We start from the raw sequence: 72,089 nt of genomic DNA, 5'->3' as shown, positions 1-72,089 counted from the left end.
GATAATTTTTGTCTTTTGATTTCTGATTTTTTTTTTGACAATTGATTTTTGGTTTTAGTCATTTAACTTGTAATATTTTTCAATTTTTCGTTTGTTAAATATGAACTTGCGATTTTGGACTTGTAACTTTCATGTTTTTTTTTATTTTTTTTTTAATTTTTGTCATGTTAAAACTGAATTTGCTACTTTAACTTGTATGTTTTTTTTTTGGTTTTTTTTTTAAAACAGAGTAAGTCGTGTTTCTTTTCAAATAATATTTCGAAAAAAAAACATGACGCATATTTAAGTTATCTTTCAAAAATCCATGTCATTATCTACGTCTGTCGAAAAAATAACAAGAGTGAAAATGTAAATTCACTATTAACATGATCAAATATGGAGAAAAAACACGCAAGTTATCGGACTAAATACGCAAATGCAACGTTAACATGACCCAACATGTAATTTATATGACTAAAAATGCGAAATCACCGTCTTTTTTGGGAAAAAGTGCAAATTACGAGATAAAAAATGTAATTATACGGCTTGAATTTCATTGATAGAAGAACTCCCGAAACACAAAAGCAACTTTTATGGGGAAAATAACTTTTTTGTTCCTGTAACTTACACAATTTTTATTTTTGACTATGTTATCGATCAATTCACGGTATTAGTACAATAACTTGCATTCTTTTTCCAATTTCGATCTTTTTATATCGGAGTATCGACGTGACATCGGATACGTCATCAATGTCCATCGACACATAAGTAGTTTTATGTGACATGTCATCATTTTCTGACCCCATGTCAGCACTCCGATGAAAATACACTTGTAAAATCGAAAAACACGCAAATTTAGTAGACTAATATAATCGATCATAACATGACAAAAAAAATATGAATATAATTTCTCCGAAATCAAATTGATAATTGCACCGAGTCTCTGTTTGTCGGTCAATGGCATGAGCAAGTGAGGGAGAGCTGTAAGTAAGCATATTTGGTGAATTGTGTTGTATTCACGTGGGGTTCGTGTCTACTCCCACACTGCCAAAATATTCATTCATCGAGTTGTACCGATTGGATTTTTGTGCCTTGTAAAAAACAAAGAGCTTTCATTTCGTTCCGTCGATAGTGTTCCATTGTTGGGAAATGCACTGAGTTTTCTATTACATCGCTTCTTTCTTTCATTCCCAATATATATATATATATATATATATATATATATAAGAAATTTAATAATGTAGTTGGTTTTAATCAAATAATGAGAAAAGTGGTTAAAAAAAATTTAAAAATAGTATTAGGATATGTGACACTAACGTGGTGTCGTATGCAAATAAAAAGAAAAACTTTTAAGTTTTGTTTAAATTTATTGTATGTGATTAAAATCTATATTTGGTCCCGTCCCGTAAATAATACTCCACGGTGATCAATAATATCATTGGACCATTTTGGACTGAACATATTGAACTGTTAACGTGCCATAGCTGTTTACGCCACTTCCACGGGCTTCGCTTTAATGCGCGTTTCATGTCATTATTACGCTTACTGTTCGAGTTTGACTCGAGAAAAAATTAATACATTCGAACCCAAGAACGTATCGAATTACTCGAACTTAGAACTCAAAAAGCTCATGAATTTATACTCTATTCTAATTCTAAACAAATTATATGTGTGTGTGTCTCTATTCGAGACCTACTCGAATGCACACATACAAACTCGAGATCGACTCAATTAAAGATTAAAATGTTTTATAAGAGTTTACAATAGATTCATTTAGCAACTTAGGTTAACCATATATGAAGTAGTTTGGACATATTGTGCAGTCGCACTGAGTACAAATCTGAGTCCGAAACGTGACAATTATAATTTAAAATTGTTGTTTACGCTTATATTTCAATTGATCTCATTTATGTTTGTAAAACTCAATTATTGACGTTTCTGTATATTTGGTATTTTTATCTCTTAATTAATACACAAATGCTAAACATGTCATTTACACTGAAAACAATTATAATATACAAAAATATGACATACACTATGTACTATTGTGGTGAGAGTAATAATTATTCCTACTCGAGAAGTTATCAAAATATCATACGTTAGTGGACGGTTTAAATGATTTGAGTTAAACCAATAATATCAGTTATTATTTTTGGTAAACCAGTCGATCCGAAAATTGGCCGGTCTTAATCACACGTTCTTATATTTATCTTAAAAATTTGATTCCTGATTAAATTAGTCAATAGCCCGACGTTACTTCGAGATTGACATTTAGATTGCAAGTAGTGTGTAGGTATACCTATATATTATAATTGAAATTAAATTTTAATAGATATATTGTGTGACGATCTCACATATTTTTATTCGTGAGATGGTCAACTCTGCACATATTTACAATAAAAGTAATACTTTTGACATAAAAAATAATATTTTTTTTATAGATATTCAAATAAAATATTTGTCTCACAAAATTGATTCGTGAGACTGCCTCATATGCGATTAAATTTTGTAGATAGCAATATATAGTGGAGACACATGTGAATTATATCATATTTCCCACTAAGTAATGTTGAAATTCAAAGGTGAAGGGATCACAATGACAAGAAACTGAGAAAATTTGCATTGGATTTCAGGGGATATTACCAAAATATGTCATTTTTGCAGTTTTTCTATCATTTTATTTTTGGAGCTTAAAATATCATTGTTTCTTGATTAAAAATAATGAGTAGCTATGCTTGGAGAAATAAAATATAAAAAAATATATTATGTGTTGCTCGAGTTATTTATGGATTATCATGTAATTTGATTTTAAAAGATTTTTCATAGTATTTTTAATATAGGGTTTTGAAAGGATATTTAAATGGAACTTTTTCGGGGATTTGGATACACCAAGAACATAAATATGTTTCTACACACTGAATTTTATTTATTCGATAAAATTGTAATTTTAGTTTTATATATTGTTTTTTTTAGTGTTGATCTGTTATTATACACGTTAGCATTATATCAATATCACCTCGGTCTCACAGTCAATATCACGTCAAAAATAACTAAAATTACCCAAAAAAAAGATAATAAATTAAAATTGAAATCTAATAATATAAAACATCAAAATTGTAAAATTATAAACATATAAGATTAAAAAAATGCAAAATTCTCTATTTTCTTTATCATTCACATGTTGCCAAAAATTCTTTACCTTATTTATCGTACATTTTATCATTTTTAATATTTTTTAACATCGTTAAACTTGTTGCTCGATTTTTATTCGATATAATTTTATATTCTAATTAAATATTTTCAGTATATATTTTTCCACTTTCATTAAATATTAATAGTTTTGGTGTGTTTTTAGTCAGTCTTCTGATATAATTAGTAGTTATGAAACAGTAAGAAAATGTGATTTCCAAAGCATATTTTATTATCGTGCATCCAACACTTTTCTTGATTGGCATGGACAAGAAAAAAAATAACTCGCGAGTTTTCTAGGTCATTTTTATAAATTTATTTTGGTTGGAGTAGAAGTTTAGAATCCCAATTAAGAATTATTCATTAATATTTAATATACCAAATCATCCATTTTTCTTTAAGAAAACAAACAAAAACTCATGTGAGACGGTCTCACGGATCAATGTTGTGAAACAGATATTCTATTTGGGTCACCCACGAAAAAATATTATTTTTATGTTAAATATATTAATTTTTATTGTAAATATGAACATGATTGATCCATCTCACGAATAAAATATACATGAGACCGTAAAAATTGGGTTATTTCACTAATTAGGTCATTTGTTCCCCACATATATAACTTGGGAAATAAATCAACATTGTATCACCAATAATGGTGGGTGGGGATGTCATTGTACAAACTATTCCCTTTCTTGTTCCCAACAATTATACATGACAAGTCAAGTCCACCTTCGTCATCCTAACCAATTTCATATTTTAGGTACGATTAATTTTTTAATCCAATTAAAAAAAATTAAATAAAGGGTTTTTTTAAAAAAAAAAATAGATGGAGAAGAAATGATTATTTTTACTCTCTCCAATGTTTAAATGCGAAAATTTTTATGTTATTTCTTATTAAAAAATAGTAATTGAGGTCAGATTTTGGAGGCGATGATATATTTCTCAAATATTGATGGTAAATTTTTTATGCATATCAAATGTCTTAAATAATTGGTTCAATAATATAATTAATTTTGGTACATAACCAATTATTATTACATGAAAATGGATGGTGAATTTATTACGGTGAGTAAATTGTATCCGATCACCGTACATGAATTTGATGTAAAATATGAGGAAGATTGCCAGCATTTTAATTTCACAATAATACGAAAATATTAAATGCAATGGTATTATTTAATACGTACGTACCGGGACAAAAAAAGTGCACACATTAATTTCTGGGTTCACACATCTTTTCTTGGTCTCGGAATTAATTAAATTTCTCTATTCTCCAATAATAAATTATTATAAATGAAATAAAATATAATTTTTGGCCCTCTAAAATCTGGTTTGGTCACAAAATCTGCATGATCTTTAATGCATCACAAGAATTCAGAGTGGGAGAAGAAAACAAAGAAACTTTTGAATCTTAGGCCCCTACCTCCTTTTAATTCTTTTCATATTATATATAAATTTTTTATTAATTCAATACCTACATCAATTAATTAATGATTTTATGTTAGATAATAATTTTTGAATTCTTAAAAAATTTGAATATATTTCGGCTTTTTTATTTTTTTAAATATTCAAACGGAATAGATTTTCTTGTCTTATTATTGATGTTACATCCAAAAATAATGAAATTCATTACTCAAAACATTAAAAAAAATGTTAAATCTTGTTTCCTTTAGCGTCACAGGCGACGATAATTTATATGTGTCTGTGTGGCCTCGATATTTGCTCTCCAATATAAATACCCAAACCAACCCGATTTCTTATTTTTATCACTAGTTTCCGCAAAGCATTTTCAACCGAAAATATTTTATCATAGGTTTTACCGAACATAAGTTTGATTTTCTTGTTTTCAGATCGATCGAACGGCCCTTTTTAGCTAGCTGGTTTCCTTGATCAATTGTCTTTGTGATAATTGTGTTCTTAACAAATCCCCAAAAAAACAAATAATTGTGGATAAGTACTGAGTTGTTTTGCTCCAAATTCAATGGCGATTGAAGCGCAGCTGTATTCAGAAAATCTTGGTTTTGCTTTGAAGGGTCGTCAGGGATTGTTCATGGAAAACGCTTGTGGATTCTTCGATCCTCAAAAAAGGAATGCTGCTTTATCTGATCATGATCAAGAAAATCTCAACTATTTGCCCGATAATTCTTCCAGTCAATTGCTCCCAAAACACAGCATGAAAGATCAGCAATCGACGCCTTTTTCTCACAACTTTTCAGCACATTTTGAGAAGCAAAGAATGGAGATTGATCAGTTCATCAGAATACAGGTCCCTTTTTTCTCACATTTACCAACCTTTTATTTGATTTTTATTCAAATATAATTCGGTGAAGATCAATGCCTCTTTTCCATCTGGGATTTTTAATATGCATCAGATTTGAAAAGAGTTCTGATCCATTTCCATTTCTTGAAACAGAACGAGAGATTGAGACTGGCGTTACAAGAACAAAGGAAACAACAAAATGCATGTATCATAAAAAAATACGAATCAAGAACAGAACTTTTACTCAACCAGAAGGAACAACAAATCGTAGAAGCATCAAACATTACATTTCAACTCGAGAATCTGCTAACGAGAATGGAGATCGAGAACCAAACATGGCAGAGAGTGGCTAAGGAGAATGAAGCCATGGTTGCGTCACTGAACAACGTAATCCAACGCCTGAAAGAGACTTCGAATGTGCCACCAAATGGTGCTGATGATGCGGAATCTTGCTGCCAAAACATTGGTGAAGAAAAGACAGAAGCTGGTGAGTTCGGACACATGAAGAAGATGGTGTGCAGATGCTGCAATCATCGGAAATCGTGTGTAATAATTTTGCCATGCAGGCATCTTTGTTCATGCAAGGATTGTGAGGTTTTTCTCTATTCTTGCCCTGTTTGTAGAAATGTGAAAAAAGCAGCCATCGAGGTGTTGGTTTAATTTTTCTTTTCTTTTTTTATTACTTTTGTCGACATAATTCGAGGAAGACCTTCCTATCGAGATCGTTTTCTAATTTACTTTTTTTAGTGTTTTTTCTTTTGTTTCATTCTTCAGTTAAATATTTAATACTAATAAAATACTATTTTTGCTTTTTTTTTAAATATAAAAGCATATAATTTTAAAAGATATATTGGAATAAAGAAATTTCCTTAATGATTTTTTTGCTCGTTGTCATTGATTAAACTATATATATATATACACTTTACAACACTTGACGACACACATATAATAAGGTATATAACTAACATTTGTGTTGATCGGTGGCCCAAGAAAAACATTTACGCATATAATATAATGTTTATGTTGCATGTGTGTTTGTGCGCGTGTGTCTATGTATAAAACGACCAAATTTTCGGATCGTCTAAAATTCAAAAGCGTCCAACAGAAGCAAATTCCAATTTGCACAATTTGTCGTAAGGTCAAAGTTGCGTGTGATAAAGTTTTAAAATATATTAATGTTGGATAAATGAATAAAGAAGAGTGTTGAAAAGAAAAAGAAATTTCTTTGCCTCGACTTTTGCTGCGATTTTGTATTTGTTCAAGACATCCAGAGTAAAATTCAACCACAATTGCAAGACGAAATTGTCCGTATAAAGTGTTATACGTTGCATGCAATCGTCCCCAAGATACAACGACTTCAGGTCAAGAGATTGCAGCACTACAAACTCTCGAACGCAGCGAACAGATATATGCATGAACTTTCAAGTATTTCTAAATAATGAATGCAGCAATATGGCAAGAAGAAGTGTAAAGAAAAAATCAGCAGCCTACGAAAATGGTTGGGGGAATTATTTATAGATGATCCCCGGGTGCGTAGAAAAGACACGTCTTTACGGACCAGATGTGAAGAAGAGTCACAACTCTAGTCAATAGATACATTGTTTTGTATAAAAGCAGCCAAGAACAGATGCTGTAATTTCTAAGGGACACGCATGGTTTCAGAAACAGCGCAGCGCGTGCAAGGTTCTGTCTTCGCGCGCTACACGCACAGCAAGGCGCGCGCGCCCGCGCGAGAATCTGCTCGGCCGCTCGCCTTGTTCTGTTCGAAAGCACTGAACCCAGCAACAAGCGCACATCAACGCGAGATGTGGCGCACCCGCGCTCCTGGCTCTGTTCCGTATGCATCATTTTTCTCACTGTAGCACCAACAAAATTTATTTTTCAAATAAATTTGTTCCAAAAAGATTAATATTGATCAAAGATCGCACCGCGCCGGGTCGGGCCGGGCCGAGCGCGAGCGTGTGTGTTTCTTCAAGACACAACCTATTAGTGTCTTCCCCTTCTAAAAACTTCTGGTACCTCCTGGGGCCCAGACCCCTGACTTAAACTTAGAGTTTATAAGGAAGACCAATTTTGTCTCTTTTCCTGATGTGGGACAAGTCGAAAAGAAAAAGGAATTTCCTTGTTTCGACTTGCTATTACTGTTGCTGCGATTTTGTACTTGTTCACGATATCCAGAGTAAAATTCAACCACAATTAATTTATTGTTTTGCAAACAACTCATTGTATTTGGATCAATGAATATGAACTTAATAATTTCAAATTCATAACAATAAATTCATTTATTTGTTTGAAAATAAATTTTAATTTCTTAATTAGCAAGTTTTTTTCGAAACATTGCGGTGTAATTTGAATTTATTTCAATATAGAGTTTCAAATAACGCATTCTTGATGGGGGAGAATCATTCATCTTACTCAACTTATTTTAACCCAAAAAAAAATAAATTAAACTAACACATCTATGGTTGTTTTTTCCCATTTATGCAAAAAAACGAGAACATAGAAAAATTTCACAATCTCTACATGAACAAAGATACATGCATGACAGAATTATTACACACGATGATTGCACCATCTGCACACCATATTCTTCATGTTGCCGAACTGATTAGTTTCTGTCTTTTCTTCATCAATGTTCTGGCTACAGCCAGAGTCTACATCATCGTGACCATTTAGTGGCGAATTCGCTTTCTGTTTCACGTGTTGGATTGCGTTGTTTAATGATGTAATCATGGCTTCCTTCTCTTTAGCCACTTTGTGTTATGTTTGATTCTCGATCTCCATTCTCGTTAGCAGATTTTCGAGCTAAAATGTTATGTCTGATGCTTCTACGATTTGTTCTTTCTGTTTGAATGGAAGTCTTGTTCTTGATTCGTATTTGTTTATGATCGGCACAATTTGTTGTTTCCTTGACTCTCGCAATACCTGTCTCAATCAATGTTCATCCAATTAATTTGGTATTTTTTTTTAAAACCTGTATTTTTGAAGCACTTTGCCACAAATTTATCCCTTCTAATTACACGTGCAGCCTGTCCCTTAATTATGCCCTCGCGAGTACCAACAAAGAAACCTTAAGAGTAATCTAATGTTGCTAATTGTATATAAACAAGCACAAGTGGTTTGAAGAATTTTTAGAGAACGAAAGTATACCACTTAGTTGCATGAAAAATGAATTGTTTCTTGTTTTATTTTAAAAATGAAATCCTACTTTATATACATGTCCCCTGCATTCTAAATTCTCTTGGTGTATAGAATGTTCTACACTATTCTATACAATAAAGTATTTTAAATCCCTCTACATTTACGTTCTCTAATCTACAATCTCGACATCTTTCAAGAAAAAAGTTTCTAGACTCATCCTTGTCCACAACATTTTAGATCTTTTTACATTGACCTAGAATACTCAAGTCATATACAGTATGTTCTAGACCTTTTAGCATAAAATTAAAACCTTCGTGTTTTCTTAACAATTTTGGGTCTCAATATTGATATTGTCGGGGCACCTTGAGGGTATGATCGGGGCCTTTCATTATTTCCAATAATTTAATCATTCTGGACCCTTTAAGCAACTGAATTAGGCTACTTATTATAATTTCTATTTAAATAAATATAAAATAATTTTTTAGTGCAACCTACAAATAATTATTTTATCTGTATGATCCGACAGGTCAGATGGGCTGAGTTAGAGTTAAGTTTTACTGTATTCTATATTTTTAAATTGTTATTTTATTATTAATTTTTTCATTAATCTCGTGTTTTAGAAATTAAAAATCTTCTAAATATAAAATGCATGCTGTCAATACAATAGTTATAAGATAACAAAAACATCATATTTCTTTAGCAAAATATATTGTTTAGATATTTGTCCACCTAACTTTAAAATTAAAGATGTAAATGTACCAAACTATTTGCGAGCTATTCGGAGCTCGACTTGATAAAAAGTTCTTTTGAATTTGTTTATTAATCATATCAAACTTCGAGCTCGAAAAATTAATCAAACCAAGCTTAAACATTAGGATATTATGCTCGTGAGCTAACAAACATGTTCGATAATAGGATCGCGAGCTCGACTCGTTTAAGTGGCTTGTAAGCTTGAACTTAGCTTATTTGTTGAGTTGACAAATAAAAATATTAGTACTAATGTCAATGGAGGGAATTGAAGTATTAAAGAGTGAAATTATTGCAATGTTATTTATATGGTGATATCAGTATATGACGAATATTTGTTATTTGGATGCTAGATGTATTATTTTGGGATGTTCAATAATATAATGAGTTTATGTTTTTATAATTTTTATTTTTGTCGTTTTAGTTATTTATGAATGAATTTACATTTTTATGTCTGATTTAAAATTAGATCATAGATATATTTAATTTTTAACAAGCTCGAATCAAGCTCAATTCTATGTTTTACGAGCTCAAGCCATGCTTGTTAAACATGGTAAACTAGCTATTAATGAATCACGCTCGAGCTCGGCTTAATTAACATGATAAACGAGGAGCTCGAGCGTTTCTCGAACTTAGTAATTTCAAGACAAACCGAGCTCGAGCTTGATAATAGAAGTTCGAATCGAGCTCGAGCCTTAAACAATCTTAAACGAGCCAAGGTCAAGTCTGATACTGTTTGATTTGGATCGTTTACATTCCTATTTAAAATCCTCTTTATCCATAGGAAGTCGGTGAGTTCAAATTATTAGAAAACTACTCAAGTGAAGCTCAAAAAATTTCTACCATGCGCAACCGGCTTTCTAAATATTTTTCGAGTTCAATTTGAGTAGAAGACATACCGAAAAGTACGATTTGATTTATATTAACGAATACGCGATGACAACTCACGTCTTAAAAATAATCATTGAATTTCTAGGAAGCAAAAACTGAAATAAATATTAAAAAAAATTAGGAAAGAAAAGATCAAGCAACTAGGCAAGTAAAAGATATTACATGCAAATATTTGTGTTGGTGCGACGTTTAGACCAAAGGGCATAGAATAGGGAGTCACATGACTTCGTAGATGCTACTTATATAGGTAATGTTCTCGTTCACTCGGCACATGACAATTGTTTCGAGTGGTAAATCATAGACACTCATCCATACATCATGATTAAATGAGTTGTTATGATTTATCTATTCAATACACGTGGATCAAAACAATATACACATATGAATAGCATAAGCAAAACCACGTGTTGCGCAAGTTGTTCAGAAATAAGGACATGTGGGCTATAAAACCCACGTGAATTGAACCCAAATATTAAAAGTCTTTGGGCCCAACTTCGGGTCGGATTTTCTAGCCCACATTAATTATAACATGGAGGCATTTGTCTATTTTTTTAAAGAATGCAACCTTACTTAATAATTCAGTCGGCTTCCATGAAAAGTATCGAGTATTAATTTGGTTTAGTTCGTTAAATTTTTTCTGATACATTTATATTTATTTATTAATATTTGTTTGTTTGCGTTATTTTTAAGTTTATTTAGTACGCATGGTTTTCATGATACTATATATATATATATATAAAATCCATCGATACTAAATAGAGACATGGCATTGATCAGAGGCAAGGGGTACGATCATATATTAATTGTAAGGCAGATATAATCATGTGGCTGAGACGAAAGGAGTTATTAGGGAAGGAAGGACCAATAATCACATGCGCCTTCATTCCCTATTCAATGTTGTTGCTCATTAATATCAAAGTTTTTTTCAGCTGCTGAAGTTTTTCGTGTGATCGGTTGATCACATTGGAGTGCAGTTATTGGAGTGTTTTTGAACATACATGAAGTTCAAAATTGAAGATTTCCGTGTGAAGAATTTGTGTAATTGATTCACATACTTACCGTGTTGCTGATTGGTGTTGACGACACTCAAGAACAACACCGCGTGAAGTGTTGGGTGAAGAGTGGTTACGTTTGGTTTTAAGCAACACGCCTTTTTGTTTTATACATTTAGTATTTGATTTGAGTTTTTGATGCATTTTAATTCCTTGGAGTGTGAAGGAATTTGATTTTGTTAATCTCACCAGTATTATTTTTGTGTAAACGATTTACATATTTTTCTAATGAATTATCGTAATAAAGCATTGCACAAGTATTTGTACTTGTGCATAATTTAAATATGATGTTTATTTCTTTAAGTTTACTTGTGTGTTAAATAATTAATTTTCGATGCATGCTTTGTGCTAGTGTTGACAACACCAGAATACAACACAAACTTCTGATACATACATCATAGTTTATTTCTTGTTCGTTTATGATCAACAACGTATTTTCATAATTGATTGGAAATATATAAGAAATTAAATATATATGAGCATGACAAATCATTTTCACCAACATCAATAAACTTACAAATTGCATGATGGACCAAAAACTAGAGCTTATCGCCAAGGGTAGAAGTGAAATTAGTTTTCTCAAATGAAATTTATTCAATTTTGTGCCTCAATTTTTTTTATTGATTGTAAAATTAGAGAATGAGTAGATATATATAAGTTGTTTAAAAAGTTGGTTGTTGTACATTTAAAGGTACATTTGGTGTACCAAGAGGAAAGTAATTAAACCCTAATTTAATGAGGTGAAATGGACAGATACATGTTGATACATTTATTTCAGTTTCTTAATAAAATAATTGTGGTTTTTTTAAATGTTCGTTAAAATAAATAAATTATTTTAAAAATCAAAAGTTAAAACCTCGTGTGTAGCATCGAGAGCTTGTATTTTATCATAAAATATTAATTGGTGATAACTGCGCGACTTAAAAATTTTAAATCATATAATAACTTAAACATCACGTTTCGATTGTTCCATCACGTAAAGACAGTTATTGAACCCAATAATACTCATCTCAATAATCTCTCTCCTTGTAATAAAGGAGAATCGAACATTTGACCTTAACACTACTGCCAATTATAATTTTGATCCATTGCTAGTTTACTAACAATTATAACTAGTGATAACGGTGTAACTCAAATCTTATAAACCGTGTAATATAGCAGACACTATGTTTCGATTTCTTTACTTTGTAGAGACAATTATTGCACCAAACAATCTCTCTAAATAATTGCATTCCTTGAAACCAATGAGGATATAACATGCGACATTAGCGCTGCTTCCAATTATAGGACCAATCGCTTGCTAATTTACCAAAATTATAGCTGATGTTAATGATAAAACTCTAATATTTTAAATCGTACAACAACTCAACCATCACGTTTTAATATTATTCTACCCAACTTGAACCATTATTACACGTAACACCATGCATATATGACAGATGAGTCTGATTAAAACTCAGTTGTAAAAGACATTTTATTTAATATTATAGTTTTCACGCTTTTTTATAGGGGTGAGAAGTGCAATTTATTCCGTATTAATTTATCTCATGAATTATTAAAATTATATCACTTTATTGCTCTTTTCAACTACACAAATTAATCATTCATTAATCCAGATAATATAATATCAAGTACTTGTATCATTTTTCCAACCTTTAAATAATTAATTATTACAATATTTATTTATTTTTTTTAAAAAAATAACATTTAATTAATTGCATTATTTTGCCCCCGCAGTAATTAATTATTCCATTCATTTAACATTTTTAAAAGTTAACCTAAATAATTAAATATAATTAATACCGTATGTGTACAATTATATATAAGAAGATAATTATTATGATTCTTGAACGACAAAAAATACTTAATTAAACAAAGATTATTGTGAAACAAAATTTAAAATAATTTAAATAAATACTGAAAATTCATTTCTACCATTTTCATTATATATTATGTTGTCAAATAATTTGTTTAAATGAATACTTTTTTTTATTTTATGATTATAAATTATATAGCAGTAATATATTGATAATATATCACGAGAGCAAGGTAGATGAGTACTTGAGTTAAAATTTTCAATTACCAATTGAAATAATAGAATAATCAGAACATCTCAGGGTGCAATATCAAACATCTCTGCGATGGAAATTACAAATACTTTAATTACAAATCCAACCCACGAAAAAAATCATTAACTTCATCGTGGGTTCGTTCCAAGTCAGGATCACCAAACACAGGTTTCCCCAAAAACAAGAATAATGAAAAAAAAAATCAAGAAAGATGTTAAAAAGACAGGAAACAGTACTGCTTCCAAATCTTGATCATCTATCTCGATCAGAAAACTACACTTGAGAAGAATTCTCCAGGTTTCTCATCTGAGCATGGAAGTTAGTGATCTGAAAACAAGTTCCTCACATGGAATAGTGATTCCCATTACATGATCGAACCCGAATTCTTCCTCAGCTCGTCGCAGAAGGCACTGGAACTCGGTGTGAGTCAGGAAGGAGATTGGGACGATGTATCGGGTTCGGTTCTCGCCCACGTACACGGCGAAGTGGCCCTTGGGGACGTCCATCGGTAGTCCTTCATCGTCGTCATGATAGTCGTGTTTCTTGCCTAAGCTCGAGCATCTTTTCAAGATTTGCTTTAAGGTTGCCGCCTGCGGGAGCTTGTTTGATTTCTTGAGGGCCATTTTTTCTTTTTCTTTTTCTGTGTTGTTGCAGAAGATTATAAGTCAAAGATTTGGTTGCTTAGGCAAGAAAAAAGAAAGATGGGGGAGTGGTGATTTGAAGGAGAAGGTGTAGTGTTGCAAAGTATTTATTAACAAAACTGTGGGGAGATGGGGTTCTTGTGGGGTGCAAGAAAAAAAAGGACTTGTCGCTTTTTAAATAGTAAATAAATCGTTAATATAATTAAATTTTACAAATTTAACAAACACAAATATATAGAAACACACTTATCTATACAGTCTGAGACACTTAGAATAACTAACTTTGATGTAATGGTATATTTTAATAATTATATATATTAATAAAATGTTAAAACCTTAATGCAAGTTATATGTGATTTAGTGGATAGAGTCATTGTTTCTTTGAGTTTGAGTTATATGTTCAAATTTCACTGAGGTCATTTTTTTATTCTTTTATTTTTCATTTTATTTTTTAATTTATATATCAAAATTACAGTGTAGTCCATCACTATTTCTTATAATTATATTTTGATCTTCATTTAAATGTAAATCAAATGAATTATAAAAAATATTATACAATCACGCAACGAGTGCGTCGGTGCACTAGTATATATTATTATTAGCATGGTAATCATCTATTCTATTTTATTAAAGGTGAGGACGTGATAGTAACCATGTAGGGGACACCAAATTTTTCTTCTAATTTTACCATTATATGATACTAATATTACACTTTTATTTTTTGTTTTTGTTTTTAATTTCAACACACTTTTATTTTTATTTTTTTATTTTAACAATTCAAATATCAATTTAGTCCCTCTATAATTTGTCAAATTTCACTTTAATCCATCGATAATAATAAAAAAGACTGTACACACACGTATCGCGTGTGTAAAATAACTAGTTATTAATTAAACTTAAACCATATATAATAACCGATTTGGTGTACTTTAACCAAACTAATACAAATATTAGCAACAAATATTTGAAAAATCGACAATCATAAAAGGAGAAAAACTGTGGTTGTATTGTTTTTAAAATATTTGAGTTGCACAATTATCATCAACTATAACTTTTGATAAATCGGCAAGTTCTCGGTCTTAAAAGTGGTCAAAGCCAAAGTCACAATTTGATGTGTGATTATTGAGAAGAAGATTATCGGGATATAATTATTATTATCTCTGGGTGATCGATCAAACCATGTCGCTTGTGCTTGTTATATGGTTTAAAATATTTGAGTTGCATCATTACCACCAAATATAGCTTTTGGTAAAACGACAAGCGTCCGGTCCTACAATAATTAGAATCAATGTCACATGTTCGATTTTTATTAATTACAAAGAGCGCAATTGTTGATAAGAAGATTGTTAGAGAACAATAATTGTCCATGCTGAGAGAATGATCGAAATGTGATGCTTGTGATGTTATAAAATATTTAAGTTGCACCATTATTACTATCTATAATTTTTGACAAAACGACAAATGTTTGATCCTACAAAATAACACCAAATTATATTGTTGACACGAGCTCATTCATATATTACTAAGTGTCATATGATATCAAAAACGTGTCTTGCGACACGTGTGTCATCACTAAGTAAAAATTGATTTAAAATTAATTTATATCATCCCCCGCCTCCCTTACAGGGGGAGGTGAAACAATTACTCCCCCCATTTGGAAGGGCGGGGGAGTAAAAGTTTTACTTTTTTTTTTATTTTTTTTACAATATTTTAATAAGTTTTTGAAAACTACCGTAGATTGTTAATGGATAATAAAAATTGCTATAATCTGGTAAAAGACCATGTATAATAAATTTGGTAATCTTTTCCTCCTATTGAAAATCAGGTTATCATGACGGAGTTGAACTATTTTTAAAAATAATTTTGAAAAGATTATTGAATTTATGTTAATTTTTTTATAACATTAGATTTAATATATTTAACACGCATTGAACATTTATCTTTTTTTTTAAAAAAAAATCTATAGTTTAACTACTTGTAAATTTTTTAAAAATTGAAACTGTATAGTAGTAAATCTTAGAGATTATAAATAATTATATTTAACCTATGAACTAAATAAAAAATGGTATTTTTAATTTTTTTATTTTTACAAAATCGGATTATTTGGAAGGCGATGAGTCTATATTAGATCGAAAAATCTTCTCTTGATGTGTTTGTATAAGATGATCACCAGATCATCTGACTATAAAATAAAAAATCATTGGTGGACTCATATTTTTTATTTTCAAGTGATATAATCAACTAATCATTTTATACTAAACAAAAATCGAGAGCAGATAGAATATACTTATATGTTGAAGGGACCAGTTGTTAAGGACATACCATGGGGTGTTTTGGGCTTGGGTGAAGTAGGAAATGACAAAGTAGGGACCAAACCCATTATTAATAGTCTAACATGCTGGTCCTCTTAGTGACAATATGGACCCTTGCTACATGTGAAATTTATCATAAATTGCCATAAATAATAAATTATTTGATTATTATATAATTAAATTGGAAATGGGTACATCATAAGACAAAAACGGGTCAGTTAAAAAAGTAGGAGTGAGATAGAAAGTATTTAAAAAATAAAGACTCTGACTTTTTTTTTAAGAAACAAGGAGTTGACTTTTGAGTATTACATTAACTGCAATTAAACTCTTTAATTTTATTAATTCTCCCATTCTTTTTCTTCTCTGTCGACACACATCTTCCTCCAATTAAAATTTACGAGTCTTTTTCCCCAAATCAAGATATGTCGACCCAAAATCAATTTAATCGACCATGATCGAACCAATATATTGGAGCTGTCATTGGGTCAACAATGTGGGTGACCTACGCTATTTTTTGGTCGATCCAAGCGTCAAGCTTGGATAGACCCAACAATCAACAATGGTCGACCATTGTTTTGGTCGACCAAAACAATGGTCGACCAATTGTTGGTCGACCAAAGCAATTGTTGCTTTGGTCGACCAAACAATTGGAATTTGTTGCTTTGGTCGACCAAGAATGGTCAAAGACCAATTGTTGAATTGGTCTTTGACCAAAGTAATGGTCGACCATTGGTCGATCAAATAATGATGGTCCATTGTTTGGTCTTTGGTCGACCATCTATAGATGGTCGATCTAAGCTTGGTCGACTCACGCTTGGATCGACCAAAACGTGGTCGAAATTTTCTTCTTCAATCAGTCGATCGACCAACGAAAATAAACAATAAATCGAAATAAACATTAATATTATCAGATTATTATTAGCCATTGCATCGATTTTTGTTGAGAATTGTAGTCGGAAAAAAAATGAAAAAGAGGTCGACGGAGAGGATTTAGCTTGAGTCGACTGATGAGAATTAATTACGTGTTTAAAATAAATATATATGTAATCAAATTTAATTATATATTAACACTTAAAATACAAAGACATTTAAATAAATTGACGATCTATTTTTTTAATACTTCGTAATGCACTCCCTTTCCCCCAAATTTACCCCCCCGAAACTGCTCCAATTATCTCTCAGTCGAAGGTATTATCGGCGCTTTTGGGCTTTTTAATCTGTGTTTTTTTTTGGCAAAAAATTGACTCGGTTTCGTGATCTGCTCATGGGTTATGTTAATTTCGTAAAAAGATTGAATCTTTCGCTCGTATTCCTTTTCTCGTTGGTCGGGATATAGTATAAAATTGTTGGGTTGATTTTGCGAAGTCGAGATCGGGATAAGCTTCGTCATTTGTTCAATTTTAGAGATGAAAATTTTATTTGCGTGTGTCTGCTGGCTTTTGCTTTCTTTCTTATTTGGTCTGAATTGATTGTTATTTGTTGTATGTACTTAACTTTTATTTTATCATATCGATTATGCTGCTTATGGAATTGTTACGATCTTTCTGACTGAAATATTTTTCACCTATGGAATCTCTTTTGGCTTCGAACTAAAGGATTTTGAGAAAGGTGGAAATCTAGGATTTTTGGGATTTTGTATGTAAGTTATGGGATCGGTTGGTTCGGTGGCAGTCACCTGCTGTTGTTGAAATACCAATGGATTAAGGTCTAGTTCTTAAAAAGTGTTTTTTTCAATCAGAAAAGCAAGCAAACATTTTCCAGCCGAACGATTTTTGTGAACACAAAATCGCCTGATTCTTTCTTCTTTTTATTCGTACCAATGTTTTCCTTCGTATGAACCCTAAAAAGGCTTCCTCCTCCACAAAGAATGACAAGTTTCACCGGTGTTACAGTATTGTTCGACCATTCGAAATTCATTCACTTTTGCTTTGGAAGAAACCAACGAGTACACCGATGTGAAGCCCTCAATTCTACATGTGCCATGATCGATCCCCTTTGCTGATTAATTTTTCTAGTTTCTGGCTACAAACCAACAAGTTATGTCTGTCTATATTCTAATTTCTACAGGAGAACTTCGGTTGGTTGACAGCTGTGGATGGGAAAGCCCAGCTTCAAATGCACGCATTTGAATCACCTAAAGAAAATGTGTCGTCGAGAGATTTAGTGGTAATGCCGTGTAGATTCGGTTAAGTTAATTTGAAACTTTTATGCATAACCTTCGACTCTCAATCTCCAAATAGATGTTTTCTGAAAAAAAAAAAGACTTTATTAGTAAATATCTTCAGCTGCATTTCAAAATTCACCAGCATGGGAGATTTTGTCGACGATATATATGGCTGCCATTACATTGTGGGAACAATTTAATGTTTCAAGCCTTTACTTGCGAGTCAAAGCCGAGTATTTCCTGATTAGCCGCATTTGAAATCCTATAATTATACCGCCTGTAGACACTTTTCCCCCTAAATTTTATGAGCTCTTAGGTATGAAGAATGCATCTGAATTTGTTTTGTAACAAAAGTGTCAATTACTAAGTTTATAATATTGTTTGAACAAATAAGCAAAACATGTGTGTTGGATGGTGCTTTTTGAAGGAAACACTGATGGCTTTCTGAAAATTCAGGATCCAGGTCATCAAGTCCTGAGAAGATTAATCGGGGAGACTCTTGCTAAGGTATCAAGTTATGTTCATTAGCATCAAATTCTCCATGTTTTTTTATTAGTAGATGATATATCTTTTCTAGCCACAAAACTTGCTTTGGATCGCGGGTTTTTAAATTATTTAAATTGCAGCTTCTCTATGTTAATTTATTTTATGGAAACAAGTTAAAAGGTGGATTATTTATATATTTTTTTAAAAAATAAAATGATAAGGCCGATATCACTATAAACGAAGGTTTATACATGAAAAGCGGGTAAAATTCTGTTTTTTTGGCTCTTTCCCCAATGTCTGATACAATGTAAAAGTGACTTTAATTCCCGACTCAAGTTATTACTACTTAAATTAGTATTTATATTATTAGATAATGACATTTTGCATGTGAACTGTATTTATTAAAATGTGACCGTTAAGAGGGACAACACATTTTTTTAAAAATATTTATGTTTTAACCCAAAAATCATCTATTATTTTAATTATTGCCAATAGTCATAATAATTTATAGAAGTATATATGTTGTAGCTGACGCATTGAATTGTACATCTATCTCCTCTTTTCTCTGATTGAGCCTACACAGACCACAACTAGCTGCACTATCAAGCCGTTTACACCTCTTTCTTCTGCTGACCAACCTTCTTTTTTGAGATTTTCTAACAAAAAGATGAATTTCCAATAGCGTGCTCATATACATTGGCTGCCTTCCTCTATTTGAAAGGGAATAGAGTACAATTCCAAATTACTGAACCGGACGTCAACTGTACACCATGTTTTAAACATGGTGATCGAGTTTTTACTGAACATAATAGGGATCCAAGAATCATCAAACCACTTATTGGATTATCAATACACTGGGATTTCGACGGTAAATTCAATTACTAGAGGAAGAATGTCAATCAATATAAACACCATTGAGGACATTTGTGTTTTCAATATAAACGACGGATATTTTCATTGCCTACAAATTTTGAAAACACAAAAAGGGCTATAGGGTTTATTCGAAGAAACAGAGCTCGGGGTTTTTTTTTTGTCGGGTTGATGCGAAGAAACATGTGAGCATGTTTTCATTTTTCATTTCCACCATTACGTGTATTTTGGATTGTCAGGACAATCGCTAAAATAATTATTGTTCCCTCCTGACATGAACGACATGATGTTCACTAAACTTTTTTTATTTTCTTGTTTTGTGATATTATATTATGTCATTGTACTTTCTAACAAAAATAGCTTGGATATTATCTTCCTTGCTGGGTTGATTAGAAGAAAAGTATGTTCTCTTTTTTCTTTGCCGCCAATACTTGTTTTGATGTATATTGTTCCCTCCTGACATGAACGAAAGGATGTTCACTGAACTTTGTTGCTTTTCTTGCTTTGTGATATTATAGTATGTCATTTCATCGATTTTATGACTTGTTCTCAACATCACAGTTTTCTGAAATGAACTCTGTTACATTTGTTGTCGCGAAACGCTAATTAGAAGATGAATTTCCAATAGCGTGCTTGTATACATTGGCTGGCTTCCTCTATTTGAAAGAGAATGTAGTATAATTCCAAATTACTGAACCGGACGTCAACTGTACACCATGTTTTAAACACGGTGATCGAGTTTTTACTGAACATAAGAGGGATCCAAGAATCATCAAACCACTTATTGGATTATCAATACACTGGGATTTCGATGGTAAATTCAATTACTAGAGGAAGAATTTCAATCAATATAAACAACCTTGAGGACATTTGTGTTTTCAATATAAACGACGGATATTTTCATTGCCTACAAATTTTGAAAACACAAATGTTCTCAAGATTGTTTATATTGATTGAAATTCTTCCTCTAGTAATTGAATTTACCATCGAAATCCCAGTGTATTGATAATCCAATAAGTGGTTTGATGATTCTTGGATCCCTCTTATGTTCAGTAAAAACTCGATCACCGTGTTTAAAACATGGTGTACAGTTGACGTCCGGTTCAGTAATTTGGAATTATACTCCATTCTCTTTCAAATAGAGGAAGGCAGCCAATGTATACAAGCACGCTATTGGAAATTCATCTTCTAATTGGACTTTCGCGGCAACAAATGTAACGGAGTTCATTTCAGAAAACTGTGATGTTGAGAACAAGTCATAAAATCGATGAAATGACATACTATAATATCACAAAGCAAGAAAAAGAACAAAGTTTAGGGGAAATAATATACATAAAAACAAGTAATAGTGGAAAAGAAAAAGGAGAACAAACTTTTCTTCTAATCAACCTTGCAAATAAGAAAACCCAAGCTCTGTTTCTTCCAAGCTATTTTTGTTAGAAAATCCAATGACATAATATCACAAAACAAGAAAATCAAAAAAGTTAAGTGAACATCATGTCGTTCATGTCAAGAGGGAACAATATTATTTTAGCGATTGCACATGAAAATCCAAGAATACACGTAATGGTGGGAAGGAAAAAAGAAAACATGCTCACATATTTCTTCGAATCAACCCGGCAAAGAAGAAAAACCCGAGCTTTGTTTCTATTAATAAACCCAAGCCTTTTGTTGTTAGAAAATCCCAAAAAGAAGGTTGGTCTGCAGAGGAAAGAAGTTTAAACGGCTTGATAGTGCATCTAGATGCTGTCTCTGTCGGCTCATGCAGAGGAAAGAGGAGGTAGATGGACAACGCAATGGGTTAGCCACAACATATATATTTTTGTTAATTATTACGACTGATAGTAATAATTAAAATAATAAATAATTTTTGGGTTAAAACATAAATATTTTTAAAAAATGTGGTGTCTCTATTAACGGTCATATTTTAATAAATATAGTTGACATGCAAAATGTCATTATATAATAATATAAATACTAGTTTAAGTGATGATAACTTGAGCTAGGAATTAAAGTCACTTTTTCATAGTATCGACATTGGAGAAAGAGCAATAAAAAACAGAATTTTACCCGTTTTCATGTATAAACCTATGGATGCCTATATTAAAGTATTTCACTTTCGCTTATTCATATCTATGTTTCATAAAAGAGTGCTCCTAACTTCCATCTTGATTGAGTCTATTTTACTCTCCACAACTTTTAATTTTCTCTTCTTTTATCCCACGATTAATGTTTCATAAACCCCTACATGTTAATATTTTTCTTTTTGCCAGAAGTTACAAGAACTCAATTATATGTTATCAACGAATATATCATTCTCGTACCTTTTAATTTCAATTTAAATATAATCCTTTAATATTACTACGAAAAGTACTTACACAGTAATCATCATGTTAAAAAAATTAAATACTTACTTTCCCAATATTTTCAGTCGGTCAAATATTAGATATTCCACTATTTCATTGGTAATCAGATACATACATTTTTACATTGCTCAAGTTCAATTTCGATTTGATAATCATATTAATTCTAATATGTGCTTTATTTTATTTGTTAAGTCGAAAAAGTTAAAAGCACTAAGAGATATATAATTGCACACACCAAATTAGAGTTGTGCGTTTGAGAGTTTGGTGTCGAACATCAATAAGCAAAATCTCTAACTAATATCAAAACAAATAAAGATTTTCAAACTAATTAGTGCAACTTCACCTAGGATAGTGTATTGGTATACATGTGTTACTTACTAGAGAGATTTTCTTTCATTATGAACTAATTAGTATAACTTCAAAGAATATAGGGTAAGCAACACATGCTTTCGTTAAATAAATATACTAGAAATATTTTCTTTCATTTAAGATCATACTATAAGCCATTTTTAACTATAAATTAAAAAAAATCTGTAAAATTATTTTTATTTGTAACTACTTGAGTTATATAATTTTGGAACGAAGGAATGAACACTAAGGTAGCACCAAATATGTATGTTCATGTTTTCTTGTCCAAATTGTCATTTACGTGTATGTGTGTGTATATGTATCGCTGCACTAACATGAAATCCTTAATTTAGTGATGTATTTACTCATCAAGAATCAATCTTAGACGCCATTCTTGGGATATTTAAGAATGTATGTTTTCTACTTTTGAAATGAGTATGATTGATGAGTTAAGTTTTTATCTTGGATTGAAAATTGAGAAAATGCATTATGGTATTTTTCTATGCCAAAGTAAATATCCTAAAAATTGATTAAGAAATTTTCAAATGAAAATGCTAAACACATCAAAACACCTATATGCTCGAGTGAGAAATTGTGCTAGAATGATGTTGTCGAAAATGTTGACAACAACTTGTATCGCACCATCATAAGAAGCCTCTTGTATTTGACTGCTAGTCGCCCTGACATCATGTTTAGCGTCTGCTTGTGTCCTCGATACCAATCAAATCTTAAAATGCTGCATCTAAAAGCTATAAAGCGTATTCTACGCTTCATTGCTGGAACTATAGACTTAGGATTATGGTACACTCAAGAAACCAATACCAACCTGGTAGGTTTTTTCTGATGCCAATTGGGCTGGAGATTTAGATGATAGAAAGAGCACAACGAGAGGATGTTTCTACTGCCGTCTCTTGGTATAGTAGAAAGCAAAATTGTGTGTCACTTGTAACTGCTGAATCCGAATTCGTGACAGCTGGAAGTTGTTACTCCCAACTTTTATGGATGAATCAAATAGTAGAAGATTACGAACTTAAGAGTGAGACCCTAATTGTGTAATGTGATAATTCTAGCGCAATTGACAATTTCAAAAAAAATCCAATACAACACTCTTGAACAAAGCACGTTGACATCCGACATCATTCTATTCGAGATTTAATAGAAAAAGATTTGATCCGCATAAAAATTTTTGGTACAAATAACCAATTGGCAGACATATTCACAAAATGATTGGATTTTGAGAGATTCTTCAACCTTAGGAAATATCTCAGCATGTGTGTATCCTAATATTTCATGGATGTTGTTTTAGGTGTTACAACATCTCGGACAACATCTAATATGCATGTACATGTTTAGAACTTAGGTATTCTACATTTACATTCATACTATTATATGTTGTGTTTTCACTGTGTTGCATAATCTTCTGATGTGCTTACAATTTCTTAGTTCTATTTAAATCAACACACTTGGGCATGATATATATTTCAACTAAGTCACAAAGTAATTGATGGATGTTCGTGTACACCACGATCTTGTCCCATGTGAAAAGAAACTTAAGAATATTAAGTAAAGAAGCAAAATAAATTATGTTATGTGTCAGAAGAAAAAGAATGAAAGAGCTATTTAAAAGAGTCAAATGAAGACTGTGCTTTTAGTGTGAGAGCTACTACGTCTTCCGAATTAAATACAGAAATCCTAATACAAGAAAATGGAAAAAGCTACCTAGAGGAGTCCTAAGAAGACCTTTCTTCTAGTGTGAGAGCTACCATTTCTATATTCAAATAGCTAACAAGCCTCTGAGTGTGTAGAAAAATCAAAATTGTTTTTAGAAATTGGACGTGTTATCAGAAAATGTTGCCAATATCAATAAAAACACCCCATTTGCAAACATATCACATACTTGTCTTCATGTTTTTAATTTTGTTACATTCTGTTATTTGGCTTAATTAGATCATACATATACATAACATTGTGAATATTGTCGAGTCAGAAGGTATGAGTATTCAACAAAGAAAATTCGGTGAAAAACTCGATTTTACTAGAAATCCAATATTTTTATGATTTTGGAAGATTTAGTGGTGTTGACCGATGTAGAGTTTAAATCTGGAAATAAATTTTGGAAAACAATTATGCTGAATTGGAGTCACACTTCTTGGCTTTTTTTAATTCACACTGTTTCATATTTCACTCACATTTTCTGCAAATCTCTCGGCCAAATTGCATTATACTCTTCTTGATCTTCTCTGCAACATTCTTGATTATATCTAAACTTCCTTCAATCGTCTCTGATTTTTGCAATGGCAGGATAAGGGTTTGATCCTCAAGACATCCGAAGCGATATGGGTTACAGGGAGAATGTTGCCCCTGTTCCCACAACACATCCTGAAACACCTGTTGCTTCTAATCTAGAAATCGTCCCAGTCGAGTACCTCTGGAAACAATTGCCCTAGGCGAGCCGGGGAATGAAATCGACATTGACAATCTCCCGATTTTGGTATTGTGAACCAGGTTTTTCCACCGCCTCCACCTGTTAGACGACCAAAGAGACAAGTAGGGTACAACCCTGATCTCACTCCCTCAAAGAGATTTTGCCACAAGGGTGTGTCTTTGACAAGCCCATCTCTTGCAGACTCAGAGAATACCTCTGGAGATGACTATGACGGTGTCTACTATGAGCTCCATGCTGTGAGAAGCTCCTATGATGATAATCTGCATATTATGCTAATGAAGCGTCACACTCTGATCCAAAGGGACCAACTCCGTCCGATGAGGACGAGGTCTCCTTGGCTCAGGTATTAGCAAACCTGAAGAAAGCAAATAACTATGCCTCTGGTTCCTGTCACCGTGATTATGATGAAGAACCAGACTCTGAAATGCTGCAATAATTTGAGGACAACCGCCCTAAACTCTCCACCGACTCTTTCTCCAAGAGCTCTGTTGATAATTTTGAGGAAGACATTGAAACCTCTACCAACAGTGTCGATATTGCTCTAGATGCTGAGCATTCAGATGATAGTACTGATGTTGCACCGAATGTTGGCAACATGGATGCCAACACTGATCATGAAAGCTACGATTTGAGCACAACCTTCTCCAATCGGTTCTACTCCGAGAAATCAATGGGACAGTGGTCCTTGTATGTAAATCGTGAGTTCCTGGACGAGAAAAACTTTGACCCCGATGCCTTTGCTGGGAAAAATCTGATAACTTCTCTGAAGAATCAGAAGCTCTACTTCACGGTATCGGCTGCAATCCCATACTGTCGCAAGCCGGTCTTAGTACTTTATGCAAATCTGTCTCAGGGTGTTGCTGATGAGCAATCAGGTAAGTATGGGAAGGTGTTAGGAACAAGGTGTATGAGTTCAATCCCACGGTGATCAACGAATTCTATCATACACGTCCTGATTCAGAGGAAAGACTTCTCTCTAACATTCATGTTGTCACTTCTACAATCACTGGGGGACTTATTCAACAATTCCCAGCTCATCCTAACTGTGTCTATCAACAGCCAATCTCACATCATTCTACTATGTCCTACACAAACTTGCAATTCGCAATTGGATGCCTTCCACAAACTCTACCGTTGTGACACGACAACAGGCGACGACCCTCTATTCCATTTGCACCAATGGGGTCTTCAACTTTGTGAAGTTAGTCTTCCAGACTGTGTTTCAATTTGCCGAGGGGGGACTCAATTCATCAAAGCTCTCTTTTTCCACGTTGTTATATGGGATTCTCCAATCTCAGGGATTTGTGAGGGACGTTGATGAGCACTTATATGACATAAGTGATATGTTCAAGATTGCACCAGCTTTGTTCAAAGGCAATTGGAAGGTAGACCTTCCTTGGTCTGAGTCCCACACTGCCTCTGTTGTCTCTGATATGCCACAAGGCTCTCACAACACCGCCGCTCCCATGAGATATGTCATATTATCCACCACTGCCACCCAAGCCCAAATTGATCATGCCCTCGATAAGATCATTCAAGCCAAGGTTGATTTGCTCTATTATGAGAATCTAGTTACTGACTACAGGCTGGCTCTGGAGGTTGCTGTCCATTCTGGACAAAAAAAAGGGAGAAGCTGGAGCTGCACAAATAGATGAAGCAGGCCCGTTGGGAATAAGAAAAAGCGATGTAAGAGATGAATTGATTTATCATTTTGCGATCAGTGACTTGTCATTTTGCTATGTGCATGTGTTATTTTGTCTTAAGTTTATGCTCTACCTTGATGATATGCAATGAATATTTTTCTCTTGTGTTGTCTGTTGTGTTGTCAACATTGCTGCCAACACATATGCTAACATGATCAAATTTAGGAGGAGATATGTTATCAAATTCAGGGGGAGATGGATTCTCACATACAGGGGGAGATAAAATAGAACCAACATGGAAAATTGTATTTGTGCTTATTTTGTCCAGAAATGCAAAAAAGGAGAGATTGAAAGGAAAAATAATTCTTGATTTCTTTTCCTTAAATATTTTTTCTTTATTGATAAAATTGCGTGAAATATTTAATTAAGAGTTTCGTATTTCTAGATATGTGATAATAATGATAAGAATTTTATGATATGATATTATTGTTTAAAAAAGTTTATTTTTTAATAAAACTCTTGTTTTCCTTAGGAGAGATGGATGATATGAATAAGAGAAATCAGGTGATGGAAAAGACTTTTGTTTTCACTTTTCGTGGTTTCGCACCTTTGTACTTTTGCACGTCGTGAAATTAAAAGAAATACAATTCACAAGGACATTGTTGTTTCGAAGAAAATAAATTGCTTTCTAAAACAATCAATAAAACTAAAACATATTCAAGAAAGTAAAACACGGTACCGAAAACTTGAGCAATCAAAACACAATCTTCAGTCACATTTTAGTTTTATTGATTGAGAAATTAAAACACAATCGAAACTTGAGCAATTAAAACACAATCAAAACCGTTGTCAAAACTTGAGCAATCAAAACACTATCTTCAATCAAGACACAATCTTCAATCAAAATAAATTGCTTTCTAAAACAACACAACTTAAATTTGATCATGTGATGGAAAGTACAGCATGCATACTATGTTGATTCGAATTCTTGAGGAGTATTCTTTGTCATTATTTGAAGTTTGTCCTATGAATTCAATTTTAACCGTTGTCAAAATTTTCAACTGATGTAACAATTTTTTTAAGCTTTATTGACATTTGCAAAGTATTGTGGAAATGTGGAGTTATGTAGACTCACTGAACATGTCATTTTTTCTGACCCCTACAACTTGTCTGAATATAACCGATGGACAACCCCTTACCTTGATGCTGATGCTGAAGTATTTCGGGGTGATAACAATTTGAAACTTGAAATTGCTGAGCTAAAATCCAAGTAAAATGCATATTAAATACCATTTCTTCATATTTTATGTAGTTCTTCTAACTTTTGCTTTATGATGTGATAACAAAATTTTTTGGCATCTAGATTCTGTGAAAGAACCAAAGCTCTTATACATGGTGATCTATATACTAGTTCTGTCATTGTTACTATTGAATCAACTCAAGTTATACATCCCGAGTTTCATCCTAGGGTTTGGCATTGTTCAACTCTTCTTCCTGGATGGATGAACTTGTGTGGCTTTGATTCTTTTTAGTCACGCTTTTGATCTAAAATAATTGCAAGGTTGGTTCTGTTGAACAATGTAGGCATTGAGTTTTTATTTCTACTGCCAATAGAAAAACAATGCTTCACCAAAATTTTATTCTTTCTGCGAAAGAAGTACAAAAAAATTTTATTTGCATTCTGAATGCTAATTTCTTTGTATGAAACTCGACATTTTAATTTTGATCTCTTAATCATTTAACCCGGATTTAATTTTTGGTTAATGCACAAATGCACCCTTCACAAAACTATGATGTTTTTCAGTATAATCTCGTGAGCATTGCATATTCTCTAGCATAATAGGATGTTAACCTGATCTACATGATTTAAATCAGCTGTACAAAGTGTGGATTTTGAAGACAATTCCTGTCTTGGAAGTTGGAACCTCTTCTACACGAAGTTCGCTACACTTTGGGATAAACACAAGGATGGTCCTGGTGAAGCATATCTCCCAGAAATTTATAATAAGCTAACCTCCAGCTCCTGATAAAGAAAAAATATATGGACAATCTTTTCCACGACCCTCTAGGATTCGGTGCTGCCAAAATGATCCGGTTAGATAAAATCTTTCCCTTTTTTACGAACTGTGATCTCTGTGCCATCATTTCTTTTGAGCTTTCAGACTTCTCAAATTTTCAAAAAAGAACAAGAACCTCTATGTTCGACAGGACATGCCTTATAGAACCATCTTGAAATATTTGAGCAGTCAAATGAGACTGTAAAGATATTTATCCCCTATTTCCTATGTGTGCCTGATTTTCCAGAGCCGAATTGACCTGAGAGACTTCTGGTTCATTGTTGGCGTAGCTCACGTGAAGATTTTGAATCGATCAAAGAGGCAAGCAAACGAGTAGATTGTGAACGCAAAGCTCTAAATTTTGCCAAGGCTCTGCTCTCAAGGACATGAGACAATTACAAAAGATAGAGGAAGTAGTTTCGGCTATTCAGCTACTCAACACATGCTAAGATCTTATGTCCAACAATTGATGAATTGCCCGATAAGTTCTGGTTTTATTCCAAGTATAGTCAAACATACATTAGGGTTATAATTATTTTATATAAATATTCTTAATGTATCTATTCTGTCCCCGATGACTTTATACTTGGTTTATGTTTCGATGAAATAACGTATCTATTTTGATATTATAATATGTTTTTTATATCATAATTACAAGATGGACATAGTCTGAAGAAATATATATATAGTTATTTTTGGATCTCAAAATAGTCTATGGTACTTTGGGATAGCTAAATGAGAGAATACGTGCCATCAAGTCCAAATGGCTTTTGGCAAAAATATTTTATGCTACTTTGGGATAGCTCGATTTTGATTTAATTTAAACGTTGATGTAAAAAGTATATGTAAGTTTGAACGAGACTATAAAACACACGATACCATAAAACATTAAGGTTTGATTAAGATTACTTTACAAGACATCGTAAAATGGAATAACGAAATATGTATATGAACATTTCTCGAGTTTGTTATAATTTATTTATGAACATAATAAAATATAATATAAAAAAACATATAACTCTCGATATTAAAAGTATTAGTAGTTCGCTGCAAACTATATCACATTCCAAAAACACTTGGCGGTGTCTATTTTTCTCTCAAACTCTCGTTTGATCCTATATTTGTTTTATGAGTCATCTTCCAATTAAACTCATTTTTATCTTGATTTATTTGAGAACAAGACTAATTTCCCATTCGTTCTTCTTTTTTTTTTTTTTTTTTAATATGTATGAATTTATTTTGTTATTTTTATTTTTTGAAATTCAGAGATGAGAAGACTCGTGATATCTATTGTATATTCAAATGTTATATCTGTACAGCTTGCAGTAATGTAAAAATATAATAAAATTATAAAATATTATTATATATATTATTTTCACACAAAGGTCTGTAAAATCCAAACCTTCTAGAAATGGGGAAATCCGGATGAGAATTTATTAAACCAAATGTTTAATTGATTTATTATTGTTGACCTTGTTTTAACTTTTGAGTAAGTTTTGAAAATGTCTCACGAATCTTTATCTGTTAGACGGGTTAATTATATCGATATTCACAATAAAAAGTAATACTCTTAGCATAAAAAAATAATATTTTTTCATAGATGACCCAAATAAGAGATCCGTCTCATAAAATACTACCCGTAAAACAGTCTGACCCAAGTTCTTGGATTAACTTTTTTGCTCTAAAGTCTAAACAATGACCAGATTCAATGTATTAGCTGTGTAAATGAAGAATCTGATTCCTTCACCATTAATCGAGTCAGATTATCAATTATTTATTTGCAAATTCCTCGTTTTACATGCCTCCACTCAAAATGCTCTGTATATGCCCTTCCTCCCCTCCACAGTGTCTTTGAGCTGTCGCCGCCGCTGTTAATGCCATGGCTTTCGACGGGTTTCGGCCGCTGGACGAGAAGTTATTGGTGGAGTACTTGAAGGCCACCCCTTCTATGGCGGCGAAGCTGGGCAACCAGTTCGATGCTTTGGAAATCAAAGAAGTGGGCGATGGAAATCTTAACTTCGTCTACATTGTTATTACCCCAGCGGGCTCTTTGGTCATCAAGCAGGTAGGATGATTGTTATGCTTTTGAGTTTTTAGTTTTTTGTGGGATAAATTTCATGATCTTGAAGTGGGGTTCGCTTAGTTCTTCCTTTCGTCATATCAATTTAAGGTGCTCTGATAGTAAAATTAGAGATGAACTGAGGGAAAGGAAATGACGGTGATGCTTTCACCCGAAGAGAAATACGCCTTTTTTTTGTGTTCAAGTTTTTTAGTTATCTTATACTAGATGCACTTCTTGCATTTGAGGTATTTTCCTTTTTGTCTAGTCGTAGAATTCTCTCTCTCAAATGGCTGAGGTGCAAGTGCCTTAGAATCTGCGTCAGTGGCTTTTTTGAGAACTTCTATTTCCATCTTTCTTAAACTGGCCAAAAATCTCTACAGGCTCTTCCATATATTCGTTGCATAGGGGAGTCATGGCCTATGACAAAGGAGCGTGCCTATTTTGAAGCATCAACTTTGCAAGAACATGGCCGTTTGTGTTCTGAACATGTTCCTGAAGTTTACCATTTTGACCGTACAATGTGTCTGATTGGCATGCGATACCTAGAGCCACCACATATCATCTTAAGAAAAGGATTGATTGCTGGGATTGAGTATCCATTACTTGCAGAACACATGTCTGGATATATGGCCAAAACATTGTTCTATACTTCCTTACTTTATCTGACCACCACCAATCATAAAAGTGCAGGCAAGCCGTTGAACAACCTGAAATTCATTTTATCTTATGGTTATGTTTATACATGCATCTTAATTGTGTAAGATGTATTTGGCATTACTCCTTTTGATGACCATCTTGCACGATCCTGGTATGGTAGGACTATCATAAAAGTAATCACTACGAGAAACCAAAAAAAAAGTTATGCTACTAACTACTAAGACCAACTTTACAAAATATACAAGGTTTCATGCTGCAAGAGTTTTGAACATGTGGTGTATGGCTCTGATTGTCATACATTTAATTTTCTAAAATAACTCTACTTAAATAGATTCGAAGTTTGTCCTATGAATTGAATTTTAAGCATTTTAAATGTTTAAACTGATCAAACAATTTTTTTACGCCTTATTGACAGTTGCAAAGTATTGTGGAAATGTGGAGTTATGTAGACTCACTGAACAGGTCATTTTTTCTGACCCCTACAAAGTGTCTGAATATAACCGATGGACAACCCCTTACCTTGATGCTGATGCCGAAGTAGTTCGGGAGGATAACATTTTGAAACTTGAAATTGCTGAGCTAAAATCCAAGTAAAATGCATATTGAATACCATATCTTCATATTTTATGTAATTCTTCTACCTTTTGCCTTATGATGCAATACAAATTTTTTTGTTTGGCATCTAGATTCTGTGAAAGAACCCAAGCTCTTATACATGGTGATCTACATACTGGTTCTGTCATGGTTACTACTGAATCAACCCAAGTTATAGATCCCGAGTTTTCTTTCTATGCGCCTATGGGATTTGATGTGGGAGCTTTTATTGGAAACCTGATTTTAGCTTATTTTGCACAAGATGGACATTCAAACGAGGGGGCTGATCGAAAAGTATGTTATGTCCCTATGGTCCTATTTACCAATATTTCGGTCTTATTTATATATACCATCTTAATTTTGTTTGTTCCATTATACCAGTTCTATATTATTTTTATGTATATACATTTTTTTCTTGTTCTCTAGGGTTTATTAGTCTATACATTTATTATCCTGTCCCTTTCTCTGTCTCTTGAACACCCGAAAACAAATTTTTCATCCTGTATTGTTTGACTCTTGTTTCGGGATGGATGATATTTTGAATAATGATATCAATCAAGCATTGCTGGTTAAAGATGGCCCATGTTTACTGTAGTGACCCATGGTAGATGGGTATTATGCGGAATCATGAATACAACTTTAAGATGGCTTCAAGTCTTGTTAGTCACACTTTTGATCTAAATAAGTGCAAGGTTGCTTCTGTTGAAAAATGCAGGCACTTATTTTTTTTTAAAAGTGAACGAAGTACGAAGGAATTTTTGTTTGCGTTTTCAAAGCTAATCTATTCATACGAAAGTAGACTTTTAAAATTTTGATTTCTGAATCATTTAAAGCGGATTTATTTCTTGGTGAATGCATGACCGCACCCTTCAGAAAACCATGATTGTTGTCAGATTGTTTTGTGAGCATTACATATTCTCTACCATAATATAGCATGCTAACTTGATCTACATATGTTACGGACATAAATATTATTATGGATTTTACTAAGGTGGGCTAGGGCCCTAAACCAATGCAGTTCAAGTGATGCAACCCCAAGCCCTTGGAAGGATCTAGATATGGGGAAATGGAATAAATTGTGAGGGGAGGGTAATTAGGAATCATTCTGTTACTTTGTTGTTAGAGAAATACTAGCCTAGGCTAGGGGAGAGGAGTCTTCATTTTTTTTACAGAGTTTATCTCTGGGTTTATTTCAGCTTTATTTTAGTTTTGTTCATCAATTATTATATACAAGTTGTGGTTGTAACAACATGATTCAACTCAGCTGTACAAAGTGTGGATTTTGAAGACAATCTCAGAGACTTGGAACCTCTTCAACATGAAGTTCACTGCTCTTTGGGATAAACACAAGGATGGTCCTGGTGAAGCATATCTCCCAGAAATTTATAATAATCAAGACCTCCAGCTTCTGATAAAGAAAAAATATATGGACGATCTTTTCCATGACACTCTAGGATTCGGTGCTGCCAAAATGATTCGGTTAGATAAAATCTTTCTTTTTTTATGAGCTGTGGTTTTCTCGATCTGTCAGAAAAGCACAAGAACCTCTATGTTCAATGGGACATGCCTTGTAGAACTATCTTGATATATTTGAGCAGTCAAATGAGTGTAAAGATGTTTGTCCCCCATTTCCTATGTATGCCTACTTTTCACAGGCAAATTGACCTGAGAAACTTCTGGTTGATATACAGGAGAATTGTTGGCGTAGCTCACGTTGAAGATTTTGAATCGATCAAAGAGGCAAGCAAACGAGCAGATTGTGAACGCAAAGCTCTAAATTTCGCCAAGACTCTGCTCAAGGACAGGAGACAATTCCAAAAGATAGAGGAAGTTGTTTCAGCTCTTCAGCTACTCAACACCCGCTAAGATCTTATGTCCAAGAATTGATGAGTTTTGGTATGTTTGTTGGTTTTGAGTGCTGAAGCTTGCAAAGAGGATATCAATATCACATATTCTTACTACATATATTTAGATGTGAATTTTAATGGCTCAATTTGTGTTCTTTACTTGTAGTGTTGGGTAGTATTCGACTTGATTCCATTAGCTCACTTCCCTTAACAGTGCTGCATCTTTTATCCAGAGAATGTGGTTATAACTTATACACATTTGGAGTTGAGATTCAAACTTGTGACTCTAACGTTATCCTCCAAGTTCATACGTTTACCCATCAGCAACCTCAACAAAGGCAATACTTGGGGCTCTTTTTTTTCCCTTCAATCTTTTTTTTTTTTTTTTGTGGATTACTTTTCACTACGATTTCTTTCCTCCTCGGCTATCCCAAAATCGTCATTCCCCAAAAATAGTATTCTTTAAACTTTTTCTAATTCCTTCCCGTAAATTATCACTTGAAACGTTTCCTCAAAGTTCATTCCATGTATCCATCCCTCTTAGTGTCACCTTACATTTTTCTACTTTTCTATATTTTCCAAGTTAAGATAGCTATGGATAAAAACCAAAGAATACTATTTTTTTTTACTAATATTTATTTATTATCTCACTTGAGATCAATTCACCTTTTTTTTTTAAAAAAAAAACACAATAAACCATGCATAATTGCAACAATTTAACAAATTATGGGGTGTTAGTACGAATAAATTATGTTTTTGGTTATTTAGATCTCTATGTTTTCAAATTTTTATTTCAGTCTACTACATTTTTTCATGATGTTTATCTATTTTTCCCATAAAACAAAGGTGTTATTGATGTGATGTGACAACAATTTGTTCAAAAATATTTCATGGAATTGCAATTACACCATACTAAATTTCAATTTGACATCATAGCAAACAAAAATCATAAACAGATAAATAGATATGACGGAAAATAATAATTCTTCCTATAAACAAAAGTTTGATATGGACTAGGAAATAAATTAATGATCTAAATGTCAAACATGGAAATTTTGTAAAAAAAGTTATATTAATTAATTATTATTTATTATTTATATACACTATATTATTAAGTTTGAGACATTAAGATAACTAATTTTTAGTGTCATTGTCTGTTTTAATATATATATATATATATACTAAAAATTTAATGCAAATCACTGTAGCTCAATGGATAAACTCTTTAATTTTTAAGTATTAAGTTGCAGTTCAATTCCTACTTGAATTTTTTTTCTCATTCTTTTTTATCTTCATTTTTTAAGTCATGTATTATAATCACAATTTAGTTTATCATTATTTTTTATAATTATATTTTAAGGTTTATTTAAATATAAATTAAATAAATTATAAAAATATTAATATTAATGGGCAACAATTCATCGTCATCTTACTTCAAAGTTGAAATATGGAGGTAAGAAAAGAATCAAGCAAGACGATTATACACAAGCAAACGTGGGACCCACTTTGTCATCGAAGGTTGACAACGTAGCTCATACCATCGACGGTCAAAATGCACACACGTCATCCAAAACTCTTTACTCCTATAAATCACTCACTCGCGGTAACCCTAAAACTTAGCAGTTGCGCAGTTTCAAACTGCCCTTCGTTTTACCCCTCCTCCTCTCTCCGCTTCTCTCAGGAGTCGCCGCCCGTCGGTCCGGCGGCGATATCTACCCCCTCCGTCGGATATCCGACCTATGCATCCTTCCCTCTCCTCCCTTTACTGAAAACCCAAAAAAAATTGAAAAATCTTGCGAAAAATCCAAAATTCTTACCCCATTGTCTGTCTACCTTTGGTCAAGTGTTTTCAATCCTGTTTTTAATTTTTTCTCTGATTTTGGTAATAAGAAAGAGGAGAGGGAAGTCATTTGGAAAAAAAATTAAAAAAATTAGAAATTCTCCGAAAAGGAAAAAAATTAGTTCTCCTAGGGTTTTGAGATGGCGGCGCCTGTTCAGATGCAGCCTCAGGTCCAGGTGGTGAATGCGGTACCCTCTGGTGGTGCGCCGTTCGTGACGTCGCTTTACGTCGGTGATCTCGACGCGAACGTGACGGATTCGCAATTGTACGATTTGTTTATCCAGATGGGAGATGTGGTTTCTGTTAGGGTTTGTAGGGATTTGACTAGCCGGCGTTCACTTGGATATGGCTATGTCAACTACGGCAACCCTCAAGAAGGTTTGAATATTTCGCTCCGTTGTGATAATTCGAATTTTGATTTAATATGGACAGTCAATCTTGTGTCTTTGTGATTAATTGTGATATTGTTTCTGGACAGTAAAAGTACTTCAAAGTTTACATTTTTTTTCGTCTACGCTGCAAATTATTTGGATTCAGGATCTTCTCTTCTATGCTATATATTGTGCTGTGTTGCGAATGATGATACTCGTGATTTTCCCATTGAACTTGTATACTCCACATTATTTTTTAGTTGTCAGATATTAATGTACTTCTATTCTTTAGATTTGATGGCAATTAAACATTTGATTTTTCTTTGGAGTTGCCTGTCAAAGGTTACCACATATTGTCAAGCTTAATTGTAATAATATTTTCATGTCAATTTATTCAGTAAGAATCGGTGGATCCCTTTCTTATAATTTTTTTCTGTCAAAAAATTCCTTTTATGATGACAGCTGAGAGAGCAATGGAGGAGCTGAACTTCACTCCTCTCAATGGAAAGCCGGTTAGGGTAATGTATTCTCATCGAGACCCTAGCATGCGTAGAAGTGGTGCTGGAAATATCTTTATTAAGGTTTGTTTTCCTATACATCCGTCAAAATATTCCTTTGCATGCCTGCGTAGCACATCATGGTGTTACAGGCTGTGAGGTCCATATGATTACTAGCACATTTTAAGATGCAATTGGTTTGAACAGAATTTGGACAAGGACATCGATCATAAAGGTCTTCATGATACATTTTCTGCATTTGGGAACATTCTTTCTTGCAAAGTGGTTACAAATTCTTCTGGTCAGTCGATGGGCTATGGCTTTGTGCAATACGCTGGTGAGGAATCCGGTCAGAAGGCTATCGAGAAGCTCAATGGCATGCTACTGAATGGAAAACAAGTCTATGTGGGACCTTTCCTGCGCAAGCAAGAAAGAGAGATGTCGGTAAACAAAACAATATTTAATAATGTGTTTGTGAAGAATTTATCTGAATCAACAACTGAAGAAGATCTTAAGAAGACATTTGGTGAATTTGGATCTATAACTAGTGCGGCAGTGATGAGAAATGAAGATGGAACATCAAGATGCTTTGGATTTGTCAACTTTGACAATGCAGAGGATGCTTCTAGAGCTGTTGATTCTCTTAATGGCCTGAAATTTGATAATAAAGAATGGTATGTTGGAAGAGCTCAGAAGAAATCTGAGAGGGAAATAGAATTGAAACATCGTTTTGAGCAGACTGTAAAGGAAACGGTCGACAAATCCCAAGGACTAAACCTGTATATCAAAAATCTTGATGATAGCATCAGTGATGAGAAGCTCAAAGAATTGTTCTCTTCATTTGGATCGATAACGTCATACAAGGTTGGTGGATAATTCATGAATTTGGTGAAAATGTGTTTTGTTGATATTTAATCCTCTGGTATTCTCTGGTATTCTCTGGCTTACTGAATTTGCTCTAATTCTTATTCAGGTGATGCGAGATCCTAAAGGAATAAGCAGAGGGTCAGGATTTGTTGCATTCTCCTCACCTGATGAGGCATCTAGAGCTGTGAGTTTACTTGTGTGCATTCTCATAGTTTGTTACTTTCTCACTTAATTATCTTATTTCAATTTTTTTTAGCTTTCTGAAATGAATGGTAAGATGATTGCTAGCAAACCTCTTTATGTTGCACTTGCTCAAAGGAAGGAGGATAGAAGAGCACGTTTGCAGGTATTTGTTGGTTGTTTTTCGAACTTATGACGTATTGTCTAGGAACATTGAAACTGAAAATCTGAAGGCTCAGTTATAGACTTGTTGGCCTGATAGATGATTGTTGTTCTGTACTGCTGCTATTTTTATTCACCATTTTTGCAAAGCTTTTTTAGTTCTTCCCTGAGCAGTTTGTGTTTGTTTCTCCATTTCTATATTGTTCAGCTTTATACTTGTCACTTCTGTATTACCTTGTGAATGATTGGATGAAAATATTGATTTTCCCAATCATTTTATTCAGGCTCAATTTGCTCAAATGAGGCCGATTTCTGTCATGCCTACTGCCACTCCTCGCATGCCTATGTACTCCCCTGGTGGCCCTGGCTTAGGGCAGCAAATATTTTATGGACAACCTCCGCCTGCCATGCTCCCACCCCAGGTAATTTATATTTTCACATGATACTTGGTTCGAGTACTTGCATTTTCGCATGATTCTTGGTTTATGAAGTCTGATATTTAGTGGATATTACGTATCGGAAAAGAAGTATTGGATAACACAGCGTGTTTGAAACTAATATTGCAAATACTTGAGGTTCTTTGAGATAGGAGGGGGGTGATAATATTACTGGTGAGTAGAAAATTTGTTTGTCGTTGAAAACTATCTTGCAACTGAGTTTTAATGGTAGATTTTTTCATGAAATATTCCAACTGGTATCAGCTCCGGACTAGACCATGTGTTCAAAATCTTTATAATGAATGTCATGCCATGTCTTTCTTGTCAGCCTGGATTTGGGTATCAACAGCAGCTTGTTCCTGGTATGAGGCCTGGTGGGCCTCTCATGCCAAATATGTTTGTGTCTATGGTCCAACAAGGGCCTCAAGGTCCACGTCCTGGTGGTAGGCGTTCCAATGGTGTTCCTATGCAACAAGGCCCACAGCCAGTTCCTGTTATGCAGCAGCCGGTTTGTGCCCTTTGACTCATGCCTTTTCCCCTTGATTTCTTAACTTCTCATTTGTTTCTTCTCTGCAGATGCTTCCTAGGGGGCGCGGCTATCGCTACCCCCCTGTGCGTAGCATTCCTGATGTCTCTTTGCAAGGGATGGCTGGAAGCATGATTCCTGTCCCTTATGAAATGGGTGGCATGCCTTTGCGTGAAGCTGGAATCTCTCAGCCCATTCCAATTGGCGCGTTGGCATCTGCTCTTGCAAATGCTTCACCCACAGAACAGCGGACGGTGAGTGTGCCACTTGTCTCGTCATTTACATGTTATCATCGTACAAATTTTGCCCTCTAATTGTGAAATATTAGTTAGTTTATACAAGGATTATAGAATGTCCTTTAATTCAAGTGCAACCATATGACATTTCAAGTCATTTCTTATTAGTCTTTTTCCACTGAAGGAGTTGGTGCGCCAAAAGGTTTTCTTTTTCCCCTTCAGCTGTTCTGTCTATATGGCCTCCAAGAATATAGTAATCCTTGAGTTGAATTGTCCAAGTCACCATTTATTCTTGTCAAATTTGAGTCTAGTTAATTTTGGCATGGCTTTATTTCTTATTGCTTTGAATTCAAGCCAATCTTCAAGACTGCATATTCGATTATATTTGATTTCTTGGTTAAGATTGTGCACGCAACTATAGTCATTTAGTCGATAAACCCTTCACAAGCAGCTTGGCTTTGCCTTTATTTATTTCATGATGTCCTTTGATACGGATGAGTTTGGTTTTTTTGGTGTACATAGATGCTTGGTGAAAATTTGTATCCACTTGTGGAACAATTGGAACCAGAGATGGCAGCCAAGGTGACAGGCATGCTATTGGAGATGGATCAGACTGAGGTTTTGCACTTGTTGGAGTCACCAGAGGCTCTTAAGGCTAAGGTTGCGGAGGCAATGGATGTCCTGCGAAACGTGTCTCAGCAGCAGGCTGGCAACCCTGCCGACCAATTGGCTTCTCTGGCTTTGAATGATTGACTTGGTTTGAGGAAAACATTGTCGTGGTAATGTGTCAGTTAAGTGAAACTGGTTTAGTTTATACTTTTGATGCGTGAGAGTTGAGACTTCAAAATTTGGCATTTTCTATGCCACCTTGGATCCATTTTTTTGTTGGCAAGTTGAATACTTGAATGCGTGGATGTGGAACCTTTATCGTCTGTTTTCTTTTTCCCGTTATTTGACCTACCTATTTTGGACTTGATTGGTTGATGGGTTTAATTTCTTTTTGTTCATGGCTTGTCCTTGTTGGTTAAGTCCGATCGATCTGATCGGTAACATTTAGTGTCGATTTGCCTTCTGAAAGTTCTAAAATGCGTTACGATTCATATTTAGTTTTAAAAAGTAAATATTTTGTAATATCTAAATATGGTATTAAGATTTTTTGGCTTTTTATAAAAAGAATCTTGTAAATTCAGATATCAATAGAATATTCTTTTAGGATGTTGGATGGAATCAATACATGTTTTGGATAATTTCTCAGATCCATTGTTGATTTGACCAAATCAATGTATTCCAATCCTCCAGCGTTGTGGTTATTTTATACATAGTTGCAATGCATTTCTCATATCCATATTTCTCAAGAAAACATTGCTCCTCTTTTAAGAATCATATTTGCCTTGGAAGTCTTGTATCAAGTAGATTAAATAAACCCTCGTGAATTCAGGATCGATTATGGAACTGACTAACAAGATCGTGTATTTCTATGGTCATATTCGAACTGTTGAATAAAACAAGCTTCGTACGAACATGAAGGTCCTAATTAGTACAGAAAATAGTGATATATACAAAACCCGCCTAACCCGCCAGCACGTCTTCACATTTTAAGTATCCAAGCGAGCAACTTGCCTTTGTCGCATTCCAAACACAGCAACTGCCGGATCGTGTTGATTAAAGTCAGTGTCATTACCGGTAGAATCTTGGTTCTCAAGGGTAGGATGGAAATCAGATTGTTGATTCTCCTTCTTCTCGCCGAAATTATGGAGTCTACGACCAATCAAATATCGGTCATCACGTATAGAATTGTGGAGATTGGTGAACCAGACATGAAAGCGTTTGGTGCAGAAATATAGCAAACTTAGGATGAGACATCCCAACCAGGCGAATCGATAGACAGCAGAGTTCACTATTAATGGGTACCCGAGTATCGGAAAGACGCCTCTTGCTAAAACGTAGGGAACACATAGGGCCGTAAGCAGCTTCATAATGATTGGGAAGACTATCTCGCGCATCACCCAAAGACCTTGGAGCCTTGAGAAACCATCGTCTCTTACCCTTTCAAATTTAACACGCCAGCTCTCGTCCATTAGTGGCATCATATTATCCAGCATAACCTGTTAAAATGAAAATACAAGTCGAACCTACATTGAACCATCTACAATCCCTTATACACTCAAAAGACTTGGATAGAAAAAACACGATCGAAATTTGTGGAGAAGCGGTAACTAATTGTGTTGCAGTAAACTAGGAGGTTTTCCTGAGAAGATGTAGACAAAGAAGTCTACTGCTTACCAGTCTAGTCCAGATCTTCAAAAAGATTAGTCCTAGAGCCCAATCCTGGTACAAAAGAAAAACGGGACTTTCATCCACAGGCACCCGCATAGGCACGATCACGAGAAGTTCAAAGAGTAGTCCAATCAACACAGGAATGATAAAAATCTGGAATATTAAGGTGATACACGAGTTAGCAGAACAAATCCATATGACACTATTTAATCACAGCCCGACGCATTCTTACCCATATCGACAATAGAAAAGAGCTCTTGAGAATAATGCCACACCATTTTGTAATCTGTTTGAGCAAAACTCGAGTTCTTCTGGTTCTTACAAGCTCAATAAAATACCTTGTTCCAGCCAAAGCCGTCCAAATAACATAGCTTCCGATCACAAAAGCATATAAATCTAATGAAAGAAGAGAGCAATTTTAGCTTATCCAAATATCAAAGTAATAAAAAGGGGATCATTAATTGGTTCATCCAATAAAATACCATTGCATTTAATTCCATGAGTAATTGGGAGAAGTGGGATGGCATTGAAGAGTAGTCGTCCAATTGAAATGGGTACAATAATCAACGCAGAGTTGAAGACTAGCAGGGTCATCCAAGCCACCACCAACAGCAACACGATACGAAGCACAAAAGCCCACCTTCTGAAGATTAAAGTAGATGGTATAAAGGTATAAATCCAAAGATTATTTTAAAATGAGATATTTAAAAACATGCACAGAATGTCGATACAATCATAAGCTCTACAAGAGGCATAGGTAAGATTTGGCTAACTAAAAAATAATAAAATTTCAAAAAACAGATGATAACGTATTAGGATTCACCAAATTCATCAATCAGTAAACTTGACAGCTAATTGTAACCTACAAAGTTAAAAAGATAGTCGGTGCAGAAATTAATAATTGCAATTCCAAGGGTTTCACCAGAAGCATCTGGGTCCTACAATACCTTAACAAACTCGAGATATTGATGTGACCCAAATGCATAATTAAAAGAAACCCTTAAACAATCAGACAGTGTCGTAACAAGCTCAACCAGGCAAAAATTATCAAAAACAATCAGACAGTGTCGTAACAAAAGCTCAACCAGGCAAAAATTATCAAAAAACTGAAAGCTTGATATTAATTAGCCAGCAATCTACTTCATAGAAAGAACATAAAATGCTTATGAAAATGCAGGCAGCTTCATAGAATAACAGATGAATCACACAAGCTGCTAGATAAAAAATCTCATCCAAAACTAAAACTATAGATTAATTTATTTCATGAAGCTTAGCAGTAAATCTCCTTTTTGGCTTACTTTCAACACCATACTTAACAAGTCACCTTATCCAAAACCTCAAACTTGGAAAATTTTGAGACCCTTCAATATTTAGTTATTTACTGATGAATAGAAACGCAAGATGTTTTTAAACAATTTTATGGTGCCATTTTCCAGGAATAGTCATGAATTTAAAATCACCCCTAGGCTGAAAAATATTTTCTTTTCTCAAAAATTAGTCTGCCATTAATTTTCCTAAAAAGTCACTCAAGATATCAATATAAATATAATATCGGCTCAATTTCTATTGGTCACTCCCCCAAAACCATGTTCAAAAATGTATGTCAAAGTGAAAATTTGACAAGTGCAAAAATAGGAATAATTAAATTAACTGTTTGAATCGTGAGTAAAATTAAGGCAGCCAGACCCTTTCTCGTGCATAATGGAAAGATCATAGAATACCATCAAACTTACTCTGGGTCAGTTGTTTCATCAACTTCATACTCTCCAACATTAGTATTAGTCGAAACACGTCTAGGTCTATTTACAAGTCCAAGGGGCAGAGCTCGTTCCTGCAAAGCAGCGTGGGCTTGTCCTCTATCCTGCAGACCCAGATCCCCATTCCCGTTTTCTTGTCCACCATTATCCTCTGGCTTTGGTAGTAGAAAATCTGTTAGACCAAGTGCCCAACCAACAGCAGTAAACCAATACCGGAGAATGGATTTGAGAGTATGTCTTAGTTTAAAATGTTGGACAGCGAAAGGAATGCATATTTGAAAGAGAAGCATGTCTGCAGGAATTTCAGTAAATGGATCGGATACCCTGCAAATAACAAAAGTCGTCTTACGAATTGAAAGGAGATGGTCCGTTAACAAGACTATGCAAGACCGAATTAACAATAACATTTTCAAGCAGGAAAAGCAATCTTACGAAATATCAAGAGGGAAAATGGAAGGAGCCATCCTCATTGCAAGCTTAACTGGCAAAAACACAAGCATCACTATCAAACTCCCATAGACGACAACAGACAACAGAACCCTACGAGCATGTTTGTGGACAGGATCATCAATCAGATCACGAAAAGGGTTGTAATTCGGATCAGCAGGATCCCGGAGAAAATAAAGCACACCATTACGCAATACCTACACGGACATATAAAACGATTCAGGGGTACGTAAAATAATGTCTTAGTTTATACACCATACAATCGGATATTATTAATTTGGAACAATAAGTACCCCTCGAAGAAGGCTGACGAAGATGCTTATTTGCAGCATGTAAACAATTCCTACAACCCAATGAACCAAGGCACTTGCCAATGGTGAGACTGAGAAGAACTCAACCCTCTGTGATATTGTCTTCCCGAACATCCTAATAGTGCAAAGATCAAGCCACCAACCGCACATGAGAGGAAAAACCCCAAGTTCAATAACCAGGAGGAACGCGACCTTAATCATAGTCATTAAATGTCTCATGGCTGCCACAAACTGCCTGAAGAGAGATGGAATAGTTTCTGCGATGGACGAAAAACCATAGAACCTACCCATGGTCAAGGGCTCCCCTCTGGAATACCGAATTAAGGAAATAATCCCGACGTAGAAGATAATAAATGCAAATATAAACATGTATCCAACAGCAAGGGTGGTGACATCAGAAAGGCGTGACGCCCCTGTAAGCTGAACTTTCAAAAGGTCCGCTGCAATGGCAGAGCTAACATTGACCTCAGTTTGTCCTGTTGCATTTACTTTCAGAGCATCAACAACCTGACCAAGTAAACTACTTTCATTGCTATCAGATGTCAAATTCACAGAAGCAGTCAATGCATTCTTCAGTGTAACATTGGTCAATGAAAGCGCTGACTCAGTAAGAGGCACAACTGCGGATAGCAAAGGACTGGCAGCATAAGATAAAAACCATGACATATAGAATAGTATAAGTCGTCCTAATGAAAAGGGGACGAAGATCACAACACCGAGGAATATCATGTTGCTTGCAAGAACCTGAGGAAAAAAAGAGAAGGAAATTGAATGAACTACCATACAACATCTTAGACACACACCAAAAAAAGAAAAAAAATTGACCGAAATAGTGAAGACAGCTTCAACTAAAATAGGGAAACTAATTAGCTGGTCAAATTAACAAGACAGAGAAATTTCAAAAGCCAACTGATTCCAAAAGAAAGACAGATATGGGATTTAAAAATTATATTCAATCCTGTAAGAAACTTAAAACTCTCCTACATGCATACATACAGAAGCTAACGGAAGCCCATGAAATCTAAAATGCAATAGATCATGGAAAAGAAAAAAAATTAGTCAGTTAGTCTTAATCATAGTATTTGAAAGAAACATGATCCAATCACAATTTTTACAGAGATTAAAATTCAAGGACCACTCACAGTGAATGCATTTTCCACCAGATGAAATACAGGTCCCTGCATGCCAACCAGTTCATCAAAAGGTACATCCTCTGCACCATCGGCATCATCCAGACCATCAAAGATCTGCTCAACATGGGCCTCAAGGCGAGCTGCCTGCATCTCCCACCTAGCTGCAACATTTTCTGCATTTCTTCGGATCATCTGACCGGCCCCACCAATTCCCTGTGCTCCACCATCCTCACCATTCCCGTCTGCTGCAACATTTCTATTGGCTTGAGCAGCTTGCCTTCTTGCACCTCGAACTCCATTTCGATCTCCTTCATCTTCTCTATCAGCATCATGTCCCCCAAGTTCGCGTAAATGTCTGAAATAATCTCTCAGTGAAGTTGCTCCAAGGAAAATGAACACAATGCTTGCCGAGAGCAGAAATCCATGCAAACAGTCTGTAAGAATGACCGTTGTACCCAAATGACTCAAAAATAGACTTTGAGCTTCGCCAAAACTTCTAACAAAGGCCAATCGCCATATCCAAAAGGTGATAAATGGAATTATGAGAAGCCAGACACAAAGCACAAAGCTGAGGCGTAGAAAGAACTGTAGAACATGGTAAGCTTTCATGGTAATCCCAGCAATGAATTCCAGAAATGGAAGCCTCGTTGGAGCATTTTCCGCATAAACCGGAGAAAATGAAAATGGATGTTTGCAGACCTACATTGAATGAAATCAGCAAGTGAGGCTTAGAACCTCTTGGAATTAAGAAGTAAGCACCAAGTACAGAAACAGTCTTTTATTTAAATTTCTTCCACGACAGGATTAAAGTGACAGATTCATGAGAAGTCTTAGATAGCCCTCCACCATAACTTTTCGTTGTATATTAAAGATGCCAGATTCATGAGAAGTCTTATTAAATAATCGCTGGAGAAACTTGAATGACTCACAAATTCAGGTTCCGAGTGCCTCCCTAACAACAGTCGTAAACATTTTTAGTCAAACATGTACCAAAAATTGAGCGAGAACAATCAGACAATAGAATTCAACCTTACAAAATGGAAAACACAGAAAGTCAGTGATTTATTTTCCTGCCTCGTCTTACTTTCATTTCCATACTAACTAAAACAAAACAACTAATTACCTGCACCCTAATCAGCAAATAAAGTTCCCGAAACATCTTGAATCACCAAAAATATCATCAATCGGTCCGTTTAAAAAAAGATAAAATCATGTCAACAGAAATCACAGCTACCAAACTAGTAACGCAATTGAACATTCGTAAATAATAACCACAACAATCAAATACATACTACGAACCTCGCATTGGCGAGCGTTACTGTGATTAAGCCACTGAAGAAGACATTCCTGGTGCACAAACTTGATGCTGCCGCTACACGCGCAGGGGTACTGCAGCGGATTATCAATCTCCCCGGGATTCCGGCAGATCCGGCAAACATCTTCCTCCTCCTCTTCATCCAACAAATCGTACTTGCTTCCGCTATTAATATCAATATTTTTCATGCTGCCATAGCTGCTCGCACCTGGCGAAGAATCCACCGACGACGGCACCGACACCGCGTGAGAGGAGGAGGACGACGAAATCCCCTCCGCCGATTTAGACGAGGACGACGCCACCTCCGTTGCCGATCCGATCTCCATCCAGCCGGCGGAGGAAACAGGTGAAGCCTTAGGGTATGAGTTGGGGAATGGAGGTGGGGTTAAAATTCGGTATTAATTTAATCTTAGAGGATGCTATTTATTACTTGAGAATCAGTGAGATGACGGTTTTGTCCCTCACTTGGAGGTTATTTTGGTCCATGTACTAAAAAATGAGATGAGACCGGTGTGAAGCATGTCTACATGATTTTTTTTTACTTATATATTCAACTTTTGTTATTGTTATTTATTTTTATATTTCTTTAATAATTTTTATATATTATATTTAAATTGGAAATCAATTATATATTATTTATATACATATAGATTAAAAATATCTCAAACAATCTTTTTTAAAAAATATAAAAACTAGATGACCGTTTAAGAAGATTTTGAGAAACTTAGGTGATAGCTAGACAGTTTAGACGGTCAATTTTTTTAACAACGTCAAAATACGATATCTTTAAAAAATGGGAATGGTGGCCGACTAGCACCTAGACGATCTTAAGCGACGTTTTTTAGAACACAAATTTTGATAAACGCGTATTGTTCTGTGGGGTGGCCAAGCATTGACTTGGAAATTTAATGGTAGGGTTTGAATGGATGGACATTTTCTAGTGATGGTTTCCATAATTTTTTTTATAGAAAAAAATTGTGAAATATAATTATATCATATATATCACAAAAAAATCTTATGAAACTACATCATGAGTTAATTTTATTTGATAGATCTCATATCGGACTCGATCAACGAAAAATTATTATTTTTTATAAAAAAAAATATTACATTTTAATTTAGATATTAATCAGATCGACTCATCTCACATATGAAAAATCAATAAAATTGTTTCACAAAATATCTACAACTCTTCCAATCTCAACACATCATCTCCTAATTAGTTAATAAATATGTGATTTATTGAATACTTTAAGGCATAGTTTGGTACATGGGATAAGAGAGAGATTGATAAATAATCATCATTATCTTACGTTTGGTATCATTTTAAAAAGCTCATGATAATATCATGGGCCCTTGATAAATAATTTTTTAGAATGATAAAATGTCCTTTCTATTAGATGTGATAATTTAAATATAATGATAAAATACATTACAAATGTCCCTCCTTATTTTGGTGAGCTTTTTCATAGACTTGGCATACTACATTCTATACTTTGGTTTTTTATATATGATATTATTGTGAACAAATGAATTTGGTTTGGTTGTTTGATATCTACTTATTTAATTTTTTTAAAATGCATTTAAATTTTTTATATATTATATAATTATCATATTATATAATATATAAAATTAAGTAAAAATAAATAAATCATGCAATACTGTCGACGCATGAACATATAAGAAATATGAACTCAAACAACAACTTTGAAATTATAAATTTATTGTGATAATGTTAATTTTTTCATTACAATCTAATATATAAATTTAATCACTTTTATTAAAATCATACCAAACATTAAATATAATATCCTACATCTTATTTATCATTAACTTATCTTTATATTATAGGCTCCGTTTGGTACGTGTGATAGGATAAGTAAATGATTAATAATTAGAGTGATTAAAAAATGCGATATATGGATTAATATTATGGTTGGATAAATAACATGGTGTTTGGTATGATTTTAAAATGATGGATTAATTTTGTAAATTTTATTGTAATGACCAAAATACCCCAAATGCTAATTAAATATATATTCTTAAAATAATTGGATAGATAATTAAATATTTATAATTATAATTTACATTTATTAAAATTAATTTAAATATATTTATTAGAAATAAATTTATAAATATGCATTTACTTTAATAATTAAAATAGCAATAATATTTTGAATGTTAATGTTAAATAAAGTTATAATAATAATTACAATATTATTGTTTTTCTTGAAATAATTATAAATATTCTTAAAATAATTTGATAGATAATTAAATATTTATAATATAATTTACATTTATTAAAATTAATTTAAATCATTAAAAAATAAATTAGAATTGAAAAAATATTTATTTTCATAAAAAAAATTAATTAACAAGATTACAAATTTATAAAAATTTAATTTAAGATAGATTTACATTACAATTTATTTTCTTTAAAATGATTGAAAATAATAAAAATTTATGAAATTAATTTATAAAAAAATATAATAAAAATTTAAATATTATTTTAATTATTAAATTTTCACTAATTTTAATTTTTATATTATATTGAAGAAAACAATTCAAGAGTATTATGGTCAATATACAATCTTATCATGATTACTATTCAAAAAATATTAATTATCACACCCTTTGAGGAGGGATATTTAATTACACAAATAACATGAATAGTGTGGGCTTTCAATCATAATCAAGGGCATGTAGATTAATAAAAAACAAACCAAACGCGAGATAAGAGAATGATTATCAAATGTAGACATATCATATATTTATCCAAATGTAACAAATTATGCCTAAGCATTTTGCCTCCTTCAATTTTTTGATGAGCTGTCATTCCTAGCCACTGTCCCACCAACTCTTCCAAATTCCAATACACTTTACTTGGTTTTATTTGGAAAAATACACGTTCCTTCATTTTAGTAATAATTCAACACCACAATGGCTCAATATTTCTATGAATTTTTATTTTAAGATTATTTTGAAATATAAAAATATTAAATAAAAAATCCAAAAACTCTTACTTTACGGATTAATTTGATGAGACGGATCTCCAACCGGAATCAACTCATAAAATTATTATTTTTTATGTCAAAAATATTACTTTTCATAGTAGATATGCGTTGGATCGACCTGTATCATGGTCCATGGAAATAGGCTGTGAGACAGTTTCACAATAGAGCAACTCAAAGTAAAACCATCAAAACACAAAATAGATTTTAGACTGATTTACCAAAGTTTTTTTTAAAAAATATTTTAAGACAATTATATTTGAGTAAGTCACATGTGAAATTTTCTCAAATATTTAAATTCGGGAGACGGGTCAACTCGATATATAACTGAAATAAAAAGTAATCATTTTGACATAAAAAATAATATTTTTTATATATCGGGTAGGATAAGTGACATATCTCGCAAAATTGACTCGTTACACGGTTTCATAGTAGTTGTGGGGACCCGGACACTAATCATCTTTGGGATTTAATTATCAATTAAACTAAACAGGGTCTAAAAATTTTTCTTTTTAAAATGTAAGTGCGGAACGTAATGGAATTTAACTAATATACATCTCAGTATAAAAGTACATTAATGTACAACAATTATTCAAACTAGTCTAAGGTTCAACTACTAAATTCCAAGTATTAAACCAAGTCTACAATAAGTCTGGAATCACCACTCTAACTCATCTTCTCTCATCATCTTCTTGACCCCGATCCTGTCCCACCTATTGTCATGCACACATACAAAACAAGACAACAGCCGGATACTCCGGTGAGAATAAATCCCAGTATAAAACATGGTAGACATGCATATACATAATATAAATCATAAAGCATATTATCATGCATAAAATCAATAGCAATAGGTTTCATAGTCTATGAAACTAAATCAAAATAAGCATACAGTAACAATGGGTTCCATAATCTCTGAAACCAAAATAACATAAGCATGCAACTCAATTCAATTCATATCTTGACTCAACTCAACTCTAACTCTAGGGATCCCGGTGTGAATAAGATGTATCAGGTCTCCCACCTACTCTCCCAATCGTGGTGGCGTTACATCTTATTCCTAAACTTCGGTCTGGTCTGTATCGAAATCTACAATCGGAGTGAATCTGATCCGAAGCATCGATATCACCGAACGTTTAGAAAATTGACGTATCTACCAATGATACTCCTATCTCACTACATATATATAAATCAATATAAAGTACAAACAGAACAAGTATGTGATTTTGTTGGGAAACTCAAATTGAATCTCATTTGAGTTGTGTCTTCCCAAAACAAAACATGAATTATACCTTTGTCTTCTCGATCTGACGAAGACGAAGTCTTGTATTCCAATATGTCCATACCCAGTCTGGCAATGACAATCGCATAAATACAATATCAGTAAATAATTCGATTCAAAACATGTTCTGATCAATACTCAAATCAGTATATAATCTGATCTATATCTGAACAAGGTACAATCTAATTCATATCAACGATATCATCGAAATCATTACTGAATCTGATCACTCTAAATCAACTGATGTTTCGACGGCATAACAATACAGTTTCGATATCCCCGTCAATCTCAACATCACAGATATAATATCAGAATTCATAATCAGTATCAGTAAAATTCATAATCTCAATGTCTGTACACTTAAGATCAGTAACAACACAACTCTGATATCAATTCCCAATCAATATCTTTCGAAAATCATAACAATTATATAAACAGTCTATTCTTTAATCTGACTTCAATTATACAATGTCTACTGTAACAGAAACACTATATCTGATTCATATTCAATTCTGACAATATCATAAATTCCAATCATGTCTAAACGTAACAAAACTTACGTCCAGTTGTAGCCTGCGTTGATAGGAACTCAGTACTGAAGTCGGATTTAAAATCGGACGGGCGGATTTTGCGTAACACTCAAATTCTCACCCGAAAGGAATTGGAGCTTCTTCCCTCGTTTTTCCTTCTTCCTTTTTGCTTCTTTCTGAATAAGGCTTGTCTTATATATATATATATATATATATATATATATATATATATATATATATACATACACACGTTGCATTCAAGAGACCAAGTGGCATTTTTATATTCTGCAGCCGCGCATATGCGCCGGAGGTTCGGCCCGGCACCTTCCGCATTTATCTTCTCGCGCATATGCGCGACATATCTCGCGCATATGCGCGAGATGTTCTGTCTCGCACATCCCTTCACTCGCGCATATGCGCGCCTTCCGCCGCGCATGTGCGCCGAACTCTCTGGACGTTCCGCGTATGTGCGCGCATGGTTCTGTCTTCCTCGCGAATGTGCACCCATACATGTCGCGCATGTGCGCGGGGACTTTTCTTGCACCAAAATGTCAAATCTTCTTTCGGCTCTCCCGATCTGATCTGTTCCGTCTATAAACACCTCTCCATTATGAATACATTATAATAATTATCGCCAAATCATTTTTGATTAACAGGATAAATTTCTCGGGACCTTACATTTCTTCCCCTCTTAGATCTGAGTTCGTCCTCGAACTCGCAAGTAATCACTTCAGAAATAGCATAAGAAATGTATACAGAGTTTAATCAGAAACTCATCTCAATAAAATCATTATGAAATCTCAATCTCATGACAAATTCTGTCTTTCAGATAGTCTCTTTGATGTCCTGTCAACTTACTGTATTTTCAATAATAGAATAGTCTTTATTCTGAAATCTCTTTCTTGTACGGAACTGTGATTCTAAATTGGAATAATAATTCAAGAGCATAATATCATAATACCCTTCAAAATAACTCTGACAGAATCAATCTCACGATACTGGCTATACAACATCCGTATATACCAATCAACAGCTCATACCAAATCAATATCATTAGCTGTTATCAAATCTGTTTATCCCAGTCAAGGATATATTAATAAATCTTCGGCCCCAAATACCAATCGTCACCATCCGACATTGGCATATTAAGTCTGTCTGGTCTGAGCTATCTTCATTCTCTTCTGAATTAGCTACATTTTCTTTGTCATATCTCTGACCGTATCAGATCCTATCTCAGGTATCTCCGATATATTATTCTTATACCAAAGAAATCTGCAGTACTCACTGTACAATATATCGTCTGTAACTATTTCATTATCCATCTGGTTATCTGATAACTATTATCGTACAATAATTCACACAGCGACAATATGTCATATCAACTAGTGCTAACATCCAGCACTACAACTCCATAAATATCTTTTAATATCTGGGTAGTACGCTCTGGCTATCTGTCAGTCGGTGGATAATATACGAGAGAGCTCATGGTATATTCTGCCACAAGTACAACTCAATTAAAAATTTAAAATCTAATATAATCTACCTCGACATTCTGATCAATCTGACCATTTCTTTGACATCGATCTTTGTCATCTGGTCATGTTTGTACGTCATCTTGTACAAACTAATAGATATAGATTGAACAATCTGTCAATCACAATCATATTATATCACAATCTGGAAAGTATTATAGTGATCTCATTACGAAATTCATCGAATTATACTCCTCATGTCTAGTCAGAAATATACCAATTCTGTAATAACTCTTCTGATTTCTATCTTTCTATCTTCATTTATTGGCGATTCAGACATTTCAGTACAAATTCTGCCAACATTTCAGTACAAATTCTGTCACTACTGATTTAATCTGTCTATGTCAAAACTGTCTGTCCGAATATTATCCATTCTCAGTCATCAAAATGAAAACTGAATCCACTATTGTGTGTTTCTGACACTATCTGTCATTTCAGATTCCAACGATTTGGTACAAACAAATCAGTTAATAATATGAATTAAAAATATATATACCTACCTGGTATTCGGTTCTGACTATCGATATCAAATTCTTTCGTGCAATTCTGAAACATTTGACATCACAAGATAATCATTCTCATACAGTAAAAATCACATATCTGCCACTCTGATCGATGTTCTGCTCTGATTATCGAATTTAAGTTCTGAACATTCTGGTTAAATCTGTGAACTGCCATAATTCTCGAATTCAGCTCTGATTCGGTTTGACTAATCTGTATCAAACACTGATTCAGAATAACAGTACTATCAAATCAGATTCACAATATCACTAATTTATACTGATCTAGTGAGTTCAATAAACTCATAAAACGGCAATTTCTGGCAATATTGTCAATTCTGACTAATCAATCACGTCTTCCTGTCGTTCTGATCAACTGCTATACATCATCTGCAAATATAATATGTCCTCAAACAATATAAGCTGTCTCAAATACTGTTTTAGAACAATCACAATACTCAAGCAGATACAAGACAACAATCGTATAAGATAATCTGCCAACTCAGACCAAAATAAATTTCTGACATTTCTGACATTTCTTATCTTTCTGATATCGGTATCGTTCTCAGTCACTGATCACAGTCTCAACTGTGTCAAAATCAATCGATATATTAACTTCAGATATCGCTTATTCTGAATACAATCTGTTTCAAGTAAGATTCTTATCTGAATAATTTCTGTATACAATAATCACAATTCTCAGAGTATTCAATACAATCTTCAGATATTCGATTCAATCAATCAGATGCTGCAAATATATCAAAATAGCATAGATATAATAAGCATAAATCATTAGAATACCTCTGAACATACTGAAACATGCCACAGAGAAACACTAAATCAAATGTAACTCCTGGCCAGTACTCTTCCACTGATCTTTCAATTCTTTCAATTCATTCAGTGACATTCTGTACATTCAATATCATTCTGTACTGAATTCTAAAACACAAACAGTACCTGGTATCAATTCAATTCTGAAATCTATCTTCCTGATATAAAGCAAATCCAAAATCTTATCTAGGAAGATGTCAATCAACTCGTACATCACTTGGCAAATCTGCCAATACTAGGCTCGATTTCAGCATGTCTACTGAATACATAAGGATATCATCTACTCCTTTCTGTATCAATCGAGTCATAAATAATACAGATATCAAAGGAATTCTAGATCTAGAATCCTTACCGTGGAATTTCTATTCATCAGCCCTATCTGGTCTGAATATTATATTTTTCTGGAAGGAATCTACAATAGTTCTGTACTTGTTCAGCATATTAATATCAATAATGCGGTCAAATCAGAAACACAAGTACATCATAATCTAACTCGACCTCATTCTCATCTTACTGTAGTATACAATATTTCACAGAAATCTCTGATATCAATCTTTTTTCCCAAAAAGTAAGGGAATCCATACTACAGTACAAACAGACTCAACAGATATAGCATATCTCAATGCAACTCAGTCAAAGATAATCGTAGGGAATGCATTAGTATATCTCAATACCTATGCAATATAATCATAAAAGAACAGTACCTGCCACTATATCATCAGGTGTGTCCTGTGTCTGTTCCTCGGTCTTCTGCTCCCTAAAATCTTCGGGAACTTCTCTGAGGACAAACTCTAGCAAAGTGTTCCGGCTGTCTACAAATATGACAACTACCAGTCACTCCCTGGCATTGCTCTGTGGAATGTCTCCCTCCGCAAGTTCTGCAATATACTCCAGTATAACTCGGGCTGGAACCACTGGAGCTAGACGAACCACTCAGTCCGCTCCCTAACTTCTTAAACTGTTTCTTTCGAGCTTTCAGCAAATCTTGCTTTCCACTCGTACTGCCTTAACAAATCTAAGAGGGAGTTGTTGTGTTTGGAGTGGAATCACATGCAATCTTTCTCGTTGTCGAATCAGACTCACCTCAGCTCTCTTTGCCCGACTCAAAGTATCAGCAAACTGGTAAGGTCGCTTGCATATTTATCAATGCAACTATCTCTGAATTCAATCCTTTGATGAACTGCTCAGCTACAGCTTCATCATTCCAGCTATCTGAGGAACAAAACGCAGTAGAGTAGAGAATTTAGCAACATATTCTTCAATATTCAGTTGGCCTTGTCTCAAATTCTCAAATTCTGCTCTTTTGTCCTCCCGGTACGAAACTGAGAAAAATATTCGATAGAATTCGGCTTTAAAGACTTCCCACGTGATCACAGTACCACGTTGTTCTAATATTCCTTTGATTGTAATCCACCAACTTCTGACAGCCTCTCGCAACTTGTGGAATACCAGTTTAATTCTCTGTTCATCTGAATACTTAAGCAAATCAAACAACAGTTCTATGTCATCTAACCAATTCTGACACTCTTCAGACATCTCAGTATCCCTCAAAATCGGCGGTTGAAACGACTGAAATTTCTTCAACTGTATTTCCATCGGAGTTTCTGATATATCTATCTGTTCAACCGAAGTACTGCCCCGTTCTGGAATTCTTCTAGGAGGTATATCTGATTACCAAAACCATTAGTAACCCAAATACTACAAACCTGTTCCATTCTTTATCGGATCATCTTACTGCTGATCAAGAATCAAATCTGATTCATACTCAATAATACATAATACCAGTTCAAATCAGATAATCAGGTAAACATGTATTTCAAAGCAGTAAATCATAGTATCATGCTAGCATACATAATGTAAATCAACATTAAAATAAATCTCATGCTAGCAATCACATGCAAGGAAAGAAAACTCAATCTACCCCGCTCATTTTCTTCTATCTCAGTCTAAAGGATCTATCGCTCTGATACCACCTGTTGTGGGGACCCGGACGCTAATCATCTTCTTAATCATCTTTGGGATTTAATTATCAATTAAACTAAACAGGGTCTAAAAATTTTTCTTTTTAAAATGTAAGTGCGGAACGTAATGAATTTAACTAATATACATCTCAGTATAAAAGTACATTAATGTACAACAATTATTCAAACTATTCTAAAGTTCAACTACTAAATTCCAAGTATTAAACCAAGTCGGATTTAAAATCGGACGAGCGGATTTTGCGTAACACTCAAATTCTCACCCGAAAGGAATTGGAGCTTCTTCCCTCGTTTTTCCTTCTTCCTTTTTGCTTCTTTCTGAATAAGGCTTGTCTTATATATATATATATATATATATACACACACACACACACACACACACACACACGTTGCATTCAAGAGACCAAGTGGCATTTTTACATTCTGCATGCCGCGCGCATATGTGCGCACAAAGCCGCGCATATGCGCCGGAGGTTCGGCCCGGCACCTTCCGCATTTATCTTCTCGCGCATATGCGCGAGATGTTCTGTCTCGCACATCCCTTCACTCGCGCATATGCGCGCCTTCCGCCGCGCATGTGCGCCGAACTCTCTGGACGTTCCGCGCATGCGCGCGCATGGTCGCGCATGGTTTTGTCTTCCTCGCGAATGTGCGCCCATACATGTCGCGCATGTGCGCGGGGACTTTTATTGCTCCAAAATATCAAATCTTCTTTCGACTCTCCCGGTCTGATCTGTTCCGTCTATAAACACCTCTCCATTATGAATACATTATAATAATTATCGCCAAATCATTTTGATTAACAGGATAAATTTCTCGGGCCTTACAGTAGTTCGTGTGATTATATTTTACATTTTTTAATTATTATATTTCACCCATTAATCTAATTGTATCAAAACAAAATTGCTTAATTTTTCAGTATTGATTTAATTATTAGGCATTGTTTGGTACACGAGATAAGGGTGAGATTGATAAATAATCCCCCTTATCCCACGTTTGGTACCTTTTTAAAAGCCCATGATAATATCTTGGGCCCTTGATAAATAAATTTTGAGAAGGATAAAACATCCTTTGTAAGAGGTGTGATAATTTTAATGTAATGATAAAATACATTACAAATGACTTAATTACCCCCAATTTATAAAAATCCAAAACCCTATCTTCTCTCATTTCATTTGTTTGCATCGATCATTTGTTTAAATAATTTAAATGCATTTAAGTTAATGTTAAATGTTTATTAAATACATACATATATACAAATATATAGATACATATATATACACACGCAAATATATATATATATACACACATATATACATGTGTGTGTGTTAAATATATATATATATATATATATATATATATATATATATATCGTAATTTAAGAATTGAGATATGCAATTACAAGATATTGATAACAATGAAATATAAGTTTTTGTGATAGAGTTAATTTTGTCATTACAATTCAATATATAAATTTAATCACTCTTGTTAAAATCATACCAAACATTCAACATTTTATCTTATCATTATATTTATCCTTGATTTATCTTTATACTATATATCCCTTAGTTATCATATCCTATGTACCAAACTGTACATAAATAAATTTGTAGTCACAAGCAAACATCGTACATAATTTGAGAAGGTTAAATATGATTATGAATAAATTATGATCATATCATCCTTTTGTTGCATAATTTTTTAATAATTGGTAATTTATAGATATTTTTTAAAATCATATTTTTAATGTTTTAATTTTTATTCTACTAAATGTGTTTTTTATAATAATTTTTTATAAAATATATTTATTTTATAAATAATGGTTATTACTTTTCACATATATGTCAATTAATATATTTTTATTTTTATTTTTATTTTGATATTTAAATATCTTATAACATATATATATTATTATAATTATAAATGTGAAAATAGAATAGACCCGTCGTACAAAATAGATGGGTTGAAGACAATTTCTCAATCTGTCAAAATGATGGACCGTCTAAGTGCTTAATTACATCAATTGCTGCTCTTGCAACTGAAGTGATTTTCCCCCGTTTTTCAAGTGAGCTGTTTTTTGGGTTCAATATTTGGCTTTCCACCTTCAACATTAAATTTTTGTCGGTTTTTAATCTTGGCTTTTGCTAAATGACTTGATAGCATAGTGATGAAGTGAGGGGTGCACATTAGTCGAGTTGAATTTCAGTATCATATTACTCGAGCTTAATCAAAGTGAAGAATCGAAGTATTCGAGCTCGATCAAATCAATTTTGATTCGAATTTTGGCCGAGATGTTCATAAGCTACTCACAAATATCTTAATTCGCACTCGGACATCATGTAATAAACAATATTTGGTTAAAAATCATTAAACATATATATTTTGTGTCAACGCATCATTCGCTATTAAACGTGACAAGTGTATAGAAGTAACTAATACATAAGTTGTTGAGGATCGAAGTTGAGTTTAGAGGGGGGTTGAATAAACTCTACTCGTTTTTCCTTTCTTTTGATGAGGTACTAAAATCCTGTTAGAGATAGTAGTTTATCTTGTTGCGTATACCTTCACCTAGATTACAATTATAGGTGCGGAAACAATCTGATGAAGTAAGTGAAAGACAATAATAACAGTAGGCAGTAGTTGTTTATGGAAGTTCGAAGATGAAATCTTCTACGTTTCCCCTTCTCCTGTTTCCAGAAGGTATAACTAAAAGACTTTGGATATTACAGTACAACTCTTGTACACACCCACTTCAGAAGGACTTACACCTTTGCCTACTGAAACTCTTAGTTACTCGATTCAAAAAGAACGTGATACAAAAGTTCTGAAAAGACTCTTTTCAGATTACAAGCTCTTCCTGATAAAGTATAAGTGTTGTAAAAGATTGTGAAGAGTGTAAGAATCAGTAGCACAAGATGATCTTCAAAAGATCAGATATTTGCTATGAAGCGTGTGCTACTTTTCTTTGTGTTGAACTCAAAGTTATCAAGGAATTTCGAGGTTGTCTCGTTGAGTGAAATAGCGTTGATCCTTGAAAAGATATTATGCGTAGAGTTCTCTCTTTCTGTAAGGGTTTGTTCTATGTATATATAAGCGACTGAGTTCAACGTTTATGATCAGAAGATGTCTTCAGATTTCTGATAGAGTCAGCTTTATTACCAAAAAAAAGGTTCCTGCAGAAAAGCTATAAAACAATCAGTCTGTTTTATACTAAACTCGGTAAAGTGAATTAAATGACTCCGTATAGTATTTAATGCTGCAATTAATACTAGTACTTGGTAACTTTAACGGTAACATTTAAAGTAGTCACGTTAGGCAACATCTTCTACTGATTCTGTTTTTCTATCCTTTCTACTGCTTTTGTTTTACTAGACCAGTAGCTTCTGATTTTCTTTTTGTCTACTGTTTTCTTAAAGAGTGCTGCTGGTCTGCTGGTTTTTATTTTCATCGCCACAATTAATTCATGTCTATCATAAGTCATGGAAACTACATACACAACATATAGACCTAGACACCAAATTTCAATAAGGATATCATTTATGGGGTTTAAAGGGTTTAATACGGCCCAATATTAACCCGTACCCGATGTTATTCGGGTTGGTGTTGGGTATTTTTCATCTCATTCGATGATCCAATATTAAATAGATATCGTTTATTTATCAAGAAAAAGAATGTTGTGTGGCTTAAGAGAAGGAAAGAGAGATAAATCGTTTCTTTATTTTTCAACAAAAATAAATAAATGGCTACTCAAGATTAGTATTTTAATTGTTTTATACATAAATATGAATGTGATTATCATGAGTTCTAAGATCCATGTCAAATTATATGAATTTTAATTAAATTTTATATGATTACACGAACTCCGTATGTCAAATATTTAATTCCGAAAACCTAGATTTACATTGTTATTGCATAAATTAAATTATCTATTGTTTGTATATAGTTGTAGTCTTTGAATTACAGTTTTGCCTCATTAATTTCTAGTTTCTTGAAAGAAAATTTTGATCATCAATCAAAACTCCTATTAACTTTTATGATTTATCATAAAATTATCAACAAATTAATAGCTTTCACAATAACACAAAGAGTAGGTCTCTTGTGAGACTGTCTCATGAATCTTTATCCGTGAGACGGGTCAACTCTGTTGGACTTATGTATTGGGCTTGGTCCATTTGAATGAGAAATTGAACAAGTTTGTGGATGGTAAGTGGGAAGTGTCGCACATAGAAAAAAGAACATGGCATTGGTGAGCTTATATTATTTTACACTTTGTGGAGGTGTAACAATGATTGGTCAAGAGGCTTTCTCTCGCGCACGCCGGCGCAGGGGGTGCAAATCATGGGCCCGATTTGCAGTGGAAAAAGACTTGACTTGTGAGCAAGCGTACGAGCGCGACCTGGGTGCGTCGAATATCGGACTGATCAAGGCAAAATTTTCCACAAAAGTTCACCTGGCTTTTGCTATATTTTTTTCGAAATTTCAGTTATGAATGACCTTTCATATGCCCGACTCTTCATATGGCCTGCGTGACTGTTGGTGCTCCAGCTGGGGTGGCCTTTCGGATGTGACTGTGCCTATATATAGAGGCAACCTAGTCCTTCGAAAACAGAATCAACACACTCTCCTACATTCTCGTATTTTCGAAGCTTCACTTTGCTGTCTCGGCTGCTGTTCCTATACCGTTACTCTGTCCTCGTGATATAGTTCAAGTACTTTTCAGTTCGCCATAGTGGTGCCTCGTGCTAGGGTACTGCTGGTTGTTCCGTTGTATCCTAGGAAACAGACGTCCAAGTTCATCCTCGAAGCACATACCGGAGGGGACGAATCTGTTTTAAGGACACTGTATTTCATACATGCCTCGGTTTGATTTATTTAAGCATTGTACTACTGTTTTGATCAAATATATTGATTTGATGGCTTTGCACATATCTGCCCTGTACTATTCGGTATATTTTGAACAACAAACTCTACCGATATTCACAATAAAAAATAATACTCTTAGCATAAAAATTAATAATTTTTCATGAATGACTCAAATAAGAGACATGTCTCACAAAATACAACACGTGAAACCGTCTCACACAAGTTTTTGCCTAGCACAAAAGTACATGTTATAAACATAAATTTACATAAAAATAAAAACTCATAAATATGATTGTATTATGGTCAAATAACATAATAATTTTTTACTTTTATTTGTTTGTTACAAGTTAAATATCAAACTCAATACATCGTTCCAAACTTAGAAATTTGTTATCAATCGATCAATAAGTCATAACATACTCATACAATCTAGCTGGACTCAACCACATTCCAATAAAACACCAAAGTGATATTCCATCACATAAATTATGATAGAAAGTCAAAAGATATCTATTTAATGAAAAAAGTAAATAAAAACAAAACGAAAAGATTACTAGATTGATTCCTTTTGGTACCATTGCAGAGGAAAAACTTTAGCCCAAATGCAATTAAGGCATCAAAGTAGGGCAATGTGTTGCTTTGAAATATAATAATCAAAAAGGAAATATATTGTTATTTTTTTTTTGTGAAAATTAGATTTTATTTAGTGAAATGTTTTAGAATTCGATTATTTTATTATTAAGAAAAAAAGAAGTAATTTTTACTATTTGTACCATAGTTCTTTTCCTAAAATAATAGATAAACTGCTGGAAAAATATTAAATGGATAATATCTTCCACAACTACCCAAAATTCCTTTCTTTTTCTTTTTTTTTTTCTCTTCAAGTCGACAAGCATAATTAATGCTCTAGATCTCTTTGTTCCTCAAGCGTGTTATCGATTGATACTAAATATTAAATAAAATAAAAAAATAAAATAAAATAAAAACTCAAACCTCATTGAATTCATAAAAGCACCCCGTGGGTGTTATAATATCCATCACTTCATCAAAAATCGTAGGGTCCACATGTCACATACATATTACATTAACACATTCTATTCTCCCACATTCATTTTAACAATCACACTCATTATTTGTAGGTCCCGCTGTCCACTCATTCATCTTATTCTTACTTTAAATTAAATAAATTCAATTTCAAATTTTTTAAGAAATTTAAATTATTAGTATTTTATATTAATAATAATATGTTTTTATATATTTAGTACGTAAAATAATTTAATTTTATGAGTGTCACTTATTTAAAATTAAAAATTTATTATAAACCTAAATAAAACGGTACAACATATAATAAATACACTTGCATAAAAATAAAAGAAAATAAATTAAACTTAAGAGAAGATGCAAAATACTAATTCAAGGATTGTTGTTGTATTGTGACCAAATATGTTCAACTAAGTCGGCACGAAGTTGGTGATGCACATGAGTGTCACGTATTTCGGAATTTGTTCGGAGATATTCATGAAATTCTCGGTTTGAGCCCTGGATGGGTCGTGCGGGTTCGTCACCTTCATCGTTGTACCAATTTGTCACGTGAACCGTCGCTAAATGTCCAATTTTATTAAAAAAATAACCGGACAGAGGGGCGTTCATAAAATATAAAATATAATTAAAATAATTCAAAACACGTGGGGTCTGCGTGTCAGCAAATCAGCGACGGTTTCTAAAAACCTGTCGCTAATAGCGACGGTTTTTCCAATTTTTTTAAAAAATTAAACTGACACAGGGGGACGTTCAAAGAATTGAACGTCCCATACCCTCTCTCCTGTGAGTGGGTGTTATAACGCACACTCACAATGGAGAGGGGTGTTAAATGGGTGTTATAACACCGATTTAACACCCCATTGTGGGTGCCCTAACAAATCAGACTTAGAGCCGTTTATAATTACTCCTCAATCTATCATAACATTATTCCGTCAGAACATAAAAACATTATTCAGTCAGACTTGTGAAATCAGATCAATATTATCTGTAGATAACACTTTTTCGGAACCATTAAGTGTCAAAATCCATGCATATTACATGTCTGTACTATTTCTGGAAAGAACAATAAAGATGCTTTTTTTGTTACGAATAAGTTTGATTCAAAAAGAGTTGTTCAGATTTGAATATTGGAATTCTTTTATAAAATGACAAGTGTTTGAACTTATCAAACTCTACAATTGCACTCTCAAGAAATTATTTTGTATTACTACACATCAAGAGCAACTGAATCACACACTTAAAATTTTATTCATCCATTGTGATGATCAAATTGTGCTAGTTTGTTGTTTCAAAACTACTTGCAAACTGACAAAAAAGTCTTTAGAGTCAGATTGTTGAGTTGAGTGATTCTTATGAGTTCCAGTAAGCAGAAATAAGCCCTACTGAAGTGAGTTTTTGCAAACTGCTCATAAATACTTAGTGAAATCTTTTTGACAACGAAAGAAAAAGAGACGTAGAATGATTACACCACAATCGCTCGAATTTCCGTAAACAATTGATTTTGCACTTTACTTTTTATAACTTACTTAGTCAAGTTAAATAATAGTCTCGCAGCTCATTGTATTACTGTTCAAAATAGTTCAGCAAGTCTCTTTCCGCACATTAGCACTTTATTGGCTTGTTGAGCTAAACTAACTAAGATAATATTCAAGAATTGCTAACCTAACTGAATTTTCGAGGATTTTTTTGGTAAATTGCTTATTCACTTACTCTAACTGAAGCTCCTGATCTTAACTAATTATATCATAAAATATTTATTTTCTATTAAAATAAAAAATAAATAAGGGTCAAAATTTACTTTATACAAATCAATCTAACATAAATTTATACATATCTCACGATAAATTTATAGTTAGATAAAATGACGATTAGTAGGTCTCTTGTGAGACGATCTCACGAATCTTTATCTGTGAAACATGTCAACCTTATCGATATTCACAATAAAAATTAATACTATTAGCATAAAAAATTATAAAAAATAATAATTTTCCATGGATGACTCAAATAAGAAATCTATCTCACAAAATACGATTCGTGAGATCGTCTCACACAAATTTTTATCTAATGACAATACATGGACAATTTAAGATTTGTCTCAAAATCTCCCGGTAATGTATATATGTAACATCAAATTAATTTTGCATGTCATTTCACATACATCCACTCAACTAGTCCCCGTCGATCAACATTTAAATTAAATAATTATCCATTAATTTTTTATTACAACCACTCGTTTTGTTTCATGCCTTTCTTGACTTTTTGTCTTTTTCTGCTAGCCTTTCAATTTTTAACACGATCCATCTTAGACATATGAAATTAACATATATAGTGAAAAAATATTCATTAAAAAAATAATTGATAAATATATTCCGCACAAAATAATTTTAAATATTTAATAAAAGGAAATTCATTTTGGCAACACCATTTTACGTAGACAAAAACTTGTGTGAGACGGTCTTACGAGTCGTATTTTGTGAGACGAATCTCTTATTTGGGTCATTCATTAAAAAGTATTATTTTTTATGCTAAGAGTATTATTTTTTATTGTGAATATCGGTAGAATTGACTCGTCTCACAAATAAAATTTGTGAAATTGTTTCACAAGAGAATTATTCTTTTATATATGATTTGTTTAAATAATTTGTGGGTGTTTTCAAAATCCAAAAGTGTAACATAAACTTTTTCAAGAAATGATAAGATTCGAATAGAAAATGTAATGATTATATCGAGGATGTAAAGAAGAAAAAATAATTCTAAAAATGACGTTTAATTGTCCTTTCTTAAAAGAAGAAATTACATTTTTTTAAAAATAAAATAGAAAAATAACATTTTTTAATCTTGTTATTTACATTTTTTTAATAATATTATTGATCGATTATGGTCTTACTACATTAAATTGTATTTTTTGCAATTGTAAACATTTTTTTAAATCAAAATATTGATATAACACCAATCATACAACAATATTCAATGTTACATCGATATTTTTTGATAACACAACACAATGTTTTTTTTTTTTGAAACTAACACAACACAATGTTTCGACACCACAAAAAAATAAAATTAAACAAATATAAAAATTAGTATATTAAAACCATAAACGAACTGTTAACAAAGCAAAAGCAAACGAATTTCTCGTAAAAATTAAATAAAATGGTAAATTTCCCTTCTTAAATTACAAACATATATTTTTTTTAACTCTGCCATGTAAATGATTCACATTTTCACTGTTGAGTTAACCCCAAAATTCACCCACTGCAATTCTTGTCGGTGGAACTTGAAATAAAAGCTGTACTTCTTCCCTCATTACAAATGAATATAAACTCCAATTACAAACTTTAAGCTACCAAATATATTCAAGAATTGAAGTATACAGCCAGGTTGTTTGTTGTTTCTGTAAACAGATTAAAAAAATAATTTCTGCCATTCTCATTACTGGAAATCAAGAAGGTATAATGGACCAGAAAACTTGGTTATGGAGGAAAAGATCTTCAGAGAAGACAATACTTGCAAATGGGGAGGAGGTAATATAATTATTATATGTTCTAAATTTATTTTTGGAAATTTATAAGCTTACAAATTAAAATGACAAGATCAATGTGATATTTTTGTATATAATGGAATTTATAGGTGCAATCATATCCAAGTGATGTTGAGAAATCTTTGATTGAAAGATTGGCTTTTGTGCTTGAAGAATCTTCTGCTAAAGATGATATTGTGCAGGAGCAGAGAAAAATTGCAGGAGATGCTGTGCAAGGTCACATGCGCTCATAAAATACACAATTATTTTAACATATAGCATTTTCTTATTTTCAAACTTCTTTAATTATTTATAAATTTAAAATTCATGCAAAATCAAACTACTGACGAAAATATGATTTTTTATTCTATTTAAAGCATTCTAAGATTTTACTAAAGTGAAGGATCCTGACCTAATGGCATGGTGAGTAAATCTCATCTGATTGGGTAATTTATCTAGTTTAGATAGATCTTCCCAGGACATGTATGAAAAAAATACGAAAAAGATGATATTTAATGCCCACAAAAAGTGTGCGTCACAATTACTAGTTCGAGGTAAAATGTTTTAGCAACATGTGAATGATGACTTGGAAATTTAATGAACAAAATGTATTGGTTGAAATATCATATGATATTTGAATAGTTTTCAAATGAAATAATCAGATTTGGCTTGTTTGTTTGTTGTATGTTCGAGGCTCATCTAGTTTTTGTTTGGATCAAATTCAGACAAGCTGAAAGCAGAGGAAGAATTGATGCGTCTAAGACAAGAACTAGATGAAACTAAGCAAGAAAAAGTGCTTGCAGATGAAAGATTATCCCAATCAAACTCTGCGTTGAAAGTTAGTATGGATCAACTGAGCCGAATTCAAGAACATCACGATAAAAGCACCCGGGATGCTGTCATGAAAACGACCCTTGAATTCAAGAACTCACAAAAAAAGCTCGAGGAGAAGTTGGTGGAAACGAGAAAAAGGCTTGCAGATTCGGCGGTCGAGAGTTCTTATCTTAGCAAGGCCTTATCAGTAAAAGAGAAACTGATTGAAGATCTGAACAATTACAAGTGTCAAACAGAAGCAGAGTTAAAAGCTTTGTTGGCAAGATTGGACTCTGTTGAGAAAGAAAATGTGTTTCTGAGATACGAGTTTCGGGTTCTTGAGAAGGAACTCGAAATTCGAAATGAAGATTTGGAATACGGCCGACTTTCTGTTGAGGCTTCACAGAAGCAAAACTTGGATAACGTGAAGAAAATGAAGAAGTTGGAAACCGAATGCCAGAGGTTACGTGCTTTGACACGTAAAAGTCTCCCGAGTCCAGATTTCTTGGTGAATGTAAAGAGTAATGTTGAAATAGTGGGAAGAAATCAGATTGATGTTAGGAGGAAGAAAGGTACAACCACTTGTGGTTTAGTCCCTGAAGACGCAAGTAAAAAGGTCTTCTTTTTACTTGATCAAGTGAAAGATTTGGAGAAAGAAAACAAGATTCTTAAAGAGTGTGTGGCTAAGAAAGATGAGGAAATCATATATCTGCTGAAATTGAAGAATTCAAGTGAGGCTAGTGCTTGGGACTCTTCTGCACTTGAATGCAGAATGATTGGAGCTTCTTCTGATATGAGATTAATGGACGATTTTGTCGAGATGGAGAAACTAGCAATAGTTTCCGTTGACACCCCATATACCAGATCGTATTCTGCTTCTGAAAAGAGCCACTCGTTATCAGATTCCTCGAAGGAGAGAGATGGGAATCGTCTGATTTCCACGAACATGGAACTTGTTCCAATGGAACAACCCAAGTTTCCAGAAGATAGGTCTTCAAGAAAACCAAGGGATTGGCTTCAAGATGTGACTGATGTGGTTTTGAAGGAAAGTGAGTTTTCAAAAAGAAGCATCGGCGAACTTCTTGAAGACATCAGGCTTGTTTTGAACAGTGCGATGCATCCTGAGATGTCTCAGATACGTCCCATCAGTGGTTACCTTACATGGAAATCTTCAACATCAACTTCCCCTGGCACGTCTCTTGAAGAATCGAGCAATGAAATTTATGGATCTGAAATGAAAAAATCAACAGTTAGGGATGAATTCAAGAAGCACTTAGGTGGGGATGGGCCTGGAACTGCATTTAATCTTGAATCTGTGCAGAATCTCATGCTTGAAATGGAGAAGATTCATTCAAGTTTTCAAACACAAATTACAGGACTGAAGAATGAGTTAAACTCCATAAAATCTTCAGAGAAAGATTTCGAGGCAACCAAACAGAAGAATGAGGCATTGCTGCATAAACTTCAGCAATCACAGCAAAGAGTTACAAATCTGCAAGATGAGATGGAACTCTTGAAAGAATCGAAGAAACTCTTGGATGATCAAGTCCAGGTTCTTGAAACCCGACTTTCTGTTACCAAAGCTAAGCTCAATGAAATTGTGCAGAAGCTATCTACTGCTGAAGTAGTGTTGGATAATAAAACCCAATGTTGTGAAGAACTGGAAGGAATGTGCCTTGAACTTCAGCTACAACTACAACTTAAGAGGTACCTTTAGTTTTTCTTTATTTCAACATTTTGAAGAATCAGTTCAAAAAATTGACTCCCCCAACATTTGATGAATAGCAATACCACCTACCAGCATTCAGTGGACAAAGAGAATCCAGAAGAGCTTCTCCAAACAGTAAGCTTTCATTATTTATACACGTGTAACTTGAGTGATCGTGTTTTTCATTTGACCATTCAGGGGTAAAATGAAGTTTTGTGGTGGTGTTCTTTTATTGAAACTGCACACACTTGCTGTATACATGATTCTATGTTATAATGACTGAACTAGACGGCGGCTGATTACCATCATCTCAGTATAAATATACATGATATACAATATATTACAATTGGGACATAAATAGCTTACGAGGTACGTCTCACCCGATATAGTGAAAAAATACGAAACTTTTATGCACGATTTCTCTAAAAATTCAAAATTCGTCCCCCAAATACATTAAATCGTTCTCTTTTTGCCCCAGCTCGATTTCCTATCTTCTCGTGTATCATATGGGCATCCTTACATTACTAACAAAATGATTGTTGAAACTGGCAGGGAATGGAGATAACAAGAGCATCAGAAAAGTTGGCAGAATGTGAAGAAACCATACTCAAGCTGGGAAAGCATCTTAAAGCACTAGGTTCAGCCAAAGAAATGGCAGTAGTAGACAAGGTTCTATCCATCACAGACAAGAGCATTAACAAGTTTAAGCTACGTCCATCTCTACGCGATCAGATGTTACTCGAAGATCGTGCCAAATTGCAGCCCTTAGAGTCCCCTAAGACCAAAGAAGTCATAAGCATGACTAAATCAGGCGTCCAATCTGTCCCTCCAGATAAAGCACATACGGGGTCTAAGCACAAAACTAGAAGTTCAAATGAAGGGGCATTGGTGATTTTTCCGAGCAGAAGGAAGGGAGGGCGACTTAGTTTTCTTAGAAAGCTTATGCTTAGAAAGAAGAATTCCAGCCACAGGAACACAACATTCTACTTTGGATAATAGATGACACGCAGTTGTTACAGCAAAGATCTATGTTCTTAACAATAAAGATCTGTGATTGTTGTGTGTTTTGTATAAAAACTTTGTTAAGGTTTCTGTTTTGCCTTTAGTTTTAACGGGTGCTTCGTTTTCTTCTATTGATGGCTGCGTTGTTGAAGAGGGATTTCGATAAACCAAGTATGCACAACAGTGTTATGTGTTCTTATATATGTACATATGTGTTGCTGTGTTCTCATTCATAAATTAGTTAAACAATTGTGCTAAATCAGCATAATTCAAATCCAGTGATCCTCTTAAATATGTATCAGTTCAATTCGAATTTTGCAGATCCTTGTGTTATTATAAACACTTTCCTCAAGGCTTTACTGTCGACACACAGTGCTGCTTTCGTTTCGATAGTTACATCTTCAGCTCTGATGATAATTTGTTTCAACGCTGGAAGTCTAGAATTGGCTTTTTGACTGTGTACATGGCCAATAAAACAGGGGGATACACAATATATGAACTACCAATTCTCTTAGTGGTTGAAACTTGAACATCCGTCTAAAATCACACGCGAGATTAGTGGCTAGTTTGTGTGGTGGGGAGACCTTAAGTAACACCGGAAGAAGATCGACCAGGTTTGCTTTGATAGTTGGCTCCAAGGGAACTCACATATCATCAATTTATTTGAACCAATCGTGATTTCAAGAGTTTTACACGTTAATAGTTTTTTGCAAATCGAGCCACTTCAAATAAAGCAAAGATCGAGCCCTGAGTCCGAATGGCAAATAGAGATGCTTCTAACCAAGCAAAGATCGAGCCCGAATCCCGAATGATATACCACCGCCACATTTCGAACATATTTTCTGCTCAAAATACTTTCCATGTGGCTCAAGATTAATGAAATTCGTAAGCATTCATGATACTGCTAAATAACAAGGTATGATATCAAACCCCCATCTCATGTACTCCCAACCCCATTGCTCAACATATCAAGCAAGACTCGGACTTCAATTTTCCTAAACAAATAGTCTACATCATGCTAATAACTCAAAAACTCTGCTAAATGATCACATTAATACACTACACATAATAATCAATAGAAGCCACAAAGAACCACAGACTCAGGCGAGAAGTTGATTAAAAAATACTGACCCTTGTTACTAATAGGAACACTCAGCTAAATTAAATGTAGATGCACATAAATGCATGAAACAGAAACCACATAGAACCAAACGGACTCAGCTGAGAAATTGATTCAAATATACCGCCCCATGGTGCTAATCTACAATCTTAGCTAATCAACCCGTAAATTCACAGAAATGTAAGTAAGCAATGAAAACCATCAAGAACCACAAAGTCCCATGAGAGAAACAGATTAAAACATGTAAATACGTGCACCAACACAATTAATGTGATCCCAAATTATAGATTCTATAATGAGTCTTCTTGAAAATCCCTGCATCACTGGTCCACTATGCGCTACTTTGCAATTGTTATCTATCTGCCAAAGCATTCTAGTAATTTGTGTGAGAAGATCTCTCGGGTCGTATTTTGTAAGACAGATTTCTTATTTGGGTCATCCATGAAAAAACATTACTTTTTATGCTAAGAGTATTACTTTTTATTGTGAATATTGGTAGGGTTGACCCGTCTCACAAATAAAGATTCGTAAGATCGTCCTACTCAATGTTAAATGACTCATGGGGTATAACATGATTTTGGAAATAAAAAATATTTATTAAAAAAAATAAGAGGTTAAATAAATCATACTTGATTATAGGACAAAAACTCAATCAAGAGTAGATCTCTTGTGAGACGGTCTCACGATTTTTTATATGTGAGACGGATCAACTCTATCAATATTCACAATAAAAAGTAATACTCTTAGCATAAAAAGTAATACTTTTTCATGGATGACCCAAATAAAAGATCCGTCTCACAAAATACGACTCGTGAGATCGTCTCACACAAGTTTTTGTCATCATGATGTTTAACAAAATGATCCTTTTTTGTGTTCTCAAATTGGTCTTTTATCTTTCAAAAAAAAAAAAAAAAAATTTGGTCCTTCAAATATAAATATTTTAAAAAAATACCCTAAACAACATTGGTTTTATTATTATTAGAAAATCATTCTAAGATGCTTTAAAAGTGGTTCCCGAGCCTTGTTTTTTTTTCATATGTATATAATAATAATAATTATAAAGTAATTTATGTTTCTGGAGATGAGATATTTCTAAAATTATGGACCCGAAAATACTTTCGAGATTTATTATTTTCATGTTTTATTCCAATATTTTAGAATATTTGAAACAACTTGATTAGATATCAAGGTCAACTAATCAGATAACTAAATTAAAATTAAGATTCAAAATACTAATTTTTTTAAAAATAATATCGAATTCATATAAAGTCTGTGGAGATGTCGGAGAAATCCAAATTTTTGCTGACTAGATGAAACTAAGCAAGAAAAAGTGCTTGCAGATGAAAGTTTATCCCAATCAAACTCTGCGTTGAAAGATAGTATGGATTAACTGAGTCTAATTCAAGAACACCACGATAAAGAACCCGCAGTGTGGTACAATCGAATTCGAGAAATCACAAAAAAAAGCTCGAGGAGAAGTTGGCGGAAACGAGAAAAAGAGTTGTTATCTTAACAGTAAAAGAAGAGTTGTTTGAAGATCTGAACAATTACAAATGTCAAACAAAAGCAGAGTTAAAACCTCTATTGGCAAGATTGGACTATGTCGAGAAAGAAAATGTGTTTTTGAGATATGAGTTTCGGGTTCTAGAGAAGGAACTCGAAATTCAAAAGGAGGATTTGAAATACTGGCGACGTTTTGCTGAGGCTTCACAGAAGCAGAACTTGGATATTGTGAAGAAAACTAAGAAGTTGGAAGCCGAATGCCAGAGGTTACATCACGTCTCCCGGGACCAGATTTCTTGGTGAATGTAACAAGTGATGTTTAAATAGAGGGAATAAATCCTATTGATTTTAGGAGGAAGAAAGGCACGACCACTTGTGGTTTTGTCACACCATTTTTCTATACTTGACATGATTAATGATACTAATACGTGTAATCAAATTGGGTTTGAACAATATACCTATATTGTGAAGCAATTCAAACAAGGGACATCAATTTGATGGTTTATAAAATTTTTTTGGCATGATGTCCCTATATTTTGTATAAGCCAACAACCCAAGCAACAATATCTATACATACATATAATCATACTCAAACATACACTGTATAGTTATATATATAATCATAAACGTCGTGAAACTTGTTTCAAACCTTGACATAAAATTCACTATAATAC

The 72,089-nt window shown here is 33.5% G+C and overlaps 6 protein-coding genes and 2 long non-coding RNA genes across 10 annotated transcripts; 5 read left to right on the top strand and 3 right to left on the bottom strand.

Moving 5' to 3' along the window:
- Positions 1–4,896: 4,896 nt before the first annotated feature.
- LOC142552560 (putative BOI-related E3 ubiquitin-protein ligase 3) lies at positions 4,897–6,147 on the top strand. The gene is made up of 2 exons (XM_075662242.1): positions 4,897–5,437; positions 5,585–6,147. The coding sequence occupies exons 1-2, from the start codon at positions 5,153–5,155 to the stop codon at positions 6,089–6,091; spliced, it is 792 nt and encodes a 263-aa protein (XP_075518357.1). The 5' UTR covers positions 4,897–5,152; the 3' UTR covers positions 6,092–6,147.
- Positions 6,148–13,323: 7,176 nt separating this feature from the next.
- On the bottom strand, positions 13,324–14,060 carry LOC142552559 (protein SMALL AUXIN UP-REGULATED RNA 51-like). Its single transcript, XM_075662241.1, has one exon. The coding sequence runs from the start codon at positions 13,952–13,954 to the stop codon at positions 13,634–13,636; it is 321 nt and encodes a 106-aa protein (XP_075518356.1). The 5' UTR covers positions 13,955–14,060; the 3' UTR covers positions 13,324–13,633.
- A 3,371-nt stretch (positions 14,061–17,431) lies between these two features.
- On the top strand, positions 17,432–29,227 carry LOC142554193 (uncharacterized). 3 transcript variants are annotated; one of them, XR_012822142.1, is made up of 6 exons: positions 17,432–18,260; positions 18,352–18,450; positions 18,905–18,955; positions 24,820–26,650; positions 28,483–28,701; positions 28,955–29,227. It is a non-coding gene; the product is annotated as an uncharacterized LOC142554193 (long non-coding RNA). The 3 variants fall into 3 exon arrangements; XR_012822141.1 differs by having other exon boundaries at positions 28,912–29,227; XR_012822140.1 differs by having other exon boundaries at positions 28,483–29,227.
- Positions 22,362–22,681, bottom strand: LOC142554194 (uncharacterized). The gene is made up of 2 exons (XR_012822143.1): positions 22,612–22,681; positions 22,362–22,543 (listed from the first exon to the last, which is right to left on the bottom strand). It is a non-coding gene; the product is annotated as an uncharacterized LOC142554194 (long non-coding RNA).
- A 1,191-nt stretch (positions 29,228–30,418) lies between the features above and the next one.
- On the top strand, positions 30,419–33,983 carry LOC142554192 (methylthioribose kinase-like). The gene is made up of 6 exons (XM_075664869.1): positions 30,419–30,729; positions 31,107–31,416; positions 31,799–31,973; positions 32,070–32,271; positions 33,242–33,456; positions 33,669–33,983. Exons 1-6 carry the CDS (start codon positions 30,544–30,546, stop codon positions 33,841–33,843), a joined length of 1,263 nt encoding a protein of 420 aa, XP_075520984.1. The 5' UTR covers positions 30,419–30,543; the 3' UTR covers positions 33,844–33,983.
- Positions 33,984–35,429: 1,446 nt separating this feature from the next.
- LOC142554191 (polyadenylate-binding protein 2-like) lies at positions 35,430–39,872 on the top strand. The gene is made up of 9 exons (XM_075664868.1): positions 35,430–36,042; positions 36,498–36,616; positions 36,740–37,396; positions 37,506–37,583; positions 37,656–37,745; positions 38,026–38,163; positions 38,507–38,686; positions 38,755–38,958; positions 39,463–39,872. The coding sequence occupies exons 1-9, from the start codon at positions 35,805–35,807 to the stop codon at positions 39,691–39,693; spliced, it is 1,935 nt and encodes a 644-aa protein (XP_075520983.1). The 5' UTR covers positions 35,430–35,804; the 3' UTR covers positions 39,694–39,872.
- A 510-nt stretch (positions 39,873–40,382) lies between these two features.
- On the bottom strand, positions 40,383–46,576 carry LOC142554190 (putative E3 ubiquitin ligase SUD1). Its single transcript, XM_075664866.1, has 9 exons — positions 46,165–46,576; positions 44,875–45,564; positions 43,715–44,476; positions 43,407–43,618; positions 42,951–43,298; positions 41,700–41,860; positions 41,450–41,613; positions 41,224–41,370; positions 40,383–41,045 (listed from the first exon to the last, which is right to left on the bottom strand). Exons 1-9 carry the CDS (start codon positions 46,504–46,506, stop codon positions 40,536–40,538), a joined length of 3,336 nt encoding a protein of 1,111 aa, XP_075520981.1. The 5' UTR covers positions 46,507–46,576; the 3' UTR covers positions 40,383–40,535.
- An 18,480-nt stretch (positions 46,577–65,056) lies between these two features.
- On the top strand, positions 65,057–68,996 carry LOC142554189 (filament-like plant protein 7). The gene is made up of 5 exons (XM_075664865.1): positions 65,057–65,273; positions 65,380–65,506; positions 65,995–67,789; positions 67,868–67,925; positions 68,343–68,996. Exons 1-5 carry the CDS (start codon positions 65,205–65,207, stop codon positions 68,784–68,786), a joined length of 2,493 nt encoding a protein of 830 aa, XP_075520980.1. The 5' UTR covers positions 65,057–65,204; the 3' UTR covers positions 68,787–68,996.
- The last annotated feature ends 3,093 nt before the right edge of the window (positions 68,997–72,089 follow it).

This window comes from Primulina tabacum, chromosome 8 (assembly GCF_025594145.1).
Source record: "Primulina tabacum isolate GXHZ01 chromosome 8, ASM2559414v2, whole genome shotgun sequence".
Taxonomy (NCBI): domain Eukaryota; kingdom Viridiplantae; phylum Streptophyta; class Magnoliopsida; order Lamiales; family Gesneriaceae; genus Primulina; species Primulina tabacum.
This window is presented reverse-complemented; position numbering and strand designations above follow the sequence as displayed.

Coding starts and splice junctions, on each gene's coding strand:
- LOC142552560 (XM_075662242.1), top strand. CDS start 5,153: ATGGCGATTGAAGCGCAGCTGTATTCAGAAAATCTTGGTTTTGCTTTG. Junction 5,438..5,584: donor ATCAGTTCATCAGAATACAG/GTCCCTTTTTTC, acceptor TTCTTGAAACAG/AACGAGAGATTGAGACTGGC.
- LOC142552559 (XM_075662241.1), bottom strand. CDS start 13,954: ATGGCCCTCAAGAAATCAAACAAGCTCCCGCAGGCGGCAACCTTAAAG.
- LOC142554192 (XM_075664869.1), top strand. CDS start 30,544: ATGGCTTTCGACGGGTTTCGGCCGCTGGACGAGAAGTTATTGGTGGAG. Junction 31,417..31,798: donor CACCAATCATAAAAGTGCAG/GCAAGCCGTTGA, acceptor CCTTATTGACAG/TTGCAAAGTATTGTGGAAAT. Junction 32,272..33,241: donor ACGAGGGGGCTGATCGAAAA/GTATGTTATGTC, acceptor GATTCAACTCAG/CTGTACAAAGTGTGGATTTT.
- LOC142554191 (XM_075664868.1), top strand. CDS start 35,805: ATGGCGGCGCCTGTTCAGATGCAGCCTCAGGTCCAGGTGGTGAATGCG. Junction 37,397..37,505: donor GATCGATAACGTCATACAAG/GTTGGTGGATAA, acceptor ATTCTTATTCAG/GTGATGCGAGATCCTAAAGG. Junction 37,746..38,025: donor ATAGAAGAGCACGTTTGCAG/GTATTTGTTGGT, acceptor CATTTTATTCAG/GCTCAATTTGCTCAAATGAG.
- LOC142554190 (XM_075664866.1), bottom strand. CDS start 46,506: ATGGAGATCGGATCGGCAACGGAGGTGGCGTCGTCCTCGTCTAAATCG. Junction 45,565..46,164: donor GTAACGCTCGCCAATGCGAG/GTTCGTAGTATG, acceptor CATTCAATGTAG/GTCTGCAAACATCCATTTTC. Junction 41,046..41,223: donor TGAAGATCTGGACTAGACTG/GTAAGCAGTAGA, acceptor TCATTTTAACAG/GTTATGCTGGATAATATGAT.
- LOC142554189 (XM_075664865.1), top strand. CDS start 65,205: ATGGACCAGAAAACTTGGTTATGGAGGAAAAGATCTTCAGAGAAGACA. Junction 67,790..67,867: donor CTACAACTACAACTTAAGAG/GTACCTTTAGTT, acceptor TTTGATGAATAG/CAATACCACCTACCAGCATT. Junction 67,926..68,342: donor CAGAAGAGCTTCTCCAAACA/GTAAGCTTTCAT, acceptor TGAAACTGGCAG/GGAATGGAGATAACAAGAGC.